The 72,089-nt window shown below is 33.9% G+C and overlaps 1 pseudogene; it reads right to left on the minus strand.

The window, feature by feature from the left end:
* Nucleotides 1-17,019: 17,019 nt before the first annotated feature.
* On the minus strand, nt 17,020-18,934 carry LOC131077452 (cytochrome P450 76T24-like; annotated as a pseudogene).
* Between the last annotated feature and the right edge of the window lie 53,155 nt (nt 18,935-72,089).

Below are 72,089 nucleotides of genomic sequence, written 5' to 3' on the forward strand. Positions count from 1 at the left end.
TGGTTATCAACATCAACAAGTTCATATTCACTATCAGAATGAACAGGAGAAGTAGCATTTTCATCATGAATAACATTTTCATCCATATCATCATCAAGATTTATAAAAATAGGATCTTTAACTCGCACAGGATCAAGACCATCATGCATCTTATGTTTAGGAGATTTAGGCTCAATGTCCGACTGAGGAGAAAATGGAATAATGCTTGTTGAAGGTGTTTTTGGAGATTGCAAAGTTTGAGCCCTAAGACGACGCTTTCGTCGACGTTCACGTGCAGAACGATTTCGTCTAGTCTTAGTAGGAAGTGAAGAAGATTGAGGAGGAGGAATGTTCTCATCCTTAGCACTTGGGTGTTTAGGTTGTGGTCTCTTAGGCTGGACAATAGGAGAAGAAGAAGGTCTCTTCTCTCTATAAAAGGAAGGAGGAGGAACTGCTCCATATAAAGGAGGAATATTTGGTTTAGGGAGAAGACCAAGTCCATCATGACGAGGAGGTATAGGTCTACTCGTAGGAAGTTTATTAGGCATAGACATAGTCACATCCATAGGGATGGGTTGGGAATCTTCTTGAGGAAAGACATTAGTTTTATCTTTCAAAGGAAGAACTTCCTTCTCAAGAATGATAGGAATGTCAAGTTTAGGTGTTCTAGGTTCACTTAGAGATAAGATCATATCTGTTTTCCACTTTTGATAAGATTTGAAAAGATGATCACTTCGCGAAGGAAGAGATTGGAATTGTTTAGGCCAAAAGTAATCAATAGGAACGCTAGAAGTTCTTTCAGTAGGTTTAAAGAGACTATGATTGACAGTAACAACTTCACCATTATGGGGAAATTTCAAACACTTGTGAATAGGAGAAGCAATAGCTTTCATGGAAGATAGCCAGGGATAGCCAAGCTTCACACGAAATTGTTCGGAAGATGGAATAATAGCAAAGTTCACATCAAGAGATTTGTTATGGACCTCAATAGGCAATGTAATAGAACCAATTGCGGGAGAAGAAAATGCATCAAATAGTTTCACAATCACATCTATTTTGTCATATATCACTTGATTCAATTGCAAAGTAAAAAGGAATTCTTCAGTAATAACATTAATCATGCACGAAGGATCAATAAGCACTCCACGGCAAAGTGTATTCTTGACTTTTGCAACTATGTATAAAGGACCATCAGGTGCCCTAATGGTTTCATTGGAATCAAATGTGATGGAAGGTTCTTTAGGGATTTCTTGCTGCTCTACAAAGTTAATCACATTCGGAGCCATAGACACAAGACCATCAGATGAAAAAGAGGAATCATTGGTCTCAACCGCATTAGAGGTATGAGAAGGTAATGGATCAATGAAAATCTGAAGATTTTGATTAGGAGGAGCTACAGATGTGTTGCCTTTATCATTCACTCCAGAAACAGAGATAGTATTATTATCAATCAAATCTTGAATTTTACCCTTTAAAGAAAAACATTTTTCAGTATCATGCCCAGGCTGACGGTGAAATTGACAAAAGGCTTTGTTATCAAAATAAGGTGAAGTAATCTTTGTAGGATCAATTTGCCTTATAGGAGGAAGAGTAAGCACATTTTGTTCCAATAACTTATTCATAATACTATGCAATGATTCATTCAAAGGAGTATACTTTCTTTCTTTCTTGAAAAATTTAGAAATAGGAGGCACACCTGATGCTGCATTCACATTGTTGTGGATGATGTTTTCATTGAATTTGATGGAATCTCTGTTCGGTTTAAACTTCCCAAATGGTTGTTGACTGCTATCACCCTTATCACTCGGAGCCATAGGATGTGATTGTTCCATTTGACTCACGGTCAGTTGATAATTGTGAAGAGTTGCACACAACTGTTGGAAAGAAGTAAACTCAGAAAACAGAAGTTTGTCTCGAATATCTTTTTGTAGATTAGAAATAAAGATTCTTTGAATATCATTGTCAGGCACTGGAAAAGAAATTTGAGCATACAAATGCTTATATCTACCAATGAAATCAGTCACTTTTTCTTTAACACTTTGTTTACAATGCATTAAATCAATCAGAGTAACTTTAGGACTTATATTGTTTTGAAATTGTTGAATGAAAGCATTTGCAAGTTGTTCGAAAGAAGTAATAGAATAGGAAGGCAACGAGCAACACCATTGTAGGGCTTTGTCTCTTAATGTTCTAGTAAACAGTTTTGCAAGCAACCTTTGGTCATAAGCAAAATCAGTACAAATTGTTTGAAAAGTCTTAACATGTGTTAGAGGATCTCCTTTACCATTATAAAGTTCCAAATGCGGGATTTCAACATGTTTAGGAGGGATAGCTCGAACAATGTCAAGAGAAAGTGGGCTCGCAACATCAAATGTGGGCACACTAAACTTAGATTGATTCATAGAGGCAATTTGTTGCTATAAAGAAGAGACAGTTTGTGCAAGATTGTTAATGGTCGCTTCAGTCGAAGAGTTCATATTAGATGTGTTAGATTGAGATGGAGGTGTTATGTTATTGAAAGAAGGTAAAGAGTAAGGTGGTGGGACCCTATGATAATTAGTCATAGGAGATGATTGGACAGGAGGAACACTACAGGGAGGAATGGAATGATTAAATGAATTGCCCCCTTGCATCATGTTCATTTGTGGAGATATAAGAGGAACACTCACTGAAGGAATGAATGAAGAAGTTGGATTGAATGAAGAAAGAGGGTTAATTGAAAAGGAAGGATTGCGCCCATGACTAGTGATCATAGGGGGAATGTCTTGTGTAGAAGTAGTCATTATGTTTGATGTAAAGGTAGGTATGCTAGCAATAGAAGTCATCAAAGGAATAGAATGATTGACTTGTGTAGGAGGTTGTGTATAACCTAAAGTTTCGGCACAACTCTTCATAGGCATCACGTTCGAATTCACAATGTGTGAAATACCACGCAAAATATCAATTCCATTCTTATCACTTTGAAGCATACGTTTTAGACCCTCAATTAAAGGAAGAGCTTGACTATCAGGGTATTCTTGAGACATCCATTGTCGAAAATCGTCAAATTGGTTATCCAATTTCGAAAGTTGTTCTTCAGAAACCTCATGGAGTGCTTCTTCATCATTAGGAGGATTAGAGGAATTACCCATGTCCTCGTTAAAAAGACTATTCAAATTAGGTTCCATCTCCTCAGTAGTTAAACTTCGGAAAGACTTAATTCTACGGCTTCGTCTAACGGGAATTGTGTAAGTAGGGCTTATTGTTGTAAAACTCATGCACTAGAGAAGGAGAGAAAATTTTGAATTTAGAGGTAGCAATTTTCAGTAAAATCAGCCAATCTTCTGGATTTAAGCTGTTAAATGCAATCACGACAGTCTCCCGAAATTTCGGAAAAAATGTCCGGGACCGTGGCGCTCGGAGTGCAACACGGTCCTTGCAACTTTTTTCGAAATTTGCAGGGATGAAAGGTATGATGATTTTAGAGCTAATCTGAAAAAATTGAGTGATTTTATGATCTGTAGATAAGCCAAATTAAAGTTGCAAATTCAAAATTGAACCCTACCCAGAAAAAATGCAAAATTTGAATTTTTGAAAAAGAGAGGGAAACTGAAATTTTGAATTTTATGATTTTAGAGGGAATGTCAAAAGCAATGCAAATTTTGAAATTTAAAAATTGACTCAATTTCACGCAAAATTCAATTTTGAAAGCGGAAATCAAAGTTGTTGTAATTAAGCACTTAATTCCAAAAGTCACAAAATGCAAGAATTTGAATAAAGCACTGAAATTTCGAATGAATGCAAACACACTTTTCAGATTTAGGACAGTAAGAACACAATTTTGACACAACATTTCAATCTCAATGATTTTTAAATGTTTAGAAACCTTAATCCAAGCAATCACAAGACCAACTTTGACTGTAATTTTGAAGGTGTTAAAATTGATAAAATCAGCCAAAATTCTGGATTTTAGCAGAAAAATACAGTAAGATTTCGCTCCCGAAATTTCGGAAAAAATGTCGGGGACGATGGCGCTCGGCGCCACGGTCCTCGCAACTTTTTTCCAAATTTTCAGGGATGAAAGCTGTTGTGATTTTATTGCGGAATCCAAAGTTACAGCTGATTTGGAGATGTTTTGATTAGTGAAATTGTCGGACAAAGGTTGAATCAAGAGGGTTTCAAAAATTAGGGTTTTGACACTTAACCACTTAATTTTCAGAATTAAAGCACAAATATGAATTGATAATTTGTAATAGAAGGACAGATCTGAAACAAGCATTAACATTAGACATTTCGCAAGTTCAATTACTAAAAAGAAATTTTAGGGTTTTAATGCAATCACCTCTAAAATTTTGCAAAAGATCAAACATGGAAATGTAATCAATTTTTTCAGATCTAAGCATGAAAAATCAGAAAGGATGTTCACGTCGGGTTCACCAAAATGTAAAGCGGAAAAATCGCGATCGAACCCTAGTTCTCCCCTCTTCCAACTCCGAGGAGAGAGAAGGGAGGTTCGCTAGGATTCGATGGTTTTCACTTAGGGGAGAGACTTTACATTCAAAAGAGGGGTTGAAACCCACTAGATCCAATCCCATGCAATGCAAGATTAGATGCTAAATGTGTTTCAAGGGTTAAGACAGCAAGGCTACCCTCTTTTGTAAAGAATGTGCATAGAGGAATTAAGCTAGGAATGCATAGAAAATGACAAAGACTTGCTTATAAACTGAGTTCGGATTATAGGATGAAGCTGCAGACCTGGAATTAGCAGTAAAATGTCGATACGGCGCTGTCCTGCAAATTTGAGCAAAAGTTGTTGGGACGATGGCGCCCGGCGCCACGGTCCTCCGAAAAATCCGCGAAACGAAGGGGGATCTGTTCGTCTCTGCACAACGATTCCAGATCTTCAATTCCAGCCGTGTACCTGCAACCTACACACAGAAAAGCGAAGACGATTGGGGGGTTAGGGATTAGGGGTTTGCCTTTAGGTCAAACCCCGGTTTTGGAATTAACCAAGAAATGAGCAAGAGCTGTAAATGTAAATGTATGTAAAACAAGTACTAATACCTTGTTCTAAGGATGTTTGTATCCTTATGTGCGAAGGTTTAGATGTTGTATGTTGTATGTTGTAGCATGTACTATGTGATATGTGATCTCCTCTTGAATGGTTGAATCCTTGACTTGAATGCAACACTTAGCCTTGAATGGAGACTTGAAATGATCAATTGCTTGAAGGAATGCTTGAATGCTTGAATGCTTGAGTATAGTTTCCACGCCTTTTCCATCATGTCGAATGAAAGAGGAAAATGTAGTTTATATACTTGTCATTTAGGGCTGATAGACTGATTTTCCCGACCTTAGGCCGACCAGGGAAAGTTAATTTCCAAATTGCAAACAAAAAGACCCGAGCCCCTTAGGAGACCGGGCCCAAAATAGGACCCAGGGACCAGGGCATTGGGCGCCATGGTCCTGGGGACCAGGGCGCTAGGCACCCTGGTCTTGAGGGACCAGGGCGCTGGGCGCTCTGGTCCCACCTCCCGGGACAGCAGGGTGTAAGGAGGTTCAGGCCAGGGTGCTTAAAAAATGCAGTTTTCAGTGTCGTGAGCAAGTTTTAGGGTCTCCATTCAGGTTGCGTGTTGCGTCGCCATCGTGAAGACCGAAATGCAGTCGAAATTGCAAGTGTCGCAATTTTAGGACGCTACAAGTTGAAGAGGCTTGGGATATTTATGAGAAGTTGTATGGTCAATTTAATGAGATTAAGGGCTACAATATTTATAGTGAACTCACAACATTATATCCGAAGGATTTTGATACAATCCAAGATTTTGTCACAAAAGCAATTGAGCTAAGAGAAAAGCTAAAGGATTGTGGAATTGAAAAAAATGATGCTCAATTGGTTTACAATTTGCTGGACAAGCTTCTATAAGAGTATGCAACCTTTGTCTTAAGGTGCCTCCTACACTCCACCATCTTTTGATGCATTCATAGAGATGTTAATTCTTGAGCAATCTAAGTTGACTAAGATGGGGATTCTCAAATCTTCAAATTTAAAAGCATTGGTGGCTAATAAAGGGAATCAAAGAAATCAAGGAAAAGGAAAGAACCAAAAGAAACCTAAGCCTAAACAAGATGAGGCAAAATCTTCCTATCCACAACAAGGTGATTCTATATCCTCACCTAAGAGGAAATCATATAAGGATATTGATGAATTGAAACATCTTCTTGAGAAGAACAAAATTAATTTACTTTCTAGAATGTCTACATCGGCTTCTTCTTCCAAAGAAAAGGATAAAGAGAAGGATCACACTTTTGGGATTGATAAAGGAAAGGGACAAGCTCTTTGTGCTACTACAATTCATGATTTCGGGAGATGGTTTATAGAATCAGGGGCTTCTCATTATATGAAATCTTCATAGTCTATGTTCTCTTCATTTGAGCCTTGTACCATGCTGCAAATTTTGATGGGCAATCATACATACATGGATGTGATTGGGAAATGATCTATTGTCATCGAGGATAACTCCTTCAATGATATGTTGTGTGTACCCCACTTGAAAAACAATATTATTTTCATTTATAAAATCACACAAGGTTCAACAAGAGGGTCAGTGCAAGAAGATGAGTCCACTTTTTGGCCAAAAAGTGGAAGTGTTTTCCCAGATTTTTCAGGTTTTGTCTCATTTGAGCTTAAATTTTGAAACACTTAGAGACTGAATCTTGGAAAAAGTGATTAATATAAAATATATCCCTTTGAGTTTAGTTTCCAAATATATAATTTATTTTAATACCCATATAATAAAAAATAACTTTTTGAATGGAGTTCTAAAAACTATGTTTTAAAAATGGTTGTTTCAGGACCATACCATGCATGTGTACTACCCACACTTTTTGACACAATTAAAATTATTTTCTCAAACCATTTTGGGAAATGATTTGTAACACACTAAAGATTGATGAGCATATTTGTTCGTATTTATTTTTTAAATATATATTTTTTAATTAATTTTTTAGTGATTGTAATTATCTTTTTAAAAATTTGACGTGTATGGCCAACATAATTTAACGTAAACTTAACATTTTTTGATTTTTTTTTAATTAGAAAATAATTTTTTTGTAGATTGATGACATAATTTCTTTTTCAAAATTCATTAATATAAAAAAGTTATTAAATTAACAAAATTAGTTAATATTTCAAGTTTACGGACCCGATTTAGTATAAATTAAATGAAAAATAGTTAAAATAATCAATTTTTTTTTAAATTACATATTTAGAATCTAGACAGTATAATTTGAAATGGGTTTTAATTTCATATAAAAATTCTCTAATCAGAGGCACGTAAACTATTTCAGAAGTTCATATTTGTGCTTTTGTTCATGGACATTTGAATTTGCAGGTCCATGTCTCAGGTGTGGCCATCCCAGGCCTATCCTGAACCTAATCCCGAGGCAAGTGGCGGGTTGTGAAATAAACTTCCACAAAATGGGCCCTCGTTTGCCCATTTATGAAACAGGGGCCCGTTCCTAAAATTACCGTTATTGTCCAAAAATGACAAAATGCGCCTAAAAAAAATGGGTAAAATGGGATTTTAAAATGGGGGCCCATTTTTAAAAAATGGGACCCCATTTCATTTTCAAGTGGGCCCCCATTTGAGAACAAAATGGGGGCCCGTTTAGTTTCACCTCAGGCCCCCATTATTTTTTGCCTCGGGGGCCCGAAGCAAAAATGGGTTGCTATTTTTTGAAAATGGGCCCCCGTTTCTAAGAGTGTGTTTTTCAATGCGCGAACTTCCACCAATTTGTGACCCATTACCTTGCAGTCACCCAAGAAAAACTATGGAGTTCACACCTGATTCAGTTATCATTAGAGACTTGGAGTCTAGAGCTATCATTGCTACTAGAGTGGTTGATTATGCATCTCGGTTGTACTCCTTTTCACATTTTGGTCCTATTGATGAGGTTGATTCTTCACATGATGATCAGATTATGAGGAAAAATTTGGGTACTTGAACTTGGGGATTCTCACATGTGAACCTGTTCTTGAGTGTTGCATTTCATCTCCTCCTATTGATATCACATCACCTCTTGCACCCAATGATGCAAATAGTGCGACAGTTTTGTCTTCTTGTGATTCAGTGCACTAGGATATTCCTTGTCTTGAAGCTTCACTTAATTGGGATGACTACTTGACAAACATTACAAGTTTGTTTATGGAGTCCTACATTAAATATTTATGAAACATCATTGATGACATTCATCTTCTCTTTGATGAATAAGATCCTTCTTTGACTGTTGCAAGGGAACACTCTAACCCTCTTGTGCATTCTCTACATGATCCTTCTTTTGGGGTTGACATGATTGTGGATACTTTTATATAATAGTTGGAGGAGGTCTCTTTATCTTTAGAGGAGACATGTGAGTCTTTGGATATTGTTCTACATTCATCTCCACTAGATCTTGGAGCACCTTTTTTAGCAGTGTGGAGTAGTTCACCACCTTTGGAGAGGGTAACCTTTAGCATCAAAATGGGTAGTAGTTTTCAAAGACTTCATTCATCATGAGTTTTTTTTCCTACATCTTCCATTCATTATTGGGGAGATTTCATGGATACAACTTTGGTTTTGTTTCTTTCAAAGGGAAGGAATTTTGTTCGACATTCGCGGAGCAGTTTCTTCATTCAACTTTGAGCTTCTACCATTGGTGTAGATTCTACATTGAGGGGGGGATACCTGGTCTCTCTTCTTCTCTCATATGGGGGGAATTTTTCCACATATGGGGTTTTGTCCTTCACATACTTCTTTGAGAGTTTCTTTGTATATAGTTTTCATCTCTCTTTTGGGGGAGGTTTTTTTCCCATTGGGTTTTTCTCTCTTTCCCCACTTTATGGGATATTGCATTTGCATTTGTACATGGGTACTTCACATGGCCTTGTAGTTGAGACCCATCTTGCATTTCTTAGTTGCATTGTAGACTTAAGTACATTCCCCTAAGTTTCACTTAAGGGGGGTGTTGGTATAATTATTTATTCATGTTGGATATAATTACACTTTACTTAAGTTTACTTATGTACATGCACCACATTGTATTTTTCATATTAGACACTAAGGGATGTGCATACATTGGGAGTGTGTATGTAGGAGAATTTCCACCTTTTATGGTGTGATCTTGTTGTTACTTTATTATATCCATCTATTCTGGAGTGATAATTCCACCTTTGGTGGGTGATCCACTTCATGTAGAATATTTTACTATTTCTCCTATCCACCCCTACCTACCCTTGTATCTCATTGAGCCACATGTCATCATTGTGTTCTCTATTGTCTCTTAGGCTTCCCTTTATAAGCATGATCATTTATAGTGTATGTAACTCTTGATGATCCAGTTGATCAATATTTTCATCTTGATTAGAATACAATTTATTTTTATCAATCTATTGTGTCTCTCTATTGTGCTATTCATTATTCCCTAGATCTTGGCTATTTTCCATAAATTCTCACATAAACACTATTAAACAAATAGATCTGATACCACTTTTAAGGAAACTTCCAGCCATCTTTATGATAATTTCCACATAACCCATTTAAGATTTTAATCAAATCAACACATAGAAGCCATATGCAAAGAATATACAACATACCCATGAAAATGTGTCACAAGATATATCTTGGGAAAACCCTCATGAGGAAAAAACCCATCCTCTAAAAGCATCATCCACCATGTATTATCAATAATGCATCCATTATAATACAACTATGGAAAACCTTCGAAAACCTAACCATAACCAAGAACTCCATGTTATCGAGAAGGAATCCACACATCCCATTCGATGCTTCCTCCTTCACAAATGCTAACATGGCTAACCCAAACAACTACCCTTGTGTTTCTTTTATAGAGACAAGCAACCAAAAAACCACAAAGTGGTATTACATCAAAACCATGTGATAATAAAATATAATATTTTTCCTACCTACTCTACACCCACATTTAATATTGGGTACTTCATCACAATTACATTTCCTAATATTAAATAAATACAATATAATAATACCAATGTGTCAATACAACTCATCAAGTGGTTACAAGAACATTCCAAGGGAATCTCTATGTGTTGCATGTCCATCTAGGTGCAACAATATAATATGATATTACAATATAATTCCATGTCCATATCACTCAATAATAAAATAATACAACAATGGAATATTATTATGCAAGGTGTACAACACCATTTTTCCAACACATAGGTCCTAACAAGTTGGCGACTAAACATAATTGTTTTGTATTTGGTCCAATGCTAGAGATAGAGAGGACCTCAATACATCATATTACACCTATTTAAACAACTCCAAACCATATACATGCTAGCCAACATCATCTAATGCCAACAAAAAGCTAATGAGTAAATAAGCAATATAGTGCACAACCAAGCGGCCCAAAATAAATTATCCAAATGAAATAACTCAACATGGATCCCCACAAGAAATAGGTAGGATCATACAAACACAGCTAAAAAAAATCTCCAATGTTGGCACATATCATTAGGACTTGAGTACAAGCTGAAAAACAAATTTCTCTCAGCCAGATAGCCACAACTACCTAGAATCATAACATTAGAGACAATATGGCAAGAAACTAAACATTTGACACCATGCGGAGCACATAAGGACATTCATAGAAAATTCATCAACACATCCAAACACTTCTTTCTCCCTGTTGCATTTATAAATGTTGGTGCAATACAAATGTATATAGAATGCGTCATCACCACATTGCTAGAAAACATAGTCTTGAATTTAGAACATCAATAGAATTGTTTACAAAAAACATCAATACATGAAATAAGAACCGAGAGAAAACACAATCATTATAAATATTTCATCCGAGTCACATAACCTGAAACATCAATGTAGAGAAATGTAGAGCATTTATCAAATTGGTGAAACCACTTCTTATAGACACCCAGATTGTCAGGTTACAACTATCACAAACTACTTTAGTTGCAACACTAGGAACTTGAAATGATAGTAATGCAATTCTCATAGAACACAAAAAATAATTTCAAATCTGGAGGACCAAATTCAAAACAATAGAGGAATGAAGAGCATTTTTCTAGCCACACATTAAATACTCTTTCCTGCATATCACAACTTGTCATCCTACAAAACTTTATAGAGACATCATTAGCTAGACAAAGAGTGTCAAGAATAATGAGAATACATGTTCAACCATCATCATTAGTCTTCATACAAAAGATATATTCATTATAAAAACACAATAACTTCATCAGCAATAATAAAACATCTCAAATAGAGTGTAGACATCAGACACCAAAGATGGTGTACATTCACAACCCAAAGCAACCAAAAATATCAATGTCTACATATAACCACTTGTGAAAACCATCAACAATAGTAATATTAACATCATAAATGACCATACAATCAATTGTCCAAATATCTTTAGAAACAACACATATTGCTAGGCATTAGGTTGAAATCAATGCCAACACATTTGACAATTAAATGGATCTTGTTTTCTAGAAAAATTACCTTTGTTATCAAGCATAAGAGTGGATAGACTAAATAGGTTGTTGATGCTTTGAGTAGAAAGAGCTTGATCATGTAGTAATCCAAAGTTAGCATTTTGAAATTTGATTACTTGAAGGAGATGCACAAGGACGATATAGACTTCAAGGAGGCATATTAAGCATGTGTGAATCCTCTTAGCAGTGATACAATTCCTTAGATGGATTTAATGATACATGAGGATCTACTTTTCAAGGGAAGATAGCTTTGCATTTTAATAAGTTCTATGGTAGAGAACTTGTTGAAGGAGAAATATAGTCACAACTTGGCAGGGCATTTTGGGCAAAACAAGACACTAGCCCAACTGAGTGCACACTATTATTGGAAAAGTATGAGAAAATATTTGAAGAGTATTGTAGAGGGGTGTAAAGTATTCCAACATGCCAAAGGGAGTAGGAAAAATGTAGGTTTGTATCAACCATTACCGATCCCCAACAAACCATGGGATTCAATAAGTGTGGACTTTGTACTTGGTCTACCAAGAAGTTAGAAGGGGCATGATTCAATCCTTGATGTAGTTGATATGTTCTCTAAGATGAATTATTTCATTCCTTGTACAAAGACAAGTGATGCTACTAACATTGCCAATTTGTTCTTCAAGGAGAGAGCTAGACTACATGGACTTCCTAGGAGCATTGTCTCTAATAGAGACACTAAATTTGTAGGACAATTTTGGAGGACTTTATGGAAGAATTTGGGCACTAATTTGAGTTTCAGTTCAACTTACCATCCTCAGACTAATTATCAAAGAAAAGTAGTCAATAGGAGCCTTGACAACATCTTGAGAAGCCTGGTCAATATGGATCCTAAACAGTGTGATTTGGTGCTTGCACACGCATAATTTGAATACAATGACTCACAAAGAGAAGTATGAGAATGGATCCTTTCTAAATCATATATTGTATGCATACTAGAGGAGTGCATGATCTTAGGAATTTAGGTAAAATGGAAACAAGAAGTGTTGATGGTGAAGAATTTTCAAGTGCAATCCCAGATTACATGAATAGGTTAAAAAGAAGCTTGATGAAAGTACCGCCAAGTACAAGAAGAGAGTTGATTAGAAGAGAAAAGAGGTTAGTTTTATTGTTGGGGATATTTTTCTTACATATCTTAGAAAGGAATAGATTACAAAGGGTGAGTAGAACAAGTTGAAAGTAAAAAAAAATTGTCATTGTAAGGTTCTAAGGAGATTTTCTAGTAATGCATCTAAGAGAGAACTTCCAAAAGACATTAAAATTTTCTCCTATCTTCATTGTTGAATATTTATACCCTTACAAAGGCGAAGAACAAATATTCCAAGTGTCTTCAATATATGAAGAGAAGACCATTGAGTGAGAGCAATAGTTACCCAAAGAGACACCAAAACAACTTGAGGCAATTTGGGACATGAAAGTGGTCATGAAAATAAAAAGGCAAAGAGTATCTTCAATACTTGGTCAAATGGAAGAGACGCCTGCTTGAACATGCTACATGGATGATAACTTTAGACATATCCAAACATGGTGTAAGTATTGATAAAATCATGGATAGGATCCCATGAACAATTCTTTACATCCTTGGTAGTTTGATGCAAGTGCATCGCTTATTGTGGTTTTATTCTAGGTATTTTTATACAAAATAGTTGGGAGGTTGTAACCTCTCCTAAATAAATTTATTTCATCTAAAACATAGGAGGTTAGAGGAATATTATAAATTGTTATTTAGTTTTCCTAAATAGAATGAATTTGTTTGGATTAGTTTTAGACTTGAATTAGCCTATTCTTGGGTATAAAAGATAGGAAATATCTTTAGTCTAGACATAAAGAGAGTTCTCGTATATAAAATAAATTTCTTATTTGACAAAACTCTCATTTATTTTAGCAATTGTCTCCATCATTATTTGAGTAATGAAAGTATTTTGAATAAAGGAAAAGCTTCCATTGCACCACAATAATTGTTTAGGATCATATTATTGACTAGTCAACATGTATTATCATAATGAATTGGTTGGATCCCCCTTATCAACGTACATAAGTAGCTTAAATATGATACCACACAAGGTGGAATTGCATAAAATACTTATTCCAAAAATATCACAATTCATTTGCATAGATGCTGCCTCCATATCTAGTACATCAATCCCTTCATTGCCATGGTCTCTCTTCACCAAGTTGTAACTCTACACAACATTTTTTGTGTCCAATGCCTTCTAAAAATTAAGATATTTTTTTTGTCTCTTTTTATTTTTAATCTTGGCATTCTTTGTAAGATTATAGAATCCATAAGCTAAAACTACATATTCTTATAGTAAACATTGAATATATATGCAAAGGAGTGTATTTTGAACTTGACAATGATGCATGAACCATAATTAAACTATGGAAAATAAAAAACCAATTAACTTTAATGGCCCATGCCTCTATAGATTCATATTTCTAGGGTCAAGGAAGGTGATCCTAGAGATGTAAACATGATAATTAAAGAAATATTGACATATACTTGGTCTCAAAAAACCATGTCATGTTATACAAATAAATCAATTATTTTTCACTAAGTATTTGTAGTGAAATAAATTACATAAGATAAGAATATCATATGAAATATACTATAAATACTTGATATTAATAGATAGTAACAAGTCACTTTGTGAGGATGAACCTTCAAATATCTTTAATAAACTCACCATATGACGATAATGAACTTACAACTAACACTTGAAACTTGGATACTTATGTATAATCTCTAAGATGAAATAACTATATATACATGATTGTAATAATGATTACATAACTTTACTAAGATAGCCACAAAATTATTACTCATCACCCTATATAGATACAAAACTAAGAGGAAGCATTCCATCTTCAAAGAAACATTGTCATTGGCAAACTAATTCCATAAGAGGACCATGGAACAACATCCTATTTGTGTTTAAATTATTTGCCTTGATCCATTTAAAACTTTTCATAGAGTTTTAGTATAGATGATGGGGTAAATGGTGAATGGGGTTTGAATATTATTCTACAACCTTCTTTAAATCAAGTCCAAACTCATCTATCATGTCCAATATCTACTCATAGTTCATTCTGTTTTGAAGTTTCAACTCAAATGAATCAAGTAAAGAAACAAAAACAAAATTAATCATATGACTTGTCAATAGAAGTCCCAAACACATTATTCTTTGAGATCCAAATTGAAGTAGCTCAAATTTGTGTCCCCTGTAATCCAACTTTCTATATTATGTCCATCCAAAAATGTCATAGACATAAATTCCAAAGGATTGTTCCAAATTGAAGGGTCCCTCCCAATGGCCCAACACACCTAAAGACAATTGTACAAGAAATGAAACGTATAAAGAAGAATGGTAAAATGGTCTTAGGTATCAAGACTAGAAAATCTAAGCATTCCAATGAGGTTGAACATGCCTTCCATGACAGATACATCTCCTTTTCCTGCAAATATATCCTCATCAACCCTCATTCAATCTCTAATTCAATAATCTTGTGACATTGCAATCATGGACAAGCCAAAGATGCTTCAAATTCAAAATATAAAGACCATTGCCAGAAGACTTAAGCTCCTCTCAATGTTGTTCAAGGAGATAAAAGACACAAACATATAACTACCTCCATGCATGATAGAGACATGTAGGAAGTAGTTGTAGTTTGAATCTCATTGAAAATGACTGTGTCTTTGCAATTATATGAAATGAGGCCATAAATTATAAAAGCCCTAGATGTTTTGTTGTTTTGGCTTTTGGATGTCATGACCGATATTAAAGAACTAGTGGCGCTATTCTTTACTTATACACGAAGTGATATCAAAGAATAGGTGGAGCTAGTCTTTACTTATATATGGAGCAGTATCAAAGAATAGATGGAGCTAGTCTTAAAACGAAACACATGATATTTTATTAGTTATAAAAATGAATTATGAAGCACGTTTCAAGCATTCCAAATCTTAAATTTGATATCAATTTACAATTTTTTTTGTTACACTCACTTCTGTTGCAATGAGTGTAATGAATAAAATATAAAATCAATATCACTAAAAAATTATAATCATTCGATAATCTATTTAAATCAAAATATTGTCCACTCATCTTTCAATTCTTTAAATTCATTCACCCATACTCTAAAATATAAAATCTTTTTGTACTATTGAAAAGGACTTCCCTTAGTAGCGAGGGTGTTGGGGACAAATCGATAAATGTGTGTGCATCATGCATAATTATGTGAAAATCAAGGTAGGAAGAAAAATGCTATTACTTGTGATAGGAGATAATGTATGGAGAATTCTAAATAATGATAGAATAGAGGTATGGATAGGAATTGTGCGATGAGCTAAAATTAACACAACCTTGGTATGTTAGTGCATAATTTTTTTCTATCAATATTAATACATTTTTAAATGATAAATTTGATCTTTTTTTGATTTTTACTATCACATTAAGATATATCAATATTTAATAGTTATGCTTCAAAATTAATAGCCTCAATTTTCATATAACAACCTATCCTTTTATTGTTAAAATATATGTAGCATACATACATTGTAAGAAAAGAAAACATATTTTTTATTGTAAAAACTATCAATAGACTATAATTATACGTGGTAAGTAAAAAATGAAATGAAAAATAACAAGTGAAGTATTTATAATATAGAAAGTATTGTGTGGTGATTAATCTATGACAATGCAACAGATTAAAATTTTTATTATAGTTAATAATAAAAATAATTAAATTAGTCTTTTGTCTTAAATTAAATATCAAATTACACACATTGAATATTATTCTTATCTATGATAACAATAAAATAATATTCAATTATGTGATGTAAACATAATCTTTATAAATAAGATATTATTAATATATTATAGACAATAATTATTTTAGACATTGTCATTACAACAAATAAAACAAATAATATATATTATAATATTCAAATGATGATTGCTTTTTTAATAAATAAAAACCTCATGATATTGATAACAAATATTTAATACTTACAATATTTATATTTTAAAAATATATTATTTATTTTCAATCCACATGTAAATTATAATAAAAAATTAATTATATCACCCTTTGATCATCCTTATTTATTGATTCAAACTACACAATTACCGTCCAAAACTTAAAAGATAAGGGAGATGAACTGTTCAAACAGATAGAGCATTGAAGAAAATAAAACAAAATGATGTACATTATTTATCAAGTTGATACTTATCGCTCAGCACTGAATACCAAGAAGGCATTGGAATCTCCATACAAACTGCACATGTTTAGGTTGCTGTTTTGTTTATCATTTGCTGTTACTGTCTACCTTCCGTTGTAAAAAACAAATTTATTCTGCTTTATTTCAATTAAAAAAAATTCCTGATTTTGTTTGATTTTGCCGACGCTCCAGATTTATTGAGTTTCCCACTGAGATTCTCGACGCACTACATCGAAACGTGTAAATTATTTGAATGATATTTTATTTTATTGTAAAAATTGTCAATATACTGTGACTATAAACGGCGAGAAAACATATCTGATCAATTCTGGCCTTTGATCATCTTTTTTATTGATTTAAACTACACAATTACTGTCCAAAACTCCACTGTTTAAACGGATACACCATTGAAGAGAATAAAACAAAACGATCTACATTATTCGTAGGTCAATACTTATCGCTGAGCACTAGTATAGATGATGTGGCAGACGGGGTACAGCGATTGCATTTAATACTACGCCCTTCTTTAAAGTAAGTCCAAACTCGTCCGCCATGTCCAACTGCTCAGAGCTCATCCCATCTGGAAGTATCCACTCAAAGGAATGGAGCAAAGAAAGCCAAAACAAAATTAATCATACGACTTGCCAGTGGAAGCCCTGGACAAATTCTTCTTCCCGATCCAAATGGAATCAGCTCAAAGTTTTGTCCCCTGTAATCCATCTTGCTATTCTCACCCTCCAAAAATCTCTCCGGCACAAATTCTGAAGGACTCTTCCAAATTGCAGGGTCCATCCCAATGGCCCACACGTTCACCATCACCTGGCTATTTTTGGGTATCACAAATCCCCCGATCACGCAGGAGCGTTCGGCTTTATGGGGGAGCAGCAGAGGAACCGTCGGGTGCAATCGGAATATTTCCTTCACGGCTGCATGGAGATAAGGCAGACGATCTAGATCAGATTCTTCCACTCTTCTATGGCAACCGACTACTTCATCCAACTCTTGTAGGACTCGGTTTAGCTTCTGCGGATTGTGAATGAATTCTGCCATGGCCCATTCTATTGTTGTAGTGCTCGTTTCAGCACCTGCAATAAACAAGTCCTGCAAAACGTTACCACAGTAAGACATTCTGGCTAGAATAGCAGAAATTTGTGAAACTTCTTTTTGGGTCTTTTCAGTACTTACGGCTATCAAGGCTCGAATATCAACGAGAGTGAAGTCTTCGGTTCTGAAATCCAGAAGGATATCCAGAAAATCCTTCTTGGAGTCATTCCGCTCAAGGCTTTCGCTAGCAGATGCGAGCCTTTTCTGTATGAACAAATCCACAAAATCATACACACCTTTCAAAAGCTTGGCCGTCTCCCTTGAAACGCCCTGAGGGTCGAGGAACCGGAGAAACGGAAAAAAGTCAGCCAAATTGGGCGTCCCACCGAGCTTTGCCATCTCCGAGAAGGAATTTTTGAACTCCGCAGAAGCCGGATTGTGAGGATCGAAGACGCTTGTGCTGAAGATCATATTGCCTAACAAATTCAGAGACGTGCAGAACACAGTCCGCCCAATGTCTATAACCTTTCCCTTGTCCTCGTAAAGTAGTCGAATTGTGTGAAATACCTCATCTCTTCTGAGGTGTTCCAGAGCTTCCATTCTTTTGGGGCTGAAAAGCTGAACAGTTGAAATGCGTCGGAGATGGCGCCAGTGAGCTCCGTATTCGCCCCAAATCAGGGAAGACTTGTGATGGGAAAGAGATTTTGCTGTTTGTATCACCGTCCGTCCGGCTAAGATGTGGTCGTGCGTTTTGAGAACCTCCTTGGCCATGGCAGGAGTGGAGACGACCACTGTTGTTTTCATGCCCAAACGGAGAGTCATCAATGGCCCGTATTTGAGAGAGAGGTCATAGAGAGACTGGTGAGGCCTCTTTCCCAGCTGAAAGAGGTTTCCAACAACAGGCCACGCAGGAGGTCCAGGAGGCAGAGGAATCCATGTTCGCCTCTGTCTTCTCCATAAAAAGAAGAATAAAAGAAATGAACAAGCAGTAAGGAGCACAGAATACCAAGAAAGCGGAGGAGTATCCATACAAACTCCAGAACTTGAAAATCCCGATTTTATTTGGTTTTCCAGCTTAAGGCAAGATTTCCACACTGAACCAAGCGTCGCCGGTGGCAGGTGTAGATAAAAGTGGTGTGAGGGTACCCATTTATTCAGTTTCTGGCAAATATTTAACTATATTTAGTAATGGTTGACGCGGCTCTGTGAAGGCACTACTTCCAAAGATCTAAATTTTTGAATAATATTATACCAGGGAAACGTGCTAAGCGTGTTCTAGACAAGACACATTTAATCATTCTTTGAGTTCGTCTCTTTCAATTAATTTTGCTTCGTAAACTGTGTCAAGGATTTATTCTAAAGTTTATCTTATAGTTTAGGGTAAATTATTTTTTAATTTCATTTTTCTTTCTACTTTTAGATTTTTCTGATTGGTAGGATACTTTTTCCTGGGGTTTTTTCTTTTTTTCTTTAAAAATGAAAAGAACTGACCAATCAAAGGAATTTATTTTTTCTTCCTTATTGAGAAGGGCAACCTGACTTCGGCCATCAACGGCGTGCAATGAATGAAAGACCATTTGAGCATTGGTAGTCGTTAGATTTTTTTAAAATTTTCGGTTGCCGTTTTCTCTTTATTCCAGTTTCTTCGTATTCCATCATCACCGGGTTTCTCCATCATCATCGTTTTCCGTATATTTCTACCTATTTTCTGTGACAGGTTGCACTATTTCCACTGTTGCGAGAGAGTTTTCACTTTACTATGCTCACTTACGAAGGAAAGACTGGTGTGCCAAAAGGATAGCACTTAATGAAATATTTTAATTTTTAACTTTTAAGATTTAGAACTTTATATTATTTTTTTACATACGTATCACATTTTTTTTTTAAAAGCTTTTATCAGTGAAGTAATAAATATAATATATTAATATTCGTTTTATACTTAAAATTTTTAAATAATAAATTAAATGTTTAATATTTAAAAAAGCATATTCTTATTTATTTTAATGATTATTATATAAATAATTAAGTGATTTTGAAATGCATATTATATAAAAAGTTAATAATATTATTATTTAATTTTGATAGATATATATAGAAAATAGTAAATTAAATATAATTATTCTTTAATTATATATTTAAAACTTTCACATAAAATATTGTATGTTTCAGATTTTTGAAATTTTGGTTTTTATTCATTTTAATAATTATAATATTATAACATCTATAATATATAATTAAATTATTTTCAATATATATATATATATATATATATATATATATATATATATATATATATATATATATATATATATATATATTATATGAAAATATTCAATAATATAATATATGAATATGAGTTTTATATTATAAAAATAATAATTATTAATTATATATTTAATATTTTAAAAATATATATTCTTATTTATTTTAATCATATGAGACACACACATATACATACATACATACATACATACATGTCATTTTAAGAAATATGTTAAATGTAAGTTTTTACTATATATATTTAAAAAATAATTATTTTTTAGTTATATGAATAAGATTTTTGAATCTCTTTTATTTTGATTTATTTGAATAGTTATAATATTATAGCATATATAAAATATGATTAAGTGACTTTATATATAATAAAAAATTAGTAATATTATTGTTTCACTTCTAAAAATATAAATAGGTAAATAATTGTAAGTTTATAAGAAAGATAACTATTTTTTAAAATAGTAATATGAAAAAAAAATATTATGAATTGATAATTTACTTTTTCAATAGGTTTCATTTCACTTTTAATTTTTTAAGTATTTTGGGTTTACTTATAATTTTTAATATAAAAAATAAAAATTTTGGGTATACTTGGCATATGGATGTTGACTACTACACCTTACATCTATTTCCTCCCTTATTTTCATTGTATTTTTCGTTTTTTACCGTGATTTTTTAAAATATTTTTTTGTATTTTTTAGTTTTTAATTGTGATTGTATTTGTAATTTTAAATGTAAAATAAGCTCTTGAAACTAATAAAAAGTCAAAGAAAGAGACTATTTCGAACAATCAATAAAAAATAAAATGAGAGTTTATAGTCAAACACAATCAAATAACAATTACACCCCAATATAGAGAGTAATCATAATAGAAGCATATAAATACATTGAAAATGATAGATTATATCAACTCAAAAAATCAATGAAAGCTAGATTATATCAACTCAAAAAATCAAAGAAAGAGACTCGCCTTCAAACATAAAAAAAAATTAACAATCAAACAATCAAATTACAATTAATAGTCAAACAAATATTAGCAAAACAATCGAATTACAATTAATAGTCTAATAACAATCAAAGTACCGTTTCATTGTTAACCATGTATTATCTTAACTAGCTGCAAATATAGAAGGGTAATTTTGTGTTTATAGATGTAGTTTCCCAAATCTCTATTTTAGCAATTAACACAAGAAATATTATTGGCCTAGAAGAACACGGTACATGTGTAGTAAATACGAACAATTTACATGAAATATTCTTTTGAATACATGATGTATCCATGTTGTTTTATCCTCTCTATTGTTACAAGTTTTCTTCGTATATGGTTGCAATGCAAACTTAACCATTAAGTTTTAACCATTAAACTCTAAATCGTGAAAAAGTTTGAGTAATTCTAATTCGTCTATGTCTTTACAGTATAGTTAACTATCTCTCACAACAAACATTCGATATTATGCATAGTTTTTGTAAATGCAAATTTTGTGCATTGTTCAGTTAAATTCAGAACACGCATAGTATTAGACACCATACTTTCCAAACTATCACTTTCTACTAGGTTTGATAACTCGTTCTTCGAACACTACAACCACTTATAATTTTAGCACTGAGTTTTAGTTGTAAATTGTTTCTAAAATTACATTATATGAAAAGAAAAAGTTCCTACTATGTCAAAGAAACTTTATACTACTTAATTGTTCTCAACAGTTCACTGCATCGCTAGCATGTTTTTAGCTAAAGGCAGGGACTCATGCTGTCTCACAGCTCTTGTTGATATTAGTTTTGAGATATCATTATGTAGATAATAGGGTAGATTTGATTTGATTTTATTTTTGTATTCATATGGGAGATATGATTTTAAAATGATGAAATTTGTACTCTTGTTTTTATTTAATTTTTTCTTCATTGTAGAAAGAATCTTTCATTTCATTTTTATAGCGGAAAATATTTAAATTCAACATCATGATGTTCACAATATAAACTTTATTATTTAGTAGGTGTCCTTAATATATCTATATATTAATAAGTGATATAATTTTATATAAGATTATATTTTATTTTTTCTTTTCTATATATCTATTTACACACATTTTTATTGATCTATCATCCTTTTTATTCATTCAAACATACATTTTGATATTTTTAATTTAATTTCACACACACATTCTAATATTTGCTTAATTGTATCATTTCCATGTGCTCAAGCATTACTATGTGTGAGGTAATGTAATTATGATTAACTCCAATGTATTCTTTTCCCACCAAAGACCAACTAAACACAAGCTTTCATAATTGAATAAATGTTCTTGTATTTAAAGGTATTATGTTGTGTCTATTTCTTATATCCTCAACTTTCAACCCTTATTCACATATCATTCACACTTGAGGAAATAAATAGTTCAATTTGGTGCTTTAAAATAAATGTAGATTTACCCATTCATCTAAGAAAATGTGCACAACTAAGACCTTATCTCTCTAATTTATTGTTCTAGGTGAAAATATTTGTTTGCAATATAATGACAATCCCTCAAAGATTTTCCCTTTTTAATTTCATTAGTCCTAAATACTAGAAATATACAAAAATCATAAGAAAATTAGGTGATTGTTGAATTATAAGTATAAAAATGTATTGATAGATATGAAAAAAAAATTGAGTGTAGATTTGATTTTGAACCATGTTCTTCACTTGTTACCAAAATTACTTTAAAATTTCTTTTATTTTATCATTTAGATTATCTTCATGAGCACAATTATATATATTTCTATGTTATAATCTTTGAAAAAACCTTGGAGTTCTCTCATATTCTTATGTATGCCCTGCTTACATGTTTTTCACTTTATGACTATTTTATCAATGAGTTGTAATAGCAAATATATAGTATGACTTAACTAACATTCTTGTGTATTTCCTTTTTTCTCTAATATCTTGGATTGTGCTACTTATCCCAATTGTTTTCATTACTTTCTATTAGGAAAGGTAACTCAATTTTCTTCCTAATGTTTTTGATTATATAACTAGGGAGATGGCCCTGAACCTATGAAACAACAGGATTACCACACAACAGCATTAACCCATCTAAGAACAACCATCCCATAAGACATAGAAGCAGATCCCCCCTTTCAAAAGTAATAAAAAATTATCATATCCCTATAGATTAATCTACTAATTCTAACCAGATTCCATCCACCATTCTCGCTAATATCATAGTATATGTCCATACGAAACATAATAGTATCATAGTTCAACAAAATTAAGTTCAAATATAAAGGCTTGCAGACCCAACAAATTAACTTTTTAAAGATCATAACAAAAACATAGCAAAAACCACAGAAAACCAGAGAGTAGCTAGACCTTCTTTATCAGTTTCCAATTCCTTTGGAACCTATCAATTTGACTTTCCCAGGTGTCAATCTACCAATCACCATCATCAAAATCTCTCCCCTCCCTGCCCTATTTTGCCAGCTTCCTGCATTGCTTCTTGATTTTACCAGATCCTGACACCACCCCCATAATGAATTTATTCATGATACCATCTATGATATAGCAGAGGGCACTGAAGGCATTCTGAAAATTTTTAAATTTGTTTTTGTAATCCTTATTCTTCTCCTCCAGATTGGCAATTCTATAGTTTAGCTCCTCAAGTTGCTCAGCCATATCCTTCTTATTTTCCTTTCTAGCTTGGGGTTCCTGAGAATGGGGGACCATTTCCTCATCATTAGGGTAGTTGGGAGCCAATGAGCTTTGGTCAAGGTTATCCGAGTCTTCTTCTTTTTCAGCTTTCTCTTCCTTCTCACTATCTTCTTCCATCTCATCTTCAAAATGTTCCTCTGGGTCTTCATCTTCAACGTGAAAGTCTTCATCCTCTGAGTTCTCCCTAGATGTTTCCTCATTTTCTTCTAGGTTATAGACTCCCTCCTTAAAATTCGCCATTTCCTCATTTCCCCTTTACATATCTTCTTCCTATCTCTAAGTTTGGTTGATCTCCTCTCCCCTAAGTTTTTTTGTTTCATCTCTTGATCTTGGGTCTTTTCTTTTTCATCCTTCAATTTAAGCAGGTCTAGGTCAATAGTTATACTTTTTCTAGTCGACTCTTTCCTAGTTTTTTTGGCTTTGACAGGGGTGTTCTTAGGGGAATCCAATTTTATTTTATTTGAGTTCACACATAGAAGGGCAACTTCTAGGGGAACGATTTCTTGAAGAATTTTCTTACCCTTTGGCTTACCTGGATGAATGGAATTAGGCAAGTGATAGGGTTTGGAGTCTAAAAGTTCAATTTTAGTAGGGGTTCGTTGTCTCTTCTTGCGATTTTTTTTTTTTATTTTCTCTTCATTCATAGAGGACATCAAATGGATATGGCTTGGGGAGTGCTCAAAGGAATATTTATACAATAGGTAAGTAGTTCCTTCATGGAGCGGAGGGTTTGCTCCATTTTGGATACAAGACTCAAGGGACGAGAACAGGAAAAAAGGAATATTGATTTTCTCCCCATGCCTAATATCTAGTTGAGAATCAGAAAATGATAACCATGCATAGCAGTATATGTCCATTCTAAAGTAAAATACCTCATTAGAAAATAACTAGAAATAGGAAAAGGTTTAGGAAGAGCATAACGATCACCAATTTTGAATCGTAACATGATTCTCCCTATCTTCAAAGAATTTCTTTATGTAATCTCTGTAGTCTCCACTACTCCACTTCTCCACTCTTTCTCCTTCATTTTGCAGACCCCTAACCTCTCCAATGTACTCAGGTGACACCACAAAGGATATGCTTCCCACCGAGACCACGCCTTTCTACCAAGAGTTGGAGAATCTAGTCGAGAGGGAGCAATTGTAGCCTTTCATGGCAAGGAAATAGGGGGTGACCCCGCATTCTAAAGTAACTCCCAAATTTCCTCATTGCACTGTAAATCCAAGTAACAGCTGAGATTTTTCACATTCACTTTGCTTTCAAAAATATTCCTCTTTAAAAAGTTTTTTTTCTTCTTTATGTCTTCACTATCCTCACATGTGAGATTTATTTTCCAATTATTAATCCTAAAGCCCTTGAGAGAATTAAAGTCACCACCTATCCATCTAATGATATCAATACTTTTACAAAACCTCTCCAAACAATGATAATTAAGATTTGTACGATTCTCTAGATCTTTCTTTTCTCTAACATCCATGTCATGCCTTTTCCGGCATAGTTGGGTCCACGTCAATAAACTAAGCCAAGTCATCAGAATCCTACAAAGCATATTGTAAGAAGGTGGGAACTTATTTTGAAATTTGAATTTTTTGGTGGTCATTTTTAAATCAAAAGAAGATTTCATCAGTCCAGCTTAAATGGTTAGCCCCACTCGATTGGGGATCTTTATGTCTCTCTTTAGAAATAATATGTGTACGTCCCATCGATATTTCTTCAAAATTAAAAAACCACCATTCATTTTTACTTAATCCTTGATTTGCGATGTCATCAGTAGCCGCATTTACCCTCTCCGAATATATGTTTCACTTTTATATTTTTAAAAGATTTGCATAGGTGAATGGAATTGTTTATTATTCCTCTACTCTCCCAAGGGGTAATAGTTGACTCTTTTAGGCAGTCAATTATCAGTTTTGATTCACCTTCAAGAACCACATTCCCCCTTATGAGGTTCTGGAGTCTTGAAAGACCCATCCAGGCTGCCATAATTCTAGCTCTATTATTAGATCCTACCCAAATATTAGCACCATACCCTTCTATCAGCCTTCCATCATGGTCTCTCATTAAGCCTCCAATGCCACATAAGCCAGGCTTCCCTTTAGAGCAACCATCAAAATTGCATTTTGGCCAGCAACTCTCAGGAGGGTTCTAGTAGCAATTCTTCCTTAGCTCCATAGTTTTCCAATTTAGCCTCAACAGTTCATGGTTGATGCCCCAAATTTTCTTTAGTGGAAGGTCCAACAAAGTGGGGAAGACTTTAGAAGTGCTAGAAGGGCTCGCATTGATATTTTCTTTGATCTGCTATTTAATAATGTGGAAGAGGACTTTGATGCTTCTTTCTTCATCCCTAAATTTTTTGTTGTTCCTCTCCTTCCATTCATTCCAAGCCATAATAGGAGGGTTTTGGAGCCAAATTTTTTTTGCCACAAGATGACAATAATGAGACCTAGGCCAGAGTTTCATGAAGTCTCTCATTATTTTTGGGTGGACCCAATAGACTTTTAGATCCTTCAGAACAACATCCGATATATCTTTAGCATAATTGCACAGAAGGAATAGGTGATCTATACTTTCTATTTCCTGGTAGCAGAGCACACATCTATTAACAAAGGAGAATCCTCTTTTATTGAGATTGTCAATAGTAAGAATAAATCCTCGAGTTGTTTCCCACAAAAAATAATTTATTTTTGGGGTTAGTCCTTTTATCCATTTCTCTTTCCAATTAAAGTCTTAAGAAAATTCCTCCTCAAAAATTTGATAAGATGATTTCATAGAGAAGGTGCTTATAAAACTAAGTTTGCATATTCATTCGTCCTTATAATTAGGTAGGAAGAAGGAGCAATTAGGCAAAAGAGAGAGAAGCTCTTTAGTTTCTATTAAAAGTTGATTTCGAAGAAGGACATGGATTTCATCAAACTTATGAATCAAATCTTCAATGTTTTTCCATGTTGCATGGTCCCCTTGCAAATCCACATAGTTCTAGACCTTTCGCCCCCATTTCCTACTCAAGTAGTTCTTGACAATTCTTAGTTGCGGTTGATCAACAAGCAAAAAGTTTTGAGTCCATACATCATCCCAATTTTTTTTTTTATTACTATTCCCAATGATCATTCTGCCATGCTTTTTGATGAAATTCTTTTTTTTAGCTATATTATTCCAGATGGGGGATCCAGAAGGAAGATCAGTTTGATTAAATAATTTATTGATTCTCTCATTGTTGAGGTATTCGGCTATCACTATTTCAGTCCAATATTTTTGTCCTTCTGGAATTTGCCATCCCATTTTAGATAGCAAGGATTTATTAAAGTTTTTGATTTTCCTTAAAGCAAGACCCCCCCTTTTAGAGGCCTGCAAACCTTATCCCAAGAAACTAGGGATAGTTTGCTTCATTCTTCAGTACTAGAACAGAGGAACCTTTTTGGGATTTTTTCAATCTTCTTAGCCACATTACCAGGAATTTTGAAGAGGGAAAGATAATATATAGGGATATTCTAGAGACAAGAATTCACTAAGAGGATTTTGCCCGCCATGCTGAGGAGCATTCCTTTCTAGTCAGCTAGTTGTTTTTGAAATCTCTCAATTATGCCATTCCAAAAGGTTTGGGAAGGGGATTTGGAGATGAGAGGTAGCCCAAGATAAGAGTCGGTAAGAACAATAGTTTGACACTTTAAAATGGAGGTGATCTTCTCCTGAAGGGTTGGATTAGTATTCATGAAGAAAATATTACTTTTTTTATAATTTATGTGTTGCCCAAAGATCTTAGCATAATTTTCTAAGGCACTTTTCCGGAGTTTAGTTTCAAAGACATAAGCTTCTCCAAAAATTATTGTGTCATCTACAAATTGCTGGTGCAAGATTGGCTTAAGAGTAGAAGCAATCTTCGCACCTTTTAGCTTGCCTCTCATTTTGAGTTTATCAATATTTTTTCCTAAAACTTCTGCAATAATGATGAACAAATAGGGAGAGAGGGAGTCTCTCTGGCATAGACCTTTACCACAAGAGAATTAGCCTTTAGGGGAGCCATTGACGAGGACAGCCAATTTAGGAGTGGACACACATTGCTCAATCAAGTTTAAGAATTTCCCTTTAAACCCAATTGTTTTCAGAACTTCAAAGAGGAAGTCCCAAGAAACCCTATCATAAGATTTAGAGATACCTAATTTAAGAGTCATGGATGGTATTTTACTATTTTCCATAGAATCAATAAGTTCATGAGTAACATAACAACATCAAGTATATGTCTCCCTTTTACAAACCCTTTCCGATTTCCAGATATCATCTTATCTAGTAGGGCTTTGATTTTAATAACCATCACTTTTGAGAGGAATTTATCAACATTATTACAAAGACTGATAGGCCTGAAATCTTTTGTCGAGACAACATTCTCATTTTTAGGAATATGTGCAATGAAGGTGGCATTAAATTGTTTTATAATTTTACCTGATCTGAAGAAATCCTTCACTACCTTGTAGATATCAGTACCCACAATTTCCCAATGTTCCTGGAAGAAAGTGGGGGAAGCCATCTAGCCCCAAAGCCTTGAATGGGCCAAAGGAAAGCATAGCTTCCTTAACTTTTTGAGGTGATACTTATTCATTTAACTTCAACAAATCTTCATCAATTATCACTTTTGGGATAACATCTAGTAAGCTACTAGGGTCTTGAAAGGTGCCTTGGGCATTTGAGTCTTTTAGGCTTAGGAGATTAGTGAATAAGGTCACCATGTCATTTTCCTCCTCTACCCACAAACCATCCTCATTGAGAAGCTTTCATATCTTGTTCCTACTTCTATGCTTCATAGTGGATTGATGAAATAATTTTGTGTTTTTATCTCCTTCATTGAACTATTGTATTCTATATTTTTGTTTCCAAAAAACCTCCTATTTCCTGTTAAGCTTGATCCATTGATTTCTCAAATGAGTCTCTTGCTTATTTTCTTCCTTTGTGGCCAAATTCTCTTCAATCGTTTTTTGAATATTTTTTAAACCAGAAATGATACCCTTCTTTTGTTCAAAAATATTTCCAAAAGTGTACATGTTCCATCCTTTCACATTATCTTTAAGGATTTTAAGTTTTTGGGCTATTTGAAACATGGGAGTTCCACCATTTTTTCACTAACATTTTAAAATCAGGGTGGCGAGACCACATATTTTCATATCTAAAGAGGTAGAATTTTCTTTCCATTGGTCCATCCACAAAAGAATAGCATTGTATTCAGAACTAGATCTAGAGAGGGAGCACAAGGAAATAGAGTCATAGTTTTCCAAGTTACTAGTAAATAGAAGTCTATCAAGCCTTACCTGAATCAAATGTTTTCCTTGTCTTTTATTAGTCCAGGTAAATTTAGCACCTGAGAGGTTTATGTCCATCAACCCTATTAAAGGGAAAAACTTGGCAAGCTCTATCATACTTTCTGAGTAATCCTCAATGCCACTAGATTTCTCAGAGGGGTAGAGAGGTGAATTAAAATCTCTAGCAACCATCCATAAATGGTTCTTTTGATTTCCTCTAAAACTGTTTAGAGAGTTCTAAAGCATAGCTCTTGAGGATTTAGCATTTGGGGCATAAACATTTATAAGGAACCATTGAAGGTGAGATCTAAGATCCTTTATTTGGATAATCAGGTAGTTTTTAGCTGAATGGATCAGTGTGCCTTGAAAGAAAGAGGGATTCCAAAGGATGAAAATACCTCCAGAGGCACCATCAGAGTCACTACTGAGAAAAGAACATGTGGCCTAGAAAGAACAAACAACCTTTTTAAGGGAATCATTCTTCATTTTAGTTTATTGTATCAAAAGGATACCCACTTTTTGTTCTAATAACATACATCTGAGCATATAATGCTTAACAGGATTATTCAAACCCCTTAAATTCCAAGAAAGAATATTCATTATCACTAAAACATAATACATCTCTACTCACCTGAATAGAGAAGCTCCCCAAGACCCAGGAAGTTATATTTTCTTCTTCAGATTATTCTCTAAGAGATTTTCTAGAGTACATTTTTTTCCTTTTTCTATCTCATAGGCCGCATCCTTCTGTCCAGAGTCCTTCTAAGAGGGTCTTCTAACCTTGCCAGCCCATCCTACATCCACTTTATTCTTCTATTTGTTCTTTGCTGTCACATTTGTACATTCTTATCATCATTCTCATCCGCATATAACCATAACTTGGGATTACTTATTAGTGGGGTGGATGAGAATCCCAAAATTTGGAGGTTTTCTTTAAAGTTCTCAAACCCATCATTTCTTTTTTTCTTGTGGATCTTTAGTTGGTTTTCTGAGTTAATATTTTCCTTATCCTAATTTGAGACCTTTCCTTCTCAATAATTTTTTCTTTCTTGTCTTCTCCAATATTTTGATCTTTCCCTTGAGAGTATCCTAGTTATATGACCATTTCACCTCCCTCTTTCGTGGCCTTGGACAATTGGTCATCTAATATCACATTGTTAGGAAATTGGGGACCTTCAATCTAAGCATTTGCAATAGATTAAGTAGTTGTATGGTCATCAATTTTGTTTTTCTTATCTTTAGCCAAGTTATTTTTTATCTCTTTATTAGAGAGTTTAGCCAGGGTGGTCCATCTCTAGACAGATCTCAGGTGCTTTTTCTTGTTCCTCTTCCACCTTTTTCTAGCCCTTGGGGGACTATTATTTCATCAATTCCCCTCTTTTATAGGATGACCTAAGATGACCACATCTTCCACAATTTTGATAAAAGGCCTTTTCATTCTCATACTCTATTTGCTAAACCCAGAAACTCGGCCTCAAGAATAGAGTCACCTTGGTTGGCAGGAGCTTGTTAATGGAAACATTAACACAGATTATAGAAAACAACAAACAAGACCTATTTTGAGTAATACTATCAATATCCAGGAATTTTCCAAAGGAGTTATCTATTCCTTTAAGAGCTTCCAGGTTCCATAACTCAAGAGGCAGCCCAGAGAGATGAATCCAAGTGGCAGCCATAGCACCAAGATCCATCCAAGGGTTGGGGTTAGGTTTCCATTTATAGAGGGGGAGGTAGTTGCTGGTACCAAATGCCCAAGGCCCATCCATGAGAATACGGGCCAAGTCCCTAGGATTTATGAAATTGAATAGAAGGAGGCCATTTCTCATAGCACTAGTAGTAACACTTCCCTTAAGTTTCCACTTGACAGTTACCCATTTTTTAACCAGTTCCAAAGAGGGGCAGAAAGCCTTGAGTATATTAAGAATGCAAATTTTAGAGTATGAAACACAAAAACTCAATTTCTAGGCTACAAACTTTGTTCTTGGGAAAAGTAAAATTTTAGACTATTTGGCATCACTTCCAAGGATTCACATTGCATAGAAATTTTCAACTTCTACAATTTTAAAATGGGGCCGAAATGGCCTCCTAGATAAATATTAAAATATGATGAGCTCTAGAATTTTTGTCTAGTACAATGAAAATTTAAAAATGTATACCTATAAATATATGTTGTAGGAGGGAGTTACACTTGTTGAGCAATTTTTGGTGCATGTTATGATATATTATAATGCATATTTGAATGGAGATAATGAATCCAAAATAAAACACTCAATTTAGTAAATGGTTTATGATGCAGTTATGACAAATTAAAGGAACATACTATTTTTAGCATATGGGCGTTGTTCTTCTAATTAGGCCTATGAGTGCCACATTTTTAGATTATTTTAGATCATGGTTTTGTAATTGTCAATTGATGGTTTCCTATACTAATTCTCATATTTATAACATGCTTGAAATGGAGGCTTTCATAGTTATCTTTTAGCTACTATTATGTTGTTAAAAAAACTCCAAATATTTAGTTTGTGATACTCACACAAAATCTTTCTTTGCAAGAGTTATAATCATGTCTAGTGTAGCATATAACACATTGGGTTGCTTTGGAATGTGGGAGTTTTCACCAAAAAATATTTTCCCCATATGCACTTATGTTGTAGTATGATTTTGTTTATTTTTAATATGTATTTCTCCATTTTCCTTTCAATTTCATAAGCCCTGTCCATAATGTGGCACATCACAACTTTACATAAGTTAGCATATAAACTTTCCCTAGTGAATAATTATTTTCATGTTGTTAATATGATCTTGGACTTTATCAATTACACTATTAATTGATCCTCCTATATGTTAAAATTATTTATACACCAACACTTTATACATTTACCACTTCTTCATTGGTCTGAGTTATTTTGAGTTCTTTTCCCATTATCTTTAGTTTAACACACTTGTAAAAATTTGTGAGTTGGTCATTTATTGGCTAGTTGTTAAAATGGTCTCTATAAGGTAATTTATTTTCACAAAGTTTTACTTTGACCATTGTATGTCGATTATGGATTTTGTCTTGATCACTATTGTTTATAAATTTGTAATATTGAGCATGAATACAGGTGTTGGGATACACAAGTGACATTTATGATAAATATGATAATTTATCACTAGTTATATAAAGTGGTAATGTAAATGTCACTTATGTATCTATGGTACATGGACCAAGTACTTTGTGTTTCATGGATGTGTGATGAGTCAAGTGGGGTTATTTGGGTGAGATTTATATTGTTTCTATATGTGTTTGTAAAGAAAATAGAGGGGAATTATTCTAAAAGTCATCCATGAAAAAATCTTATTGGTTGACCAATCAAAAAATGAGTTTACATCATTCACGGTTATTTGACAAGAAAGTTATATAAATCCTCATGTACTTCCTTAGTGAGGTTGATAGGTGATTTAATTTTGAAAGGAATTAAAATTATATAAGTTAATGGGTTGGTGTGGCGAATTCCTAATAGATGACAACAAACTCTTCTCAATAGTCAAAAGTATGGCCAAGCATCTTTATTTAATTTAATCAGAATTTACCATTGATTTTTTTTTTTTTATTTAATGTTTCTTATTGATTAATAATTTCATTTATATTATTAGTTGAAGTCATATCACTTGTCAATTTTTAAAAAGAATGAAAAGCAGCTAAGTTTTTGGCACAACAAATTCTAGTATTTTTCTATGCATAGATGTAGGGTTCCACCAAAGTGTCATATTTATTGTACATAGACCCAAGTAGGTGGAAAAGAATGTAATTCACCTACATATTGTTGGAGAATCAGTCCATACCTAATACTTAAAATTTATTACTTAATCCACAAACTCTTTAACATCATTTTATCAGCAACAATGAAAGACATAACAGAGAAAAACCATGCATAAGAGAACACTAGATTTGCATGGAAAACCAAAACATTGAAAAACCATGGTGAGAGTCAACTCATAATATATGAAATGATTACAATACAATTTCAAGCTCAATAATAGGGAAGCATGCTACTCCTTGAAGGGCTTGCATTTTAGAGTGCACAGCCCCAGGGCAAGTTACTAAGATTCCAATTTGAATATCACTTAGATCCAAACAAAGATAGAATAAATATATGAATAAAAAAAAAAGTGGACCTTAAACAATCTCCAAACATGAAGTTGTCCTTGAGTCTTTGTCTCAAGAAACCAACTCCACAACAATCACTAAACACAAAATTTGTCACAACTGACTTCAAAAAATTATATAATCATGTAGGCATAGCATACTCATTGATTCACACACACATCTACACTCACACATGAACTCACCTTTCATCATCAATTTAATTTTTTATATATACTATCTTCTTCATTATCATCAATTAGATCATTCAAAATACAGGAAAAGCATAAGTCCTATCATGCCAGCCACTAAAACATAATTATGGTGAAAGAAGTCCAATAAAGGAGGTAGAGATGACTTGAAACACCATATCACTTCTTTCTAAGTAGGTAGTAACAATTCTAATGCTATCATTCATCCTCCAAAGGTAAATAATGACATAACATGTGAATACACCAAGCATCACACCACAAGTCGACCCAATACATATATCCCTAATGAACAATCCTAATGTGGATCCCCACATGCCAAGGTAGTACCCAAAATCAATGCAACACAAAATTCTAAGAAAGAAAAGACATCCAAGGATTCACCGCACTCCAAGGAACAACACTAGTCAATTGAACCAAAACAATTATCCTTAAACATAGGTTCCAATAATAATGCACCATCAAAAAATCCACCTAACATCATTTAGAGGACATAGGAAATTCCATGAACATCTAACAACATTCTCAAATCCTTTCTTCAATTTTGTACCAAGATTATACTAGCAAAACATAAGTGATACTAGAAACTCCATTTTGGAAAGCTAGTTAAACACATAAAACAATATAATTACTTGCAAACCACACCACCATCTCATAATTAAAATGAAACATAAAAAAAAATATTGTAAACATGTCATCTAGGTTACAACACTAGAAACATCAATCTGGACAGTTTTAGAGTGTTTCTTGGACAAGTTCTAATAGACAACCCGATTGATAGCGAGCAATAATTACTAACAATATCAAATGTAACAACAAAGACATAAAAACATATGATTGGAAAATAATTATTTTGTATCAGTTCAAAGATGAGGAGAAAGTTATGCATTAATTAGTAAGACAACGGTAGTCATTGCTAGCATAAATTTTATTGATTATCTTGAAGAGTTTCAAGATATGTTAAGTGAATTTGTTGATATTGTTTTGGTTGACTTAAACCTAATGAGCTACATCCAATGATAAATATTAATCATCATATCGATCTCACTGCAAGAGCCAATTTACCAAACAAGGTAGCTTACATGATGACTCCAAAGCAAAATGAAGAAATCAAGACTTAGGTACAAGAGTTGTTGAACAAAGGACTAGTAAAACAAAGAGTTTGATTCCTTGTGTTGTTCCAAAATTGTTCAATTCAAAGAAGGATGGAAGTTGGGGAATGTGTACAAATTTAAGGGCGATCAACAAAATCACAATTAGGTATAGATCTCCTTTACTTGGAATTTGATGATTTTATGGATTGTTTAATTTGCACAAGATATTTTTTTAAGATAGATTTTAAAAGTGGATATCATTAGATAATATTCAATGAGGATGATGAAGGGAAACGACATTCAATAAAAATGGTGGGCTTTATGAATGGCTATTTATGTCATTTGGGGTTAACAAATGCCCCAAGTACCTTCATGAGACTCATGAATGAGGTATGAAAGGAATTCATAGGTAAATTTGTCATTTTTTTCTTAGATGATATTTTGGTTTATAGTCATTCATAAGAGGAGAACCTTAGATATCTTAGATTGATTTTAAATAAGCTACAAAAAGAGAAGTTGTTAACTAATCTTAAGATATGTACTTTGTTGAAGACAAAGTTAATATACTTGGGATTTGTTTTTTTCACAAGAAAGCTTGAAAATGGACAATGAAAAGGTCAAATTTATACTAGAGTGATCCACTCCAAGGAATATATTTAAGGTAAGAATCTTTCATGGTCTAACTAGCTTCCTTAGAAAGTATATATGAAACTTTAGTGGAATTTGTGTTTCAATTGTGGAAATAATCAAGAGAAATAAGTAGCTATTTCAATCAACCTGTTAGTTTACAGATTTGTCATTTAAGTATATATTCTTTTTTCCCATACAAATGAAAAATGTAACTACCATTTGAGTCATATACAATGAATCATACTTCATATCTACTCTCTACTTATTTTATAAGGTGCAAGGTTGGGTATGCACAGGATCACGAGGGGCCAAAAAGTGCCAATATGAAAAAAATGCCTTTTCCATTTGCCCAAAAATGTGAAAAATCTGTGTTGACTTTTTCCTTGCCTTAGATATCAGTACATGTGGGCATGGAAAAAGGAAAAGCATAACGAATATCTAAAAATATCAGATATTCGATATTATCAAATATTATATATATAGACACACACACACACACACACATGTCTGTATATCTATATATGTATATGTATGTATGTATGTACGTATATATGTGTATGTATATATGTACATGTACATATACATATACATATACATATACATATATTTGAATATATATATATATATACATGTATATGTATATATGTACATATGTATATATATACATACATTTATATGTATACATATATGTATATATGTATGTATATACATATCTATGTGTATATATACATATGTACATATATACATATGTATATAGATATATACATATATATACATATACATACACACACACACATATATATACATGTACATGTACATATACATATACATATACATCTACATATACATATACATATACATATACATATACATATACATATACATATATATGTATATATATGTATATATGTATATGTATATATATATATGTATATATATGTATACATGTATATGTATATATGTATACATACATATATATGTATACATACATATATATGTATACATATATGTATATATGTATGTATATACATATCTGTGTATACATATATGATAGTTCTGATACTTAATGTAAGTACAGATCCAATAGCCAACAAGATGAGAGGGGGGGGTGAATCATACACACCTAATCTTCCATAAAAACATCAGATTCAACCTCAGTAACATATACTTCAATAATATAACAAAAACTATTAAACATGCAAACTCAAATGCATATAAACATCATAAACCTCATAACACCAGATTTAACGTGGAAACCCAAATAGGGAAAAACCACTATGGGATTTCGGACCCACTAAGAAATATACTCTTCTAGAGTATGCTCGGTTAAAAGCAAATCATGTTAAAGATTACAAACACATTGCTAGATGTGACCTGGTTAAGGGATTTCCTTCAGATCTGTTAGGATCTTCACGTTGTTAGAAGTGACCTTGTTAAAGGATTTCAAACACTCAATCAGAATGTCACCTTGCTAGAGGACTTTACAAATAAGACTGTTAAGTCCACTCAGTTAAGAGATTTTCTATTACTTCACAAAATAATAGTAATAAAAATATATCTGCAACTTCACATCTAAAATGCTAAAGCAAATTCTTATTTGTTCAATACAATCTAGACATAGAACTAATCTTGTCCATCTACTGGGCTTCTATACTCTATTATTCAAATAGGTTTTCAAGCTTCTGTGCTCGGTAATCACTATGTAGCATCCCTATGCATACACTTGCCCGCATTCATTGTTTATCAACAGTTCCCTATTTATAAACAATAACTAACCACTTAATCTCCTTGATCATATTTCCCATCATCAATCATAGCCATTAGATCTTCAATCTTGTCCAGGTTCAATGCATCTTTTGATCTGAAAACATTTTACCTTGCCTTGGAACTTGCATATATTTCTTGGAACTTGTGCTAAGGTATTGCGGTTCAATCTGAACTGTAGATCTTCATGGCGATTTTCCTTTGCCATAGATTCATTAACAAACTTCATTCACGGCTTACCAATCATTTAATCAGTTCCAGCTCATCAGCTTCCTTCATTAAATAATGCATGTAACCATTTAATGCATTCTGTTATAGCTCGATTACAACTCGGTTACAACTCGGTAAATACTAAAATTCACTCGGTAGACATTACACCTTCTTTAACTGATAGCGATAACCTTAGGGTTTACCGACTAGGTTCCTTAGGGTTTACCGACTAGGTTCTTTGCTCGGTAACATAGTATAGTATCAACCTTACAACTAACAACATATGTATGATGTTAAAACAATCTAAACATCATGATCTCATCATTGTCTGACTCAGTAATAGCTGCCCATTGAATAACTTATTCTTCCTCTTATTCATCATAATATTTCTTGTGTCTTTTACCGACATCCTTATATTCTTCAAGTCATACTTCTCAAGATATGTCAACATCATACTGAATTAGAAAATCAATTTCTTGACATTAATGAAAAAATAATAATATTAAGACAGTAAAACATCCTTAATCAGTTATATCCATAATTATCAACAACCTTCGCAATATCCTTATTGAAATGTCAACAATCTTTCATTGTCTATTATAGTGCTATATTGCTAGGAATCTCCCCCTTTGGCATTGATGGCAAAACCAATTAATTTGACCTAATTGATTCCAGATTGCTATGAAATGTTGAAATGCTCTCCCCCATACATTAGTCTTCTCTTCTTGTCTTCAGTCTTCTCCCCTATACATTGGTCTTCTCCCCCTTTGACAACAATGCCAAAAAGTAAAGAATTAAAACTTGATTTCTTCCGCTAAGAAGTGAATTCCTTGTTGTTATGTATTTACTTAGTCTCAGTCAGAGCATTTATCTTCAATATCTGTTCCTTGTATTATTTCCTGTAATAATTCCTATACACCTTTAGAAAACTTCCTAAAGTGTGTAAATCAACATCAACTCCTAAAAGATATTCTGTAGAGTTATCGAATTGATGCTTTCACCGAACTTGGTCAGTGAATGGAAGATAGGGGTAGGACCCCTAACTTGCTTCTGAGATACTCAAAAGTGTCCTTTGGTAGTGGCTTGGTGAAGATATCTGCTATTTGTTCCTTTGTGCTAACATACTCCAACACCACTTTCTTCTCTTGAGCTTCTTCTCTAAGATAATGATATTTGATAGAGATGTGCTTTGTCTTAGATTGAATAACAAGATTATTTGAAATGTTAATAGCACTAGTATTGTCACAAAATAGAGTTACTGGCTTGATAACTTTCTCATTTATACCTTCCAATAGTTGTTTGATCCATGCTATATTAGTGCAATTTAATGCTGCAACTCCATATTCTGCTTTTGCTGTTGACTGTGAAACACATCCTTGTTTCTTGCTAAGCCAACTCACTAGTCTTTCTCCTAAAAAGAAAGCTCCGCCACTTGTGCTTTTTCTGTCATCAATGTTGCCTGCCCAATCAGCATTAGTATAAACTTTTAAATCAAAATTCTTTCCTTTCTGATATACTAAGCCATAATCCTCAGTGCCTTTCAAGTATCTAAAAATTCTTTTGATTGCTGTCATGTGTGTTTCCTTAGGATCTGCAGAGAATCTTGCAACTATACCTACTGCATGTGCTATGTCTGGTCTGCTGTGAACAACATATTGCAACTTTCCAATCATAGATCAGTAAAGTGTCTCATCAATAGATGCAGATTCATCATTCTTTTATAATTTATAGTTGGTAGTCATAGGAGTACTTACTGGTTTTGAATCTTCCATTCCAAATTTCTTCAAGATTTCCTTTATGCACTTGGATTGAGTAATGAAAATCTCATTTTTCATTTGCAGTATCTATAAACCTATAGAATACTTTATCTCACCGATTAATGACATCTCAAATTATTTGCTCATTTCATTTCCAAAGTTCTTGCATAAAGAGTCATTTCCACAAAATATAATATCATCAACAAATATGGCTGAGATCAGTATTCCATTTCATCATTCTTCATGTACATATTGCTATTCTCACTTGTCCTTATAAAACTAATCTTAATCAAATAAGAGTGCAATCTTTCATACTATGCTCTAGGTGCTTGTTTCAAACCATATAAAGCTTTGTTCAATTTACATACCTGATCTTTATTATTGTCTTCAACAAATCCTTCAAGTTGTTCAATAAAAACTTCTTCTTCTAATATACCATTCAGAAATACAGATTTGACATCCATTTGATATACCTTGAAATTCTTAAAAGAAGCATATGCCAACAATGTTCTTACTCCTTCAAGTCTAGCAACAAGTGCAAAAGTTTCACTATAATCAATTCCTTCTTCTTGAGCATGACCTTTGCAAACTAGTCTTGCTTTGTTTCGAATGACCTCTCCTTTTTCATTTAGCTTGTTCCTAAAAATCCACTTAGTACCGATTACATTTTTGTCCTTCAGTCTTGGGATTAGTGTCCATGTGTCATTCTTCTTGATTTGATCAATCTCTTCTGTCATAGCATTTATCCAATCTTCACTGTTAAATTCCTCTTTTACTATTCTCGGTTCAAATTCAGATATCAGATATGTGTTCTGTCTTAGGTTGTTCCTTGTCATCACTGGATCATTCTTATCTCCTATGATCTAACTTGGTGCATGATGTCTTCTGACATACTTGGCTAATATAGGCTCGGTAGGCTCTGTATGATTTTCTTCATCACTCGGTAACTGGATATTCTCTTCATTTTCTTCTGCAGTCTTCTCGATAGAACTTCTCGGTTGAACATAAACAAATTCATCATAATCTTCTGGTTCCTTGGAATTTCCTTCATCATTTCTTTATGCAAATTCATCAATTTTCACATTTGCACTTTCCACTATTTTGTTAGATGATTTGATCAGACATTTAAATGCTTTGCTTCTAGAAGAATATCCTAGAAATGTTCCTTCTTCACTTTTCTGATCAAACTTGCCATTTCTATCATCTTTGTGAACATAGCATCTACTTCCAAAGATTTTAAAGTAACTAACATTAGGTTTCTTATCATACCAGATTTCATATGGTGTCTTCAAAGTTCCTTTCTTTAGTTGTACTTGGTTCAAGGTGTAAACTGCTATGCTTATTGGTTCTCTCTAAAATGTTTGTGGCACTTTCTTTTCAATCATCAATGTTCTAACACAATCCACAATAGATCTGTTTCTTCTCTCAGCTATTCCATTTTGTTGTGGAGTTCTCGGTGCAAAGACTTGTCTTTTAAGACCATGATTATTGCAAAATAACTTGAATTCATCAGATGTGAACTCTCCTCCTCCATTTGATCTAAGACATTTCAGTTGTCTTCCTGTTTCATTTTCAACTCTTGCCTTGTACCATTTAAACATTTGAAAAGCTTCTAATTTTTCTTTTAAAAACATTACTAACATCATCCTTGAATAATCATCCACAAATAATATGAAATATTTGTCACCATAATAACTTTGAACTTTCATAGGACCACAAAGATCAGTATGCACAAGATCTAAAATTCCCTTAGAAGTGTAAGACTTACTTGTAAAGCTTGATCTTGTCATCTTACCCATCTGGCATCCTCGACACATAGCATTCTTAGGTTTCTGAAGACTCGGTAGACCTCTTACTCAGTGCTTCTTACTTATTTTGATCAGATTATCAAAATGTACATGACAAAACCTTTTATGCCATAACCAGGTATCATCTATCTTTGCATACAAACACTTGTTCCGAGTTGAGTCAAGGTGAAATGTGTTACCTTTTGTTTGTGTCCTGGTAGCAGCTAACTTTCCATACTTGTCATGAACTTTGATAATTCCATTCTGAAACTCTATTTGGTAGCCTGTGTTGTTTAGTTGTGCTACACTCAACAAATTATATTTCAAACCTTCAACCCAATAAACATCATTGCATCTTGCATTGTCAAGAAGTGTTATGGATCCTTTACCTTTTATCGGACATGGTGCATTATTACCAAATCTTACATATCCACCATCATAATCTTCTAATATAACAAACTTGTGTTTATCACCTGTCATGTGATGTGAGCATCCACTATCTATGATCCAAGAATCATTAGTATTTATGTGAGATATTAGGGCTTTTTCTTCATACCTTTCTTCATCTGATCCATCTTTGATAGCAACATAAACTACTTCCTCTGTATCAGTTTCATCTGATTTATCATCATTAGATTCTTCATCAGCTATTAGACATGTCTTTTTATCTCCTCTCCTGAAGTCTCGGTGTCCTCTGTAATGATTATCTTTCTGTCTATCATCTCGATAATCTCTCTTTTCACTAGATTCTTTGTCAGGACAGTTAGAAGCCATATGTCCAATTCTATCACAATTAAAACATTTCAAAGGTAGTTTTCCTTTATACTTACCTTTGCCTCTTAGTAACCTTCTAGCTAATAGTGCTTCAAACTCTTCCTGCTTTCTGATTTCCTCATACAGTCTGTGTACTTCCTCCATGTTCTTACGAAATCTTTCACTTGCTCCACTGTGATCTCCTTTAGAGTACTTATACTTTCTTTCATTGAAATCATTAGATTCATTAAGATGAAAAGAACTAAATGCAGATTCAACTTTATTTACTGAAGATCCACTGTTATCAAAGTTACTTAACTCAAATGCATGTAGCTTACCGATAGTAGCATCTAAAGAAACTGGCATATTAGGTACAGACCTCAATTCATTGATTACAGATACTCGGATTGCATAAGCTGGTAGAAGGGTTCTCAACAACTTGTTATATCCTTTTCTTCAATAGTTCCACCTACTCCTTTGATTTGATTGACAATCTCCTTTAGTCTTGTACTATACTGAGTTATGTTTTCACCTTCATTCATCCTCATAGATTCAAGTTGTCCTCTTAGACTATCTACTTTTCCTCTTTGAACATGTTCATCTCCTCTATATATTGATATGAGCTTATCCCACATAGCCTTTGCATCATTGCAGCCTTCTAGGTCATTAAACTCTGAATTGGTCAATGCAGATGTTATTTCAATCATTGCTTGAATATGTTCTTGCTTTGCCTTTATGTCTTCCATTGTCAATGGATAGGTGCTCGGATTAATAAAATCATTCTCCAAATAGTATACAACATATTCTCCAACTCCTGATAGGTGCAGCTTCATCCTTTTCTGCCATGTAGAGAAACTTGACTTGTTCAGCTTCGGTGCATCCCTCTTATACATCTTCAGATCTTTGACTCAAGTGCCTTAAAACCTTTTTTTGGAGTCCAAAGCTCTGATACCAATTGATAGTTCTGATACTTAATGTAAGTACAGATCCAATAGCCAACAAGATTGTTGGGAAAAATGGTGTCTCATCCTTACATTTATGTGAGGTTACTATTTATAGTAAGTTTTCATTTGAGCACGAAATGGTGCGAAACTCTCTCTAAAGCTTTTGGCTGGCTAGATAAGCATTCCGGTAAAGTTGCGTCGCAAGGTCACAGCTAGTTTTGAAGATATTAAAGTTTTCATCTTGGAGGGGTGCAATAAAATGTTTAAACTTAATTTTGTGGGCTTTAGAGGCTCCAAAACGCCTTGAAAAGTGGCTGTAACCGGCGAAGAAGGTTACGAGGTGATAGAGCAGTTTCTGAGCTTTCCGACGCTTCAAACGGTTCGTCAATCAGACACCCGGTTCTCAAGTTATGGCCTCTGGAAGTTTGTACTCCTGAAATAGGAAAAATAATTTGTATCAGATACATAAATGAGCTGTAAAAGGGAGCGACATGTGTTGATGTGTGCTTTAACATGTCATAGGGCATCTAGAAGGGAGATAAGGTTGGTTACACCTTATTGGGTGGTTTTAGCCCATGGTTTTGTAATACCATTTGACGGTTTCTTGTATTGTATCTCCTATTTATGAGGTGTGTGAGATAGAGGTTGGGTGTAAGAGAGTCTTATGGCTATTGAGTTGCCTCTAAGTCTTTGATTAGTGGTACTCCTACGAAGAGCTTGCTCTGCAAGTATGTTGTAATCTATTTTTGATTGCTGAATAAAATATTGAGCTGCTTTTGGAGTGTGGGGTTTTTCTCCCGAAAGGGTTTTCCCCACGTAAATCACTGTGTTGTGGTATGAATGCTATTATATCTATTTCTATTTTCTATAACTGTTGTAACGATCTGAAAAAATTTTGCATTACCCTCTTCTCAAGGTTAGTGTAGGAAGTTGTTTATGCTACTTAACTTCCTTACAAGTGGTATCAGAGCCTGATCACCTTTGGTTTCAATTGTGGGCAGTTGGGTTTTTTGAACTAATCCAGATTTGAGTGGGAGCTTGTGCAGAAGACACTTTTTGATCTTGTTGCAGGAATATTCAGATGGCGAGTTCGTCAGGGAGAATAGAGGTGGAGAAATTTAATTGAAGTAATTTTGAGAATTGGAAGCTGAAGATGGAAGATCTGCTAATAGATCAAGATCTTTGGGATGCTGTTGATGTGAATGTCCAAAGGCCCTCAGATCCTACTACGGTAGCTCAGTATGATGTTATGGACTGAAAAGCCAAGGGTCTAATCAGACTGTGCCTGGCAGACTCTGTTCTAATCAATGTCCATGAAAAAAACTCTACAAAGAAGCTATGGACTAAGCTTGGTGAGATGTATCAAGCGAAATCTTTACTAAATCAAATTTTCTTAAGAAAGAAATTGTATTCCTTGAAGATGGAAGAGGGTGGACGAATTGTAGACCACTTGGAAGCATTCAATATGTTGGTGGCTCAATTAGTATCCGTTGGTGTTAAGATGGACGAGGAGGAGAAATGTTAGATCTTGCTTTGTTCTTTGCCTGATTCGTGGGATTCTCTTGTTATGGCTATCAGTAGTACTTCTATTGTTTTGAAATCTAAAGACATGGTGGGTGCCCTACTCGGTGAAGAGATGTGAAGGAAGGTATCCATCAGTTCAAAGGAAGCCCTAACCGTTCATGGAAGACCTAAGGAGAAAGGCAAGAAGAATGAGAAGTGCGACAAGTCCAAATCCAAAGGGAGATCGAAATCTCCTGGAAAGTCCAAAGTCATTTACTGGAATTGCTGTAAACCGGGTCACATCCGTAAGGACTGCAAAGAAGAAAAGAAGAAGAAGAAAAAGAAAAAGTTTGATTCTGATTCTGAGTCCGACAAGGAAGATGGCGATGCATTTATTGCAGCTTTGGCGACTCATGCAGGTAATGATGCCTGACTAATTGACTCAGGTGCATCTTTTCATATGACTTCCAATAGAGATTGGTTTTTTGAATATGAAGGATTTAATGGAGGTAAGGTGTACTTGGGTGATGATTCACCTCTAGACATTGTTGGTCGAGGCAAAGTTAGAATCAAGTTTTTTGATGGTAGAATAAAAAGGATTAATGGTGTGCTGCATATCCCTGGATTAAAACGAAACCTGTTATCTGTGAACAAACTGATAGATGCAGGTGTGCAGGTAGTCTTTTATGAAGCAGGATGTAAGATGATTAAGGGTGCTATGGTAGTTGCTAGAGGTGTCAGGTTTGACACTTTGTATAAGCTTGAACCATACACTGTTGAGTGTAATAGCACTTCTGTAAAAAGTAAATCTGCGGATACTTCACTGGAAGATTTGAAGGTTTCACCTTCAGCAGATGGAAATGGTTTTTGGGTACCTAAGGGTGCTCTTTCATCTGAAGAAAAGTTACCTACATAGAAGACTATGTTATGGCACCAGAGACTTGGCCACATTGGAGAAAAGGGTCTAAGGACCTTGAAAAATAAAAACCTTGTTGAAGGTTTGAATGATTGTAATCTTGACTTTGATTTCTGTGAGCATTGCATTTATGGAAAACAAAACCGCGTTCAGTTTTACTTGAGTTCTCATAAAACCTATGGTGTTTTGGATCTTATCCATTCTGATGTGTTTGGTCCAGTAGATGTCTCTTCGATTGGAAAATCCACATATTATGTTTCATTTATTGATGATTTTAGTAGAAGGACATGGGTATATTTTCTAAAGAGTAAATCTGAAGCTTTTAGTCATTTTAAAGAATTTAAAGCAATGGTTGAGTTGCAGACTGGAAAGAAAATAAAATGTTTGAGAACTGATAATGGCGGTGAGTTTTGCTCTAATGATTTTGATAGATTCTATAAAGACTGTGGAATTAACAGGCAGAAGACAACTCCCTATTCTCCACAGCAGAATGGAGTTGCAGAAAGAATGAACAGGACACTGATGGAGAAGGCTAGGAGTATGTTGAGTGGTGCTGGTCTTGAACAAAAGTTTTGGGCTGAAGCTGTTGCCACTGCTTGCTACCTGATTAACAGGTCTCCTACATCAGCTCTTGTTGATAAAACGCCTATGGAAGCATGGTCAAGTCACAAGCCTTCATTGAGACATCTTAGAGTTTTTGGTTGCGAGGCATATGCACATGTGCCAAAGGAGAAGCGAACAAAGTTGGAGAACAAGGCTGTGAAATGTATCTTCATCGGGTATAGTTATGGTGTGAAAGGATACAAGCTTTGGGACCCTGTTGCACAAAAGGTAATTCACAGTAGAAGTGTTATTTTTAGAGAAATTAAGTCTCCTTTTGTTACATTGCAGCCAGAACAGACTAAAAAAGAAGATGTGATTCAACTTCCTTCTACACCTGAAAGAGTTGAATCGAGACCCCTAGATAGGCAAGAAGTTGAGGAGAGCTTGTCTAGCTCTGAATCTTCAGAAGAGGAGGAAGAACCTCCAACTCAGCTTGTTCGAAGGTCTACAAGACATAGACAACCACCTGAGAGGTATTCACCTAATGATTGGAGATGTATTTTTTCTCTAAATAGTAGTGTGGATGAACCGAAATCTGTAGAAGAGGCATTAGGTATGAATGATGCAGAATCCTGGAAGATTGCTATGGAGGAAGAAATGGCAGCTTTGAAAAAGAATGATACATGGGATCTTGTACCATTGCCTGAAGGACGAAAACCTGTTGGTTGTAAATGGGTATTCAAGAAAAAGATTGGTTCAGATGGAAGCATTGAGAAGTATAAAGCAAGGTTGGTTGCAAAAGGCTACTCTCAGGTTGAGGGTGTTGATTACGGTGAGATATTTTCTCCTATTGCAAAAATGACGTCCATTAGATTTTTTCTTTCTATTGCTACTGCTTATGATTTAGAGGTTGAGCAAATGGATGTGAAAACTGCTTTCCTTCATGGTGATTTGGAGGAAGATATTTATATGACACAGCCGGAGCACTATGTGGTGAAAGGCAAAAGTAATTTGGTCTGTAAATTGAAGAAATCTTTGTATGGCCTCAAACAAAGTCCTAGGATGTGGTACCAGAAATTTGATACATATGTGTTGAGTTTGGGATTTGAACGTTCTAAATCAGATCACTGTGTTTATTATAAATCTGATGGTGATCATTTCTTATTCATTGCATTGTATGTTGATGATATGTTATTCATTGGTAAAGGGAAAGGTATGATTTCAGAACTAAAGTCTCAGCTCGCTGCTAAATTTGAAATGAAAGATCTTGGTGCAGCAAAGCACATTCTTGGGATGGAAATTAGAAGAGATAGGGTGAACAGAAAGCTATGGCTAGGCCAGAGTAAGTATGTGAATTCAGTGTTACAGAGGTTCAACATGCAGAATTGTAGACCATTGAGTGTTCCTTTTACAGTTGGAACGAAACTATCTGTTTCAGATTGTCCTACATCCCCATTGGAGATGGAAGACATGAGCAGAGTGCCTTACCAGAGTGCGGTTGGAAGCTTGATGTATGCTATGGTCTGTACTAGACCAGACATTGCCCAAGCAGTGGGAGTACTTTCTAGATATATGTCTAATCCTGGTAGAGTTCATTGGGATGCAGTCAAAAGAGTCTTCAGATATTTGAAGGGTACTTCAGAGTATTCTTTGTGTTATCATGGTAATTCAGTTGGAGACATGACTTCCCTTGATATCCATGGTTATGTGGATTCAGATTGGGTAGGTGATATTGATAGCAGAAGATCCACCAGTGCTTATGTGTTTACTTTGTTTGGTGGTGCAATTAGTTGGATGAGTAAGCGACAGGCTGTGGTTGCTTTATCCACTACTAAAGCAGAGTATATGGCAGCTACTCATGCTTGTAAAGAGGCCATTTGGCTTAAGAGACTGTGTTCGGATATTGCAAAAAAACAAGGTACAGTGACAGTTTACTGTGACAGTCAAAGTGCAATTAGCCTAGCTAAGAACCCGACATTTCATGCCTGGACCAAACATATTTATGTTCAGTACCATTTTGTTAGAGATATGGTCGAAGATGGTAGGGTGAAGCTGGTTAAGGTGGAAACTTTGATGAATGTTGCAGATGCTTTAACTAAGGCTGTGAGCACAGAGAATTTCAGATGGTGTTCAGAGTCTATGGGCCTTATGGCCCCTAGCAATTGATTCATTGTGTTGACATTCCCTTCTGCTCCTGCAAGGTGTTCGACAAGTGGGAGATTTGTTGGGAAAAATGGTGTCTCAACCTTGCATTTATGTGAGGTTACTATTTATAGTAAGTTTTCATTTGAGCACGAAATGGTGCGAAACTCTCCCTGAAGCTTCTGGTTGGCTAGATAAGCATTCCGGTAAAGTTATGTCGCAAGGTCACAGCTAGTTTTGAAGATATTAAAGTTTTCATCTTGGAGGGGTGCAATAAAATGTTTAAACTTAATTTTGGGGGCTTTAGAGGCTCCAAAACACCCTGAAAAGTGTCTATAATTGATGAAGCAGTTACAAGGTGATAGAGCACTTTGCGAGCTTTCCGATGCTTCAAACAGTTCATCAATCGGACACCCGGTTCTCAAGTTATGGCCTCCGAAAGTTTGTACTCCTGAAATAGGAAAAATAATTTTTATCGGATACATAAATGAGCTGTAAAAGGGAGCGACATGTGTTGATGTGTGCTTTAACATGTCATAGGGCATCTAGAAGAGAGATAAGGTCGGCTATACCTTATTGGGTGGTTTTAGCCCATGGTTTTGTAATACCGTTTGACGGTTTCTTGTATTGTATCTCCTATTTATGAGGTGTGTGAGATAGAGGTTGGGTGTAAGAGAGTCTTATGGCTATTGAGTTGCCTCTGAGTCTCTGATTAGTGGTACTCCTGCGAAGAGCTTTCTCTGCAAGTATGTTGTAATCTGTTTTTGATTGCTGAATAAAATATTGAACTGCTTTTGGAGTGTGGGGTTTTTCTCCCGAAAGGTTTTCCCCACGTAAATCACTGTGTTGTGGTATGAATGCTATTATATCTATTTCTATTTTCTATAACTGTTGTAACAATCTGAAAAAGTTTTGCATTACCCTCTTCTCAAGGTTAGTGTAGGAAGTTGTTTCCGCTACTTAACTTCCTTACAAAGATGAGAGGGGGGGGCGGTGGTGAATCATACACACCTAATCTTCCATAAAAACATCAGATTCAACCTTAGTAAAATATACTTCAATAATATAACAAAAACTGTTAAACATGCAAACTCAAACGCTTATAAACATCATAAACCTCATAACACCAGATTTAATGTGGAAACCCAAATAGGAAAAAACCACTGTGGGATTTCATACCCACTAAGAAATATACTCTTCTAGAGTATGCTCGGTTAAAAGAAAATCCTGTTAAAGATTACAAACACATTGCTAGATGTGACCCGGTTAAGGGATTTCCCTCAAATCTATTAGGATCTTCACCTTGTTAGAAGTGACCTTATTAAAGGATTTCAAACACTCAATCAGAATGTCACCTTGCTAGAGGATTTTACAAATAAGACTGTTAAGTCCACTCGGTTAAGAGATTTTCTGTTACTTCACAAAATAATAGTAATAAAAATCTATCTGCAACTTCACATCTAAAATGCTAAAGCAAATTCTTATTTCTTCAATACAATCTAGACATAGAACTAATCTTGTCCATCTACTGGGCTTCTATACTTTGTTATTCAAAGAGGTCTTCAATATTCTGTGCTCGATAATCACTATGTAGCATCCCTATGCATACACTTGCTTGCATTCATTGTTTATCAACAGTTCCCTATTTATAAACAATAGATAACCACTTAATCTCCTTGATCACATTTCCCATCATCAATCATAGCCATCAGATCTTCGATCTTGTCCAGGTTCAATGCATCTTTCGATCTGAAAACATTTTACCTTGCCTTGGAACTTGCATATATTTTTTGGAACTTGTGCTAAGATATTGCGGTTCAATCTGAACTGTAGATCTTCATGCCAATTTTCCTTTGCCATAGATTCATTAACAAACTTCATTCATGACTTACCAATCATTTAATCAGTTCCAGCTCATCAGCTTCCTTCATTAAATAATGCATGTAACCATTTAATGCATTCTATTATAGCTCAGTTACAACTCAGTTACAACTCAGTAAATACTAAAATTCACTCGGTAGACATTACGCCTTCTTTAACAGATAGCAATAACCTTAGGGTTTATCGACTAGGTTCCTTAGGGTTTACCGACTAGGTTCTTTTCTTGGTAACGTAGTATAGTATCAACCTTACAATTAACAACATATGTATGATGTTAAAACTATCTAAACATCATGATCTCATCATTGTTTGACTCGGTAATAGTTGCCCATTGAATAACTTATTCTTCCTCTTATTCATCATAATCTTTCCTGTGTCTTTTACTGACATCCTTATATTCTTCAAATCATACTTCTCAAGATATGGCAACATCATACTGAATTAGAAAATCAATTTCTTGACATCAATGACAAAATAATAATATTAAGATAGTAAAACATTCTTAATTAGTTATATCCATAATTATCAACAACCTTCTCAATATCCTTATTGAAATGTCAACAATCTTTCATTGTCTGTTATAATGCTATATTGCCAACAATATATACATATATACATATGTATATAGATATATACATATATGTATACATATATATGTATACATACACACACACACACACACACACATATGTGTGTGTGTGTGTGTATACATATATATGTATATATGTGTGTATATATGCATAGATATATATGTATAGATATATATGTATACATATACATGTATACATATATATATATATATTTATGTATACATATATATCTATATATGTATATATATACATACACACATATATATATATGTACACACACACACACACACATATATACATATATACATATGTATATATATATACCTACATACATATATATATACATGTATATATATGTATGTATGTATATATATACATATGTATATATGTATATATACATACATATATATATATACATGTATATATAGATATACATACATATATGTAAGTATGTATATGTATATATACATATATATCTGTGTGTGTGAGTATATATATACATATATACATATATATACATATACACACACATATATACATATATACATATATATTAATGGTGAAAATATTAGAGTTTCACCCAATGATGTCGTAAAATCACTAATATTTTGCTAAGATACCACTACATTAAAGAGGAGTGAACCAAATAAATGTAGCCACAAATCAGCAAGGAGAGGGCCAAAAATTCTATTGGACTCACTGGATCAGGGGTTGATTATACTCTTTTAAATTAAATTGTGAAAATGCTGAAATTAGGGTAAATGTGTTGGAATTGAAGTAAAAGAATGTATAAACAGTGAGCTACAGTAGTTGGATTGAGCCACGAGAGTGGATGTGAGTAATATATGAGCACTCAGATTCATTCCCAGAATGAGTTCCTAAAATGTCTGGACCAGAATGTCCATTTTTGTGGTCCTCCACACTTTTTGTTGTCCAAAGGGAAACTTGTTCGTCTTTATAATTAAAGCCAATTCTGAAGCTCGTAGCTCCATACCCATTCCTACGCACAATATAGAAGGGAAATTGGTTGCCAATAGGGGTTTATCTTAGGTGAATACCCAGTTTTTGAATAAACCATGAAATAGAAATGAAATGTAATTGAATTGCAGTAATGGAAATAATCTTTTTTTAAGGGAGATGTTGAATAATACTTAAAACACTAATGATATACCTTCTTAATGGATTTTTGTTTGTATCCACAAGCAATTAGGGTTTCATGAAGTCTTCAAAAACATAGAACATAAATGTCAACTCCAATGCTTGAAACGAGACTTATTGCTTGCTCACTTGAATTTAAATGCTTGATTGCTTGAATTTATTGCTTGAATATCTTAGGTGGTTATTAAAATGAGAGGAGTATACCTTCTTTCATACTTGATTGATCTAGGTCCACACCAAAATGATGTTACCATTGAGGGACCCCAAAATGGGCCCTGATTGGGAGGTGCTCTAGTCCTTGATGTTAGAATTTCTTGACTTAAAACATGTATAGCATATTAAAACTATGTACCAGTAAGTAGAGAATAATGCAATAAACAGAAATAAAAGCAACCACATAAGAGACACACCATAACACAATGATTTAATGAGGAAACCCGGTGTGGGAAAAACCTCAGTGGGATTTGTGATCCACAATATTCACTTACTGGCCAATAAGAGAATATTACTACTACAAGAGGGGCCTGCACATGTAGGAAGGCCAAGTACCTAGAGCACACTGCTCAAAATGGAAGTCTCGCTGACTTACAAAATGGATTGTATAAATCCAGTGTCTTGTACTACTTCAGAATAGCATCTATAATGCCAGATCTAGTACTGATTTCTGCTCTGCTTCTTACATAAACCCTTAACCTATATTTCGCATAATAGGTTTGCCTAATTACATATTTTGCATCACTTTCTTCTATCTCACTTACAATGTTCTATAATGATCTCTCTTTATATAGGAGTCATTTTACATCATGCCTAAGTTGGCTTACAAAGATTTTACAATAATAAATAAAATATATTACAACAAAAATCCTATCAGCCTCAGTGCCGGTATGCTTCCTTTCTCTGCCGGTGCTGGTAGTCCAAGTGCCAGTGTAGAGTCTTCTTTGCTGCTGTCGATGTAATGTCTTGCCGGTGTCATAGGATTGTAAGTTTTCCATCAATGACAAAACCTTCAATCACCTACAATGTCTCATTGGAGTGTCATATGCCAACAATCTCCCCCTTTGGCATTGATGGCAACACTCATGAGAAAATCCAAAAATGTGTCATCCAAAAAGTGTCCAAAACTATGTGATCCAAAAATGTGTGAACTCCCCCTGAGCAGATGAGTCTTTTCCTGATTATTTTCTCATACCACTACTCCCCCTTTGGCATCAATGACAAAGGTTGTCAAGATGTCAATAGAGTATGGTTTCATTACTCAACTCTGTAGATGGGTGGTTAAAATTTGAAAAATATTTGCCAAAACCAAATTTATGCTTTCCATAAATTTCTTACTGTCCTTTAAAGCTACCTTTGTTCTTTGAACTATACTGGTGAGTTGCTGCATATGCTCTTCCAGTGTTTTCTGTCCTTGTATTAATGCCTCGGAGATTTCTTTCCTCATAGATGCTAAATAATCCAGTCTGGGACTCAATCTTAGTCTTAGATTCTTAGCCTTATTTATTATTGTCTCCTTTTCTCTTTCTAACTTAAGTAATTCATCCTCAAAACCTGTTACTTTTTTCTCAAAAACTGATAATGTATCAGGTGAGTTAACAAAATTGTTAGCAAGTTTATCGATTTCATTTTGTACCTTGCTCATTTTCTTATCTATGTCAACTGTCAAAAAGTTTGTCTTACACATATCCTTGTATAGAGTTTTAAATTCATTTAATGAGCTGCATAGTTCAAGTAGAAGTGTGACAAAATTCTCTATTACACTTCTTTATTTGATTTTCAAAGAATTTATGTTTTTCTATTTCCAACTTCTCCTTGACTGCATCTTCCTTTATTTTGTCAACCGTTACTGTGTGTTCAGTAATGTATTTAGACAATGTGTCAAGTTGACTTAAAGAATCCTTGTTATCTATATTACAGTTAGGAGCTATCAATTTGAAAACTGGGATTGTGTCATCTATAGCTTTATAGGCTTGTGAACTGCAATCAGTTATTTTCTTCAAAGAATCCAAAAGAACTTCAGTTACATTGGTTGATTTGTAACCTGCAAAGGAGGAACCTATATTCTGAATTCTGCCGGTGGAGGGAGTAACCATGCTTGTAGTGACCTCTGGTAGGTCAGTCTGTGTTTCCATTTCCTTAAGCAAGGGTTTTTGTTTCTCTCCTGTTGCTGGTGGCACTGTTTCCATGTGAACCTATCCCTGTTCTAGAGCCTATTACTCTACTTGACTCTCTGTTTATTGACCTGTCTCTGTCTCTGTCTGAGTCTCTGCTTGTGGACCTTTGCTGTCGTTTGCCGGTTTCTCTATATTATCAACTTTGTGAGTCTTACCGATAGAGTCCTTGTCTACTACAATGTTGATTGTTTGAGTATCAACATTTATTGTGTATAGAACCTCGGGATTAGGATTTGTATCCTTTATACCCATACTTTCATCTGTCGATTTATCTTTTGATGTTGTTACTGGTGGAGTAATTAGAGGCGGTGGGGATAAGTTGTCTTTTATTTTCAAGATTGGGGGACCACCAACCTTTCCTTTACCCTTATCTTTGTCCTTTTGATAGACTTTGATAGGCTTGGGGTTTTGGTACTCTTCCTGCTTTTCCTTCTCCACAAGGAATATATCCCATGCATTTTCTATCTCTTCAGTTACTTCATTCACTCTTCCTACCATTAGGGAAATATGTCGGTGTGCAATAGAGAATACTGACTGGTTGGCTTTTGCAATTAAGTCATCAATCTCCTTCGGTGAGTTTATTGGGTAAAAAACAAGTAATTTTTCAATTTTTATCTTTTTATCAAGCTCTACAATAGCTTATCTCCTTACTTCCAATCTCTTATAAAGTTCAACTGATATTTCATCTACAACTTCCAATAAAAATTTCTTATAAATATCTAAGTGTAAGATAACACTGTTTTCAACTTGCTCTTTCTCATCAACCGATAGTGAGTCATATAGTCTGTTGATGTTTTTGAGATTTCCTTCTTCAGTGATTTCATCTAGCAATCTGTCAATCAGAGTAATATTTTGTTGAGTCCTTTTCCTTTTAGGTGTCAGATTTTTCTTAGGAGTTGTTTTCTTTACCGGTGACCTCACTGCCTGTTGTTTTTGTCTAGTTCTTCTAGGCGAAGGTGTGGATGCCGGTGAAGGATCCCTTTTCCTTACAACTCTTTTGAATGCGGTAGGTATATCACTTTCAGAAGAAGTGGCTATCGGTGAGAGGTGAGTTTCAGGTTGTAATGCCTCCAACTCATCTTTAGTGATACCAGTTTGCTTCAGTACATCTTCTTTGATGGCCTTTGCCTATCTTGTGTGTCTTCTCACAATTGCTTCAACTTTCTTTACTCTTTTCTTAGATTGAATTTGGCTTTCAATCGTCTCAGCACTACCAAATACTTCTTCCTTTGGTTCCTTAGGAGCTTCCAGAAGGGCTTTATCATAAGTCTCAATGATATGATCAACAGTCTCATAACCCATCTCAGTTACCCAGATTGTTCTTGGGATCACTACTTCCATCCAGATTTCATCATTTTTAATCACAAAACATATATCATCCTTATACTTATCAACAATTTTCTATGACAGTCTAATTCTTTTGTTCATTTTGGCCTTAAGTGCTTGAAAATATTCACTAATATTCTTTTCTTTGCTTTCACCCATGTTGTTGAATAGGTCTGACAACTATTTCCCTACCGGCATATCAAATCCAAGGCTTTTGTGGCCTATATCGGGAACCTGTTTGGTTATGTGTAGCATCAAGCATACAAGAAGATTACCAAATCTAAAAGTTCTTTTCTTATCCTTCTTGTTTTTTCCTAAATTATCAATTAACTCATCCTTTAGCCATTCACATACATCAATTTTTGCATTATCCTTAAGCATGTCATAAGCACTCTTAATGCATAAACTGGAAACTAAATTGAGTCTATTGGCATGAGTTGCTTTGTAACCAAGAATCATGCTAATGAATCTTACATTTATATTAGTTATATCATTAACCCTCAATGATCTCTTGTCGGATGTGGCACCTGTTAGTTTGGTTACTAGGTCATTTGAGACCTTCTTGATTTTGTCTTGCCTCTTACCGATGGAAGGTAACTCTGTTATAGCTTTCACAGCTTCCTTTGTGATTTTGTGGACCGAATCTAGCCAAAAGAAAGCACCATGAACCCTGCTCAATACTATCCTAATAACATACTTTGGAAAGTCTGGAATGCTAAGGATCTTAGTGAATCCTAGGGTTTCAACAATTTTATGTTCAGGCTTCACATTTCTAGAATCATCACAGATAAATGTTTTGTACATGTCCTTGATTTCATCATCTCCTAGTTCTTCTATGTGACAGTGGATGTAAATTCTAGGGTCTTCTGCATAAATAACACCTCTGGGAATTTGGGATAATGCACCTATGTTATCATCCTTTTTAGCTATCTCAGGAACTAGCTGAAACACGGGCCTAGGGCATTTGATAACCTCGACTACAGTAGGGTTAGCTATAAATTCAAGTGCAGAGGAAGATGCCATGATAAATACCTTTATCTGCCTTTGGAAAGATGAATGCTGAAATCCTTATGCTTCTTTGCTCGAATTGCCTTTGCTCTGGAGATTTCGCACTCTTCGTGTGTTTGAATTCACGGTGAAGTGAAATGGAGCCAAAACCTCTGATTTATAATGTTATTTTCGCCAACTACCATAATTAGTGCTTTCCGGTTAAGTAATCACTTAACTTCATTTGCCGGTATAGAAGTAATTTCTTCTTTTTACCATCAATCGAGGGAATAATAGCATATGTCTCATTTGATTGCCAAACCCTCAAGGAAACATTCTTCAATTTGATGAAGAGCTTCCTACAGGTGGAGTACTACTCTGTTCTACCGGTGGTGTGTTGATTGGTTCTACCGATGGAGAAGTATTTCCAACATTGTAAATGTCTGACTTTCTAATCCATTGTTTTGAAAATCCATGCTTAACCTCTTCAACCTTTTCTTTTCCTTTCAAGCTGGGACCATTGTTATTTCTTGGTGAGGACTTGCTTCTACAAAATTTATCAATATGCCCAATTTTGTTGCATGCATAACAAGTCACATTATTCTTTTGAATAGCGTTCCCATAACCTATGCCAGTTTGTGTTCTACATTGATTAGATGGGTGTCCAAATCTTCCACAAACATAACATCTAACATTCATTCTGCAATTTTCAGAGTTATGACCAACTTTGTTGCATTTTGAACATTTACCGATGGGTGCATTAGTGTTCTGATAATGTCTAGATCTACATTGATTTTCTCTATGACCATACTTATTATAGTTAAAGCATTTTCCATTAAATTTGTAAGCATTAGGTTGTCTTACCAGTTTACTATGATCTTGAGTGTTTGCAGTACCAGAGCTTTCTCCAACTTCAAAACCATTCCATAAGTGTCACCTTTGGGTTTCTGATTCTTCACCAAGTTATCAAGTTCTTCTGAGTTTTTCTTGAATTTTTCTTTATGATGATTAGCAACAACCAGTTCTCTTTCTGCCTCATCAGTTCATTGGAGTCATTCTGTGTATGCATCAGATCTATTTTCAACAAATCATTTTCATAGCTAAGTCTGGTGTTCTCATTTGCTGCATCACTTAGTCTTCTGGTCAAATCTTCTTCATTATTCTTTCTATCTTCAATTTCTTTACAAAATCTCATAGTCATATCCTACATCTCATTCTTTGTTGTCATGTTCTCTTGTTTTAGCTTGCATATTTGCTCATTAAGACTTTCTTTTTCATCATCCTCAATTTGCATCTTTTCATAGAGTTCTCTTCTCTTTTTTCTTGCAATAGTAAGGTTTTCTTGAAGTGCTTGAATGATTTCCTGAGCTGCCTTTAGATCATCTTCAAGTTTGATATATTTCAACTTTTCTGTATCAAAATCTGAGAGAGCTGCTTCCAATTGCTTCATTAAGTTTTCCATGTCTACCGGTGTCAAGATCTTCCTCAAGCTCTTAGGGTTCTGAAAATAGAGGACCAAGCTCTGATACCAATTGTTAGGATTCCCACAGATACTAAGAGGGGGGGGGTGAATCAGTATCTAACCGGTGATTAGAATTTCTTGACTTAAAACATGTATAGCATATTAAAACTATGTACCAGTAAGCAGAGAATAATGCAATAAACATAAATAAAAGAAACCACATAAGAGAAACCCGATGTGGGAAAAACCTCGGTGGGATTTGTGACCACAATATTCACTTACTGGCCAATAAGAGAATATTACTGCTACAAGAGGGGCCTGCACATGCAAGAAGGCCAAGTGCCTAGAGCACACTACTCAAAATGGAAGTCTCACTGACTTACAAAATGGATTGTATAAATCCAGTGTCTTGTACTGCTTCAGAATAGCATCTATAATGCCAGATCCAGTACTAGTTTCTGCTCTGGTTCTTACATAAACCCTTAACCTATATTTTGCATAATAGGTTTGCCTAATTACATATTTCGCATCACTTTCTTCTATCTCACTTACAATGTTCTATAATGATCTCTCTTTATATAGGAGTCATTTTACATCATGCCTAAGTTGGCTTACAAAGATTTTACAGTAATAAAAAAATATATTACAACAAAAATCTTGTCGGCCTCAGTGCCAGTATGCTTCCTTTCCCTGTCTGTGCCGGTAGTCCAAGTGCCGGTGTAGAGTCTGCTTTGCTACTGCCAGTGTAATGTCTTGCCGATGTCATAGGATTGTAAGGTTGCTATCAATGACAAAACCTTCAATCACCTACAATGTCTCATTGGAGTGTGCATATGCCAACACCTGAGGACCAAAGAGCCAATTCCCTAGTCTTGGCCAATCAAAGACCAAGAAAAGAGGGGCATAAATTATGAGATATTTGCATGGTGAGAGAAAAATTAAGGATTCGATCAGGCCCCGGGACATGAGCACAAAGGTGAGGACCCAAATGAGGACAAAATTGTAAGGAAGTAAAATTTAGGATGCTACAACTAATAATATATCTTATTAATACACAATGGAGAACATGAAAAAGGTATAAGATGTTTGATAATATCATATATCCGATAATATCAAATATCTAATAATATCAGATATTTGATACCTATGGGTATTTTAAATACCTAGATTATGGCCACTCGTGGGTTATTTTTACCCATGGGCTTGGTGTTTTTGAGCGATTTGATATCCAATTTTAATTGATATTTGATTCCTTAAGAAAAATTTCATCAAATCCAAGCATTAGATACGATTTTTTTTAATTTTCTTGTCTTTTTATCTTTCATTTGCATTTTTTGATTTATTTTTCAATTTTTTAGTTATAAATTAGGTTTTTTTAATTTCAAATACACTATGTTGTTTGAAATCTTCTAATGAAATCCAAATTTTCAACTTCAATTAGGTAAAAGGTTGATAACAATGAAAATCCACAACCACCAAACACTTTGCTACCAAACCCCTTCTCACTGCATGAGTTAATTGGTCCAATCAATCAGCCACATGTTGGCAAGTTAAATGCTAAGGATCATCACTACCCAAAGAACAATCCCATGCATGATTTGGTGCCAAGCGTCCATTTGGGAAATTATGCAAGCTCATACAATGAACCAATTTGTTGAAGCAGTTAGGCCAAAATGATGATCCAAGGTGATGGGAAAATTCTTTTGAAGAAAATATAATGGCATCTTGAAGATGTTCTACCACATGATCATATGGGAGAATCGTTTTCCTTTTCCTCGGTTATCTTGATTTGTAACAGGAGGACTATAAAGGGGCAGACGATATTAGTTTTAGGGGGATTCATTCTAAAAAAAGATTTTTGGCTCTACTTATACTTTAACATTTCTTATTTTATGCAAATAGGCGCTCAGACTATGCCAATTTCTAGCCTTTGTGATTATTTATTTTCATTTATGTTGAATTATGTTTTATGTCATTTTGAGTAAGGATTGAATATTTCTAATCTATGAAATCTTGTAAGATTTCAATATAACTTCTATTGGTTGAATCATATTTAATATTGTTTAAAATTGGTGATGATGTTTTGGAATCACATTATGCTTATGAATGAACTTATGAGATGAATATGTCTATTAGTATACTATTTTCGAGCCTTTTATCTATGCATTTGTGTATGGTTCTCTATGCTAAAAAAATGTTTTAAATCATTGAATCTCTAGTGTATCACCTTAGTTTAGATAGATTTTAGTTTTATACCTTCCCCTTTTCCCTTATGTGATGAAGAGTTGACTTCTAAAATCTTAGAGTTTGTTCAATGAAGCACAATAGGTTCTCCATTCACTGAAATTCCCATAAGGCTATTGTCTTAAAAGAAATTTTAGGCATCAACGCCAGTAATTTATATTCTTTCTTTTGGTAATTAAATAGTTAGAATGGGTAACACCCATTATATTAAAATAGTAAAATAAGAGTTTGACATAGTCTAAGAACATAAACCCCAGAAACCATTGAAGTTTATCAAGAAAGACAAATCCTATCCTAGCCAAAAATATCCATGAGGAAAAAAATAGATCAAATGCTAGCCTAAACTGATTCAGCCTAAATTCATACCCTAATACTTGTATCATAGACAAATGACTTTTATCAAAAAAACTTGAACTCAAACCACTGATCTAAGAAGAATTCCCTTAGAGATTTGTAGTTGCCTCTCCCGAAGTGATGCCCTTGGCCTAAATGGTCCCTTCAAGTCCTTCCAAATGGATGTAGGATTTAATATATTCAGGGTCTATATTCTTCTCCATCTTTGTCTAGTTTTGAAGGAATTCCAACCCTCTTTTTTCCACAAGTTTGTTGTCATGGTATTCTTCTTCATTGTCAAGAAAAATGAGAGGGAATCGAGGGATTTCCACAAACATCTTCTAAAAATCCTTAGTGAGAGGAATACACAAGAGGACATCAATAATCATTAGGACATCATCAATACTGCCTATAACTTTCTCTTTGAAGAGTCTAATTCAGAGCATTCTTTCTTTCCCTTTGTTGAGAGCTAGCTCTAGACCGATTGCCAAAAACATAAAAGAAATGTTTGCAATCACCCTATATTTGTGGTTGGCCATCAAGAAATCATCGCCTAGAATGGCCTTCATGACATGGAGGACAAGCGGATGGTCATATCTCAGAATGATCTTTAACTATTTATCACCAATTTCTCCAAGAAAGGCCATATCTCCCTTTTCATAGAGCTCAAGCGAATAGGCATATCTATCACCAAACTAGCAACTGATAGTCCTTCAATGCAAAAAAGCCTCTTATTTATTTTTTGAAATATATCCAAAAAGCCTAGCTCTCCCAAATTTAGAAGAAAATATTGGAAACCCTTCCAACCCAAATTGGAAGATTAGAATTTAACATCCAACACTCTCAAGAAGAAATAGAAAAGGTCGGTCATAATGAGTTTAATGCCTGCAAGAAGAAACAAATTAAAAGAATAACTTCTCATTGCTAGAAAGTAAATGATCGTCCACTTCAAGTCCTTGGTAAGATGATTACAAGCTCACAATGTCAGTCCCAATATCAAAAAAAATTATTTATCTAATTAAATTGCCAATCTGCTTTCATCTAATAGACTAGTAATAAGGCCTTCGCACGAATTAGGATTCCCAAATCTCTATATTTAATTTCTCAAGCATAGTGGCCAACCTGTCTGTCACCCTTCACAATAAATCATCAACTTTTAAATCCATATCATACTTCCCTTGTTAGCAAAGGACCAGCCTAATGAAATTTACCATAAAGAAGTCAAGATTTAAGACATGCAATCATCCCAAAAAATCTCATGAAATTATCTAAGTGCAGATCTCCTACCATTTATCAAATTTGACATCATAATTAAGCTTGAAATTCAAATTCTTGAACCAAGAGAAAATACCTCTCAGCTACCCAAAAAGAAGGCAATCCCATCATCCCAGCTCCCACCTCACCAACCAGGGAGTAAAAAGAACACCTTAGCAAATCCAAAAGGTAAATCTGCCACCTTAGTCTACCATCATTCGACAAATGCCATTTCAACATCAAACTTGAGTTTGTTTATCTTCCATTTTCAGAAGAATGCTTGCTGAGACTATATGCCCATTCATTCACCTCCTTATCCTATTCCACCTAGACCTGGATTGCCTCTAGCTACCCCATAAAAAAATATCTTGATCCACCTAGATTCTGGGAATTTCCACTCAATTTTTTATCAATTGGTTAGAGGGTGATTAACCAACCTAGCCCCATTAGTAGCTCGGGAACCACTAGGCCATGAAATTGAATCCTCATTTACTCAGGCCAACAGGAGAACAAGATCTTTTTATTCAACTGATTCCTAGTAGTTGTATTTACTAATTCTATGATTTGGTCTTCAATTGTTTGACAAAGCAATTCCACTGCCATTTCTTTATCCTAAAAAATTCTACGGTTTCTCTTTTTCCATATATCCCAAATAATCATAGATGAATTTATCTTCCACAAACTTTCAAAGGTACCTTTTCTTCTCATAGTAGACCAAAAATTAAACAATCATAGTAAAGTTTGAGGAAAGGGGCACTGAAAATTTAGTTTAGATAGACAAAATTTCCAACATTTATAAGGATAAGAATAACCTAGCAATAAGTGATCTGTTGATTCACTCTCTTATTTGCATAGAGAACATATGTTAACTCCATAAATTCCCATTTTCCTCATTCAATCTTTGGTAAGAATTTTCCTTTGGATGACAAATCAAGCAAACACCATTGGTTTTGGAAGACATTCTTTATTCTAAAATAGTTTGCATGGCCATCCTTCCTTAATTATAGCTTCCTCTTTAATTTAATAACCTTGAATTTCACTTTATAATTTCTAAATTTGGACCCACACCATCTTACTGTATCCTCCATATTTATAGGTATAAAGCTCCTATCCTTCAAAAGTGCTATTAATCTCTCTCTTTGATCTCCTAAGTCATTAATATCCTTAAAGGATTTCCATTTTCACTGAAGTGTGCCCTCTTGCTGAATAATCAAACCATAGTTACTCACTTTGGTTCCCCAACAATTCAAAGTCTCCTTCTTGAGCTCCTCCATATTAGGGTAGGTATCCATAATATCATAATTATCTCATGAGTCGGTCCAAAAAGAGGCTCTCTAACCATTTCCAAGCTCCCAAGTTACATGTTTGAAAATAATGTCTCTACACTCCAGTATGTAATTCCAAATTGTAGATCCTCTTAAGGGGTTCCTAGTTGTTAAAATCTGAGTGGAGTCATGACAGTCCAAATATTTTTTTCTTAAGTATCTAACCCATTTTATATCTCCATTAGAATATATATTCCAAACTAATTTAGCTCCCATTGCTAGATTCATTAGTGCAAGTTGTCTTAATCTTGAACCCCCAACAATTTTCGGAGTGCAAATCTTTTCCCAACCTTTTAATGGAAATTTGTTGTGGTTACTTGTGCCACTTCAAAATAATCTTATCATGATCCTATTAATTTTTTTGTTCACTGCTGAAGAGAGTTTGAAGAAAGACATCAAATAAACTAGAATTGTAGAAAGGACTGATTTAATCATCAATAATTTCCCAGTAGAAGAAAGCCATTAACCTTTCCAAGTTCCCATTCCTTTTGAGCAACTATTAATTATATTTTCCTAATATAATTTTTTGTTAATGCCCATGAATAATGGAGTTCCCAAGAATCTCCTCAGAAAATTTGCTTCCTTTCGATTTAAAATTCTATATAACACCCTTTGAAGGCTAGGTTGGGTGTTTAGAAAAAGGATTGCTAATTTTTTCCAATTAATTTGCTGACCCAAAGCATTGAAATATTTATCCAAAAAAGTCTTGATGATCTTTCCTTCCATTTTGTAAGCTTGCCCAAATAAAATTGTATCATCAACAAATTGTTGATTAGTCACTATTTCCAACCCCATCGTAACATTCATCCCTAACCATTTTTTGTATGACCTTAAAAAGTTGATATATTTGCCCCAAAATTTTGCCATAATGATGAAAAAAATAAAGAAAGAAAGAGTATCTCATTGTGTAATACCCATAGATGATCCAAAAAAACCATGAGCTGCCCCATTTAATTAGGAGTAGAAATACAACTATTTACCCAATCAATCCACTCATCACAAATATCCAATTTCCTTAAGACTTCAATGAGAAATTCCCTATCTACTAAGTCATATTCCTTAAGAATATCAAGTTTTAATATCATACTTGCCTCTCATGTTTTCCTTGTTGAATGGATCATTTCATGGGCTAAAATGATGCCTTCAATAATTAATCTTCCTAGGAAAAGACCACTTTGTTCTTTAGATATACTTTTTTTCAAGACTTTCTTCAATCTGTTTGGATTGCTAATATATATTCTTTTTTTAGAGGATAAAAAGAATATCTCGAGAAAAGTTTCATTTTCTAAAGAACATAAGAGTTGCACATGCATACAGGCCATCTGCACAATAATGAATGTTGTCTTTGATATAATTCATTATAGTTGATTTAGTGTTTCAAGAGAGTTTGCCTAGGAGAGCATGACAACTTATCAAGTCAACACATTGATCTTTTAAGAAAGTGAAGGAGAACAAGTTTCTATAATTTTGCAGCTTTGAATCATTTTCATCTTTCTAGAGCATTTATTTAGAGACTTTGATTCATATTGCAACCATATTAGAGTTTTTCTTTAACATTTGCAGGTCTCGTTCTTTCTTTGATTCATTTTGAATTGTGCTTCCATCTTCTCCCTCTCACTAAATTCCACTTTGAAAGGGATCATGTATCATAAAAGATTGAAACATGTCTAATTATAATTGATAATAATAAAAATTTAAATTAATTCATTGTACTTAAATTAAATGTGAAATTATTCAAAGATATATTAATAATACTCCTATTTTTAATAATAATCAAATATTATTTAATTATGTAGTGCAAATAAATAGGCTTATAAATAAAATATCATTAATATAATATAAACAATAAAACATATAAATAATATCTAATTATTATTTTATAATATTAAATACATATAATTAATTACACATATCACGTAAAAAAATTATATTAAATTTAAATTAATAATTTAATAATAAATATTTTAAGAATTGTCATTGCAACGAATAAAATAGTATTTAGTTGATGATGCAATTTTTAATGAATCACAGCTTTATAATATTGATAATAAATATTTAACACTTAAAATATTGAACCAAGGGTTGCCGCTGACAGGTTAAGATAAAAGTGGTGTGAAGGTACCCATTTATTGAGTTTCGGGCTAATATTTAACTATATTTAGTAATGGTTGACGCGGTTCCTTGAAGGCACTTCTTGGAAAAGGTTAAATTTTTTAATAATGTTTTACTAGTTTTATTAGGGAAACGTGCTAAACTCGTTTTACACAAGACAGTGAAGAATTCTTTATAAGGAAATGTCTTATTAGTTAGTGTCAAATGTGTTCATTGATTTTTTTTCAATTAGTTTAACTAATGAATGTAAAGAATTAAAAAAAATTTATCAAAAATTTTATAGTTTAAATTTAATTTTCTTTTTTATATGATTATAAAAATATCATATTTTTGCATTCTTATTGATTTATGTAGATGAAAAATTTAATTTTCTAAAAAAATTAATAATACACATTTTATTGCATTATTAATGCACTTCAAAAAGTCTAATAATTATTTTAATAAATAACCACACAAAATGCTTTCCACTCACACACTCCCCTGTAAACTTGTTTGCACCAACATAATATACATATACAAATTGGCAATACTATTATAAAATATTTAATACTTTAAATATTTGTTTAATTTATAGCTTGCAAAAAGAGGAATATCCAATGACACCATACTATATTAGACATTAATAAATATGTTATTTGAATACATATTCTTGTATTTAAAGGTATTATGTTGTGCCTATTTCTTATATCCTCAACATTCAACTTTTATCCACATGTCATTCACACTTAAGGAAATAAATAGTTCAATCTTGTGCTCTAAAATAAATGTAGTTCTACCCATTCATCTAAGAAAATTTGCACAATTAAGACCTAATCTCTTTAATGTATTATACTAGGTGAAAATATTTGTTTGCAATATAATGACAATCCTTCAAAGATATTTTTAAACAAAGATGTTTTTAAATTCCACTAGTCCTAAATATTAAAAAAAATAAAAATAGTATTAGAAAATTAGGTAATTGTTGAATTGGAACTATAAAAAATTATTGATAGATATATATAAAAAAAAGAGTCTAGATTTGATTTTGATCCATGGTCTTCGCTTCTTACCAAAGTTACATTAATTTTTTAATTTTTTTAATCATTTAGATCATGTTGAGGAGTCTAATTTTCTATGTTATAATCTTAAAAAAAAACCTTGGAGTTCTCTCGTATTCTTATGTATACCCTACTTACATGCTTTGCACTTTATGTCTATTTTACCAATGAGTTGTAATAGCAAATTTATAGTATAATTTAACTTACATGCTTGTGTATATCCTTTTTTCTCTTGTATCATGGACAATGCTACTTATCCCAATTGTTGTAATCACTTTATATTAGGAAATGTAACTCAATTTTCCTTCTAATGTTGAGTACATTAAGAATGCAAATTTTGGACTGTGAAACACAAGAATTCATTTTCTAGGCTACCAAATTTGTTCTTGGGATAAGTATAATTTCTAGATTATTTGGCATTACCTCGAAGGATTCATGTTGCATAGATATTTTCAAGTTCTATAATTTTAAAATAGGGCACAAATTGCCTCCTAGATAAAAATGTATATGCATAAAAATGTGTTGTAAGGGGAGTTACACTCGTTGACCAATTTATGATGCATGTTGTGACAAATGAAGCCAAAATAAAACACTCAATTTAGTGAATGGTTTATGATGTGCTTATGGCAAATTGAGGGTTGAGAACACATCCTCTACCATCATCATCAATATTAATCTAAAATAAATCTTCATTATATCAACACAATAGCTTTACCAACAACAATACAACATCTCGGATAGAGTGTAGATAGAAGATAACAAAGAAGGTGGGCATCCACAACCCAAAGTAGTTCAAACCATCAACCTCTATATATAATAACCTATAAACATGATCAACAACATATTCAATAGTAGTATTAACAATATCAATGACCATACAATCAATTGCCCAAACATCATTAGGGACAACACATATTGTCAAACATTAGGTTGATATCAATGCCAACACATGTTGCCAAACATTAGGTTGATATCAATGCCAACACATGTTGCCAACAAAATGGATTGAGTTTTTAAATTATTTTACCTTTGTTAACAAGAATAAGAGTTGCCAAACTAACTAAGTTGTTGATACTTTGAGTAGAAGGAGGTTGACCAAGTTGGAATGCAAAGTGAGCATATTGGGATTTAATGACTTGAAGGAGATGTACAAGGAAGATATAGACTTCAAGGAGGCATATGAAGCATGTGTGAATCCTCTTAGCAGGGATAGAAGTCCTTGGATGGATTTCATGATACAAGACAATCTACTATTCAAGGGAAGCCAATTTTGTATTCCAAGAATTTTCATGATAGAGAACTTGATAAAGGAGAAATATAGTCACAACTTGAATGAGCATTTTGGGAAAAACACGACATTAGCCCAACTGAGTGCATACTATTACTAGCTAGTCATGAGAAATGTTTGCTAAGAATATTGTAGAGAGGTTTAAATTGTGCCAACATTCCAAAGGGAGGAGCCAAAATGTAGGTTTGTATCATCCAATACCAATCCCCAATAGACCATGGAATTTAGTAAGTATGGCTATTTTATTCTTGGTCTACTAAGAACTCAAAATGGGCATGATTGAATATTTATCATCACTGGTAGGTTCAGTAAGATGGCTAATTTAAGTCCTTCTACAAAGACAAGTAATGCTAAAAAATTATGTAGGGACTTTTCTTTCCAATTTTTAGAAAGTTTATTATTCAGTTAGTTTAGAAAGTTGTCAATTTTTATTTTAGAAAGTTGGAATTTTGTGTTGAAGTTATGATTTTCAAGTATTTATAAGTTTTCATTATTTTCTAGATAAGTTTGGAAAATTACCAAAAGAAGGAAAATGGGAAATTCTGAAATTTGTCAAAATTTGTCAAAATGGATAATTTTGGATTACTACATACTGTAATTTCTTTGGGTTGTAGGGACAGAGTGTTAAGGAATTTAGATAAGAGATAGAGAATACAATAGTTTGGTAATATGTAGTGAGGATAGACTTTAATAAGATCAGTGCAATGAATATGTTTTACCTTCGATGTGTGTATATATATATAACTCTAACTATTAATCTTATATGATAATATCGACAGCTTGCTGATTCGTGAAACTGCCATGGTTATTGGTTTTAGTTCACAACAAGTGTTGATACCTATAAATAAAAGGATGAAGAGTCATGTCCACGTAGGGGCATGACTTCTACGTGGCTTATGCCATGTAGAGTCATGACCCTATGGGGACATGACCCTTTGTTCAATGTCATTATATATTACTTGCTTGAATCCGAATGAAGGTATATCCTTAACACCCCCTCTTAGAAAAAGAGGATTGAATTTCATAATTGTTTTAAGGAACAACATTCTAGATATACACATTCATTTGACATGATCATTCACTCAGTAACACTTACTAGTGAAATACTTCATATCTCTCTGAGATATGGATTATCTAATATCCAACACTCTGGGACAACAACTACTTGAAGTCTTATCAGATTACAACCTTGATTCTAGTGACAATTGTAACATTGTCATTATCACAGGTGAAATAATTTCAGTATCATGATATCCAGCACATTTTGAGACAACAAATTAATGTAGTCAATCATGATATGATTGTTATCATAATTTCTAACATATTTCAAAACAATCATTTAATGATAACAATTCAATAACTCATCATAGAAAATTTAGTCTCAAAATTTTTGGCACATTCCGGGACAACAACTTAATGTAGTCAATCTTGATAAAAGATTAGGCTATTGTGAAAGTTATCACCTTACAATAGCGATCTTACACTTACATCACATGAAAGATAGTCACCTTCTATGACATAACACATACATGCAATATTGCATTCAAGATATTCATGAATATATCAATTACATATGATTAAGATTAATATCAGAAATTTCCATTATAATTTAGCCATACCAAGTTTACCTCTAAAGTAGTCCACTTTCAACTTTGCAAGAGGTTTGGTGAATATGTCGACACTTTTCTCTTCAATGCTGATGTAGGTCAATTTGATGACATCTTTGTCTACCATATCTCTTATGTAATGGTATGGGATTTCTATATGCTTGGATTGATTATGAAAAATTGGATTTACAGAAAGTTTGATGCAGCTTTGATTATCATAGTGAATCACGGTCAGGTTTCGGGGCTTCCCAAATAGTCCAACTAGCAATTTCCTTAGCCATATTGCCTCACATGCTCCCATGGAGGCAGCCATATATTTGGCTTCAGTGGAACTTTGAGCAATTGCTGATTGTTTTCTGCTAAACCAGGATATCATAGCTGATCCAAGACTAAAGCATAACCCTATTGTACTTTTATGATCAATGGAACTTTCTGCCCAATTGGAATCAAAATACCCTTGGAGTTGTATCTCAACATTTTTATACTTCAGGCCAAGTCCAATAGTGCCACGCAAGTATCTTAGAATATGCTTAGCAACCATTAGGTGAATCTTCTTAGGTTCACACATGAAATGACTTAACACATTGGTAGTGTAATAAATATCAGAGATAGTGTTTACCAGGTACATAAGAGATCCAATAATTTGTCTATAGTATTTAGGATCTATAGGTTCTGAATCTGTTGCTTCACTTTTGAGCTTATGAATATTTGTTTTCATTGGAATAGATAGAGGCTTACAATCTATCATACCACATCTTGTCAGGATATCAGTGGTGTATTTTCCTTGATTTAGGAAAATATAATTCTCTTTTTGCCATACTTCTAGGCCCATAAAATAGTGTAGTAGACCTAGATTCTTCATATCGAATTCAACCACAAGATCTTGTCTGCATTTTGCAATGAGGTGATTGTCTCCTGTTATCAACAGGTCATCAACATAGAGAATGAGTATTAACATGTCACCATCTGATATTTTAAAGTATATGTTAGAGTCTGCTTCATTTTTGGAATATCCTAGTTTGGAGAGATAACTATCTATCCTTTCGTACCATGTCCTGGGAGCTTGCTTAAGGCCATAGAGAGCTTTTTATAGTCTACACACATAGATATTTCTATCATGTATAGCAAAGACTTCATGTTGTTCTATATATACTTATTCCTCAATAACACCATTCAAAAATGTGGTCTTCACGTCCATTTGGAATATCTTCCACCCTTTGGAAGTTGCAATGGCAATTATGGTTCTTACATAAGTATATCGGGCAACTAGAGCAAATGTCTCTTCGTAATCAATTCCAACCTTTTGAGAGAACCCCCTAGCAACGAATTTGGCTTTGTGTTTTTCAATACTACCATCTAGTGCATATTTGATTTTGGATAACCAATTTGATGAGACAACTGATTTGTCTCTTGGTCTAGGTACAATGTCCCAGACATCATTTTTTTAAGATAGATTGGTATTCCTCAATCATTGCATCTTTCCAAGCTTGACATGTTAAAACCTCTTCAACATTTGATGGTTTAGATTTTGTAAGTTCGGTCATGAGTGCAGCATAGCATGATTGACTTCTTGTTTTCTTATTCTCTTTGAAGATTTCATTGGGTTCCACATTATTTTCTTCAATCATCTTTCTTTCCCATAGTGGTCTTTTCTTGTTGTTAGGATTTTCAACATTCTCAAAATTAGGTGATTGAAGTTCATGATTTTCTATGTTATTCTCCCTCTAATTTTCAATTGTAGGATTTTCATCTGATTGTCCAGTTAGATCATCTTCTGCACTTAGAGATAGTTTATAAGCAACATCTTTTTCAAATTTGACATCTCTACTGATTTCAATAGATCTTCATCCTAGAATATAGAATTTGTATCCTTTAGTGGTTTCACTGTAGCCAACGAATATGCCTTTCTTCCTGGAGGGTTCTAGTTTGGTTCTCTTTTATTTAGGAACGTGAATATACAAATGGCAGCCAAAGATTCTTAGATGACTTAAATCTGGTTTATTTCTTGTAAAGGATTCTTCGGGTGTTATATTCTCTAGGATTGAATGAGGGCATCTATTTTTAATGTACACAATTGTATTTGAGGTTTCAGCCCAAAATGAGATATGTAGATTTTGATCATGCATCATGGCTTTAGCAGCTTTGATGATAGTTCTATTTTTTCTTTCCGTAACTCCATTTTGTTGAGGATTATAAGGTATAGTACACTCCCTCTTAGTCCCAACAGAAATGCATAATTCTTTAAAATTTTCAGAGATATATTCACCCCCATTATCTGATCTTAGAGTCTTTATTTTCTTCCCAGTTTGATTTTCCACTAGGTCCTTAAATTCTTTAAATTTCAATAACACTTCATGTGATTCTTTGAGTTTTATGAAATAGATCCAAGTTTTCCTAGAGTAATCATCAACAAATATCATGTAATACAAGAATCCCCCTAGTGATGGTAATGACATTGCACCACACAAATCAGTGTGGACAAGTTCTAGTACAACTTTTGATTTGTGTTCACTTGAGGGAAAGGACCCTTTTGAGTTCTTCCCTAGAGAACATCCTTTACAAGTTCCAACATGATCAGATTTTAGATTGGGTAATCTTGTGGTAATTTTTCCTATAGAAGGTAGGGCACTAAATCGAAGATGTCCTAATCTTCTATGCCAAATTTCATTAGAGTTTGATACTTCATGATTTAGTGCTTGGTTTTTAGTATTACATAATTTGTATAAACTACCATCTCTAGATCTTATAGGAATGGCATTCTTTATGTTAGAATTTTTAGGTTAGAGTAGAAATTTATCTTCATGGAAGGTGACACGATATCCTTGATCAACTAGTCTTGAAATAGAGACCAAATTCCTTTTGATACCTGGTACAAAGAGAACATCTTTCAATTGTAATGTAACTCTTTTTCTTAATTGAATTGAGTAGGTCCCAATTCCTTTCACTGAATAGGTAGAATTGTCTCCTATTGTAACTTTTTCAGTTGAGTGGCCTTCAAAGGTTTCAAAATGATCTCTAAAATTGGTTGTGTCGAGATGCTCCACTGTCGATTATCCACATATGTTTGTTTGAGTTTAGTTCGCTTGATAAGGGTAAGAAAAATAGAGGATTCTCTACTTCCTTGACTTCAGCTATGGTTGCTTGAGCTTTCTTTCTTTTTGGGCAGAACCTGTGAGTGTGTCCAAATTTATCACACTTGTAGCATTGAATCTTGGAGAAGTCTTTGCTTTTGTGATTATTTCCTCTCTTCTATTTGAACTTCCTTTTCTTCCCTTTGTTGCTTGTGTTAGCATGTAGTGGTTGAATTTCTCCCCCTTTGTTTGGACCCAATCCTCTTGTGATTAGTCAAGATTATTCTTGAGTACAATCATTCTTGAGTTGATTGAATTTTGGTAGTGTTAAACGATCACTAATGCCTTGAATAAAGGATTCCCAACTGGATGGTAATCCCTTAAGTGCTATTAGAGATAGCTCCATATCATCTATATTATTCCCAATAGTTGACAATTAGTTTTTTAATTCTGAAATCCTCATGAAATAGGACGTGATTGTTTCTCCTTTGTTAATGTAGATATGTATTAATTGTTGTTTTAAAGTGAGCAATCTGCTTGCATTATTTATTTCATATGAGTTTTGAATGGTCTTGAACATATCATAAGCTGTAGTTAGTTTTGAGATGGTTGGGAGAATGTGATCTTTAACAACATCAATTATGATTTTCTTAGCCTTGTTATTGTGACTTTTCCAAGTTGTTTTCTCTGGCTCATCTTCGGGCATCTTAGTATCTTCTTCTATGTATGCATCTAGCTTGAGTTCTTGAAGAATTGTTGCTATTCTAATTCTCCATGAGACGAAGTTGGATGCGCCTTTGAGTCTATCCTCCATTCTAACACTGTTCACCATGATTGT

Source organism: Cryptomeria japonica, chromosome 6, assembly GCF_030272615.1.
Source record: "Cryptomeria japonica chromosome 6, Sugi_1.0, whole genome shotgun sequence".
NCBI classification, from domain to species: Eukaryota; Viridiplantae; Streptophyta; class Pinopsida; order Cupressales; family Cupressaceae; genus Cryptomeria; species Cryptomeria japonica.